At 48.7% G+C, this 70,776-nt stretch overlaps 10 protein-coding genes across 10 annotated transcripts; 5 read left to right on the top strand and 5 right to left on the bottom strand.

Moving 5' to 3' along the window:
* Positions 1-1,018: 1,018 nt before the first annotated feature.
* On the top strand, positions 1,019-7,529 carry EsH8_XIV_000002 (uncharacterized protein; the record flags this gene model as incomplete). The annotated part of the gene is made up of 3 exons (XM_083273863.1): positions 1,019-1,271; positions 1,634-3,880; positions 4,216-7,529. The coding sequence occupies 3 exons, from the start codon at positions 1,019-1,021 to the stop codon at positions 7,527-7,529; spliced, it is 5,814 nt and encodes a 1,937-aa protein (XP_083120528.1).
* An 11,672-nt stretch (positions 7,530-19,201) lies between these two features.
* On the top strand, positions 19,202-20,688 carry EsH8_XIV_000003 (uncharacterized protein; the record flags this gene model as incomplete). The annotated part of the gene is made up of 6 exons (XM_083273864.1): positions 19,202-19,393; positions 19,450-19,684; positions 19,764-19,904; positions 19,963-20,080; positions 20,138-20,233; positions 20,289-20,688. The coding sequence occupies 6 exons, from the start codon at positions 19,202-19,204 to the stop codon at positions 20,686-20,688; spliced, it is 1,182 nt and encodes a 393-aa protein (XP_083120529.1).
* Positions 20,689-21,485: 797 nt separating this feature from the next.
* EsH8_XIV_000004 (flavin monoamine oxidase family protein) lies at positions 21,486-22,990 on the bottom strand (the record flags this gene model as incomplete). The annotated part of the gene is made up of 2 exons (XM_083273865.1): positions 21,486-22,736; positions 22,793-22,990. 2 exons carry the CDS (start codon positions 22,988-22,990, stop codon positions 21,486-21,488), a joined length of 1,449 nt encoding a protein of 482 aa, XP_083120530.1.
* Positions 22,991-33,132: 10,142 nt separating this feature from the next.
* EsH8_XIV_000005 (uncharacterized protein) lies at positions 33,133-34,869 on the top strand (the record flags this gene model as incomplete). Its single annotated transcript, XM_083273866.1, has 3 exons — positions 33,133-33,540; positions 33,646-33,706; positions 33,770-34,869. The coding sequence occupies 3 exons, from the start codon at positions 33,133-33,135 to the stop codon at positions 34,867-34,869; spliced, it is 1,569 nt and encodes a 522-aa protein (XP_083120531.1).
* Positions 34,870-42,885: 8,016 nt separating this feature from the next.
* Positions 42,886-43,815, bottom strand: EsH8_XIV_000006 (uncharacterized protein; the record flags this gene model as incomplete). Its single annotated transcript, XM_083273867.1, has 2 exons — positions 42,886-43,542; positions 43,597-43,815. The coding sequence occupies 2 exons, from the start codon at positions 43,813-43,815 to the stop codon at positions 42,886-42,888; spliced, it is 876 nt and encodes a 291-aa protein (XP_083120532.1).
* Positions 43,816-47,162: 3,347 nt separating this feature from the next.
* Positions 47,163-49,058, top strand: EsH8_XIV_000007 (LysM peptidoglycan-binding domain-containing protein; the record flags this gene model as incomplete). Its single annotated transcript, XM_083273868.1, has 4 exons — positions 47,163-47,420; positions 47,507-47,902; positions 48,072-48,283; positions 48,572-49,058. The coding sequence occupies 4 exons, from the start codon at positions 47,163-47,165 to the stop codon at positions 49,056-49,058; spliced, it is 1,353 nt and encodes a 450-aa protein (XP_083120533.1).
* A 300-nt stretch (positions 49,059-49,358) lies between these two features.
* EsH8_XIV_000008 (uncharacterized protein) lies at positions 49,359-50,136 on the bottom strand (the record flags this gene model as incomplete). The annotated part of the gene is made up of 4 exons (XM_083273869.1): positions 49,359-49,370; positions 49,496-49,584; positions 49,809-49,893; positions 49,954-50,136. 4 exons carry the CDS (start codon positions 50,134-50,136, stop codon positions 49,359-49,361), a joined length of 369 nt encoding a protein of 122 aa, XP_083120534.1.
* Positions 50,137-50,272: 136 nt separating this feature from the next.
* Positions 50,273-51,239, bottom strand: EsH8_XIV_000009 (uncharacterized protein; the record flags this gene model as incomplete). Its single annotated transcript, XM_083273870.1, has 2 exons — positions 50,273-50,900; positions 51,109-51,239. The coding sequence occupies 2 exons, from the start codon at positions 51,237-51,239 to the stop codon at positions 50,273-50,275; spliced, it is 759 nt and encodes a 252-aa protein (XP_083120535.1).
* A 627-nt stretch (positions 51,240-51,866) lies between these two features.
* Positions 51,867-52,291, top strand: EsH8_XIV_000010 (uncharacterized protein; the record flags this gene model as incomplete). Its single annotated transcript, XM_083273871.1, has 2 exons — positions 51,867-51,894; positions 51,993-52,291. 2 exons carry the CDS (start codon positions 51,867-51,869, stop codon positions 52,289-52,291), a joined length of 327 nt encoding a protein of 108 aa, XP_083120536.1.
* A 2,984-nt stretch (positions 52,292-55,275) lies between these two features.
* Positions 55,276-57,784, bottom strand: EsH8_XIV_000011 (uncharacterized protein; the record flags this gene model as incomplete). The annotated part of the gene is made up of 4 exons (XM_083273872.1): positions 55,276-55,578; positions 55,681-56,036; positions 56,100-56,226; positions 56,402-57,784. The coding sequence occupies 4 exons, from the start codon at positions 57,782-57,784 to the stop codon at positions 55,276-55,278; spliced, it is 2,169 nt and encodes a 722-aa protein (XP_083120537.1).
* Between the last annotated feature and the right edge of the window lie 12,992 nt (positions 57,785-70,776).

Here is a 70,776-nt window from a genome sequence, read left to right on the forward strand (position 1 = left end):
TGCGTTAGTTATTGAAGCCCGATTGAAGTAGTTGGAAATCTGCTAACAGTTAACATGGTTTTGAGAAGAACTGCCGCTTCATCCTAACTTTTAACTAACTGAACCTAGTGCCTGCGTCTTCAACTAAGCCTATCCAGGTACTTAGCCTACTTTCACTTAGTCACCTTCAACCAGTTCAGCTGGGCTAAATGGTCCAGCTGGTAAATGCTACAGCTAAATAAACCCTCCTTAGTAGATGCTCTGGTGACTCTTGTGGGGGCGTTTGTTTGAAACGCGAGAGGGCTATGAAAAAGGTGATTCCCTTTTGGTTTTTCTTACTTTGACTTTCGTCCGTCTTATGACCCCTCTGGTGTTCTTAACATGACTTTGCGAACCTCTCTGTCTGAGTGAAAAGCTTTCCCCGATTCTTTATTTTGGGGGGTATACCGTTCCCCTAACCTCTGGGAAAAGTGACATCATCAATTAGGAGTTTAAGCCTGGATATTTTTGGAGGGATATTTCTAAATTCAGGAGAAGTGTGTACAAGGCCGATCTTATAAACTCGTGTAATATCCTTATGTTGTCGTCTCTGCTCTTATTTGCTGTTTATTTTTCAATTGGTAAATACGCTATTTTAGATGCTGGTCAAGGTGCAAGTAGAGATCTAGTTGACAATGAGGATAGTGTTGCAGAGCAGAAGTGGTTAGGAGAAGTGGGAAGCAGAGATGGCGATGAGTAGAGGTGGTTGTGTCTAGAGATAGCGATCAGGGATAGACAGAAATGTGGACGGGAATAGGGACCAGTAATGAGAGTCAGAAATACAGACAGGAGCCAGAGACAGGAGCTATAGCTATTAACAGTGCTAGCAGGCAGAGGCAAGGAGCAGAGCCGCATAGCGAATAGGAGGGACGCAGACAGGGGACGCAGATAGGGACGGAGACAGGGAGCAGAGACAGGAGGCAGAGACGAAGACTAGCGACGGGGGCTCAGCTTGATGCAAGCGGCTGGCTTCGCAAAAGATGGCACCGAGCGATTAACAATGGAAGGACTTGCACGCCTCTACCGTCACAGCACCATGTGTACCATTTTGCATGCAACTCCAGCCGAGTATCTAAGCATTTTGGGGCTGCTACCGCCAGGGGCTGATCTCTTCCAGGACACCGGCACAACCTTAGACTTTGTCCAGCGCTGGCGGTATCTCCAGGGCAGTGGCTGGTCTACAGCTGACGTGGTAGCCTCTTTGGCATTCAGAAATGATAACGTTGATATCGCTGCTGCAAAATGTCCGGCAGGTGAGATTCTAGCCCTCACAGTTGGGTTGGGCGCTAAAATTGTTGCGCTGGATAAACTCTGGGTCCCCCGTGTACAACAGAAGATTGTTCGAGCCCAGGATGTGGTGGACATGTGCGGGCAGTTGTATGATGGGACTACAGCTCATAAAGTAGCTGCATTCATTGAAGGTAAGTTGGAGTGAAGCGCGGTTTATTCCTCTGACTTGCACGTGAGGACGATTACTGACTTTCTGGCACAGGCTCCCAAGAAACAACGATTACGGCTTCGACATAATCAACCTATGGCAAACTCATCCTCGGCCTCAAAGATCTTCCGCCAAACATTCAGGTGTCTATAACGCCGCTGAGAGACGAGAGTATAGCAAATCTCACCCTCACCGGCATCTTGTCCAGCGAAATCAAGGAGACGCTGCTGACAAGCCAGGCAGCTCCTCAGGGGCTGACTGAGATCGTCACTGATCTAGATAACAGGTCCCAGGAAGCTTACGGCGCACTAGCCAGTCGCCTCTTTGATCGCATCTCGTCTAATGACAAGCTTACTACCAAAGCACTTTTTGTGGCAGATGTCCGTGATCACACCCCGGACAGTGATGAAGATGATACCGAGGATAATACAGACGAGAAAATCGATCATCTCGACAATGAGGCCAAACTCGCAATCCTCATTGACTTGTCCCAGCGGAAGCGCCGGGCCGTTTTTGTGGAAGCCGCACTCCCGACGCTCCGAGCCCAGTTCTTACTCGATGCCATCGTGCGTACTGTCGGAACTGCCGTCGGCGGCGGGCTCGAGGCACCAGTGCTGTCGATGCTTGCCATGGCAAATTTCCTGCCACAAGCTGAGGACAAAGAGCCAATAGATGACAGAAAGAAGGAAAACAACGACAAGGCAAAGAAAGAAACGAAACAGAGCGCACTGGACGTTCTCGAGGATTTGCTAGTTTCCCAGCACACTAAGAACGATATCACCGACGCTTTCTTCTGCCCCACCGCAACAGATTCGTACACTTTTGTGATTTTGATAGAAAGCAATCCTGCCGACATACCTCAGCATGTCTCTAACAAAGACGCAGAGGCCCAAAAGAGTCCCGAAGATACAGCCCCGCCGTTTTCCATTAACGGCATCGATCTTCCCCTGAGCAAGGCATCAGACGGCACCGCTTGGCAGTCGACCCCCGTCATGATGACCACAGGCCAGCCCTACGTTCTCTCATCATTGGTGCCCCTGAATGGATCCAGAGCTTACTGGGCTACAAAACAGTCCAGCCTCATGGAGTTTACATCGCAGACACTCACCCCGCACGACACGGTGACAGCCATCACCGACATACTCGGCACCGCGACAAGAGCTGCGCGACTGGTCAAGAAGCTCGGACTCAGTCTCGAGGAGCTCAAATACGTCGCCACGTCACCCTCAGCACTCATCCAGCTCAACCCACATGCCCCGTCACTTACAAGCCTTTGCATTCTCGAGAGCTACCGGTCGCTACGAGACTCGCTGCCCGGTACGTCCGGGGAAGGGGGCAGCCATAGATCTCTTGTCGATCTCCTTGCGTGGCTAGGCAACCCAACGGGGACGCAAACGGTGGTGACGCTCGCTTCCCGTATTGCCACAGCCACCGGATGGAACGAGTCGCAGGTCGCAACAGCTATAGACCTCAAGTATCCCGGCATGCCGGCCGAGGATATCATAAGCCGGTTTCGCAACATCAATGAGCTGGTGTCCCTTCAAGCCGTGCTAGAACTCTCCCAGCGGATCGCTGGGACTCCAAGCCAGCGTAGGCAGGGCACTGCAGTGCCACATCCACTACTCATTCTCTTCCAGATCGCAACAGCCTCTGTACCCGCCCCGGCTGGGCGCGGCGGACTCAGCAGTGGGAAGGACAACAACTCCACGGCCGCCGCTGGCTTGCAGGCCTGTCTTGGCGATGGTCCTGCTTTGGAGCAGTGCATTCGTGACATGCGAGAGGCACAGCGCACAGCACTGGTTGCCTTTCTTCTCCAACAGCAGTACATACGTAATATGGGCATTGCCGACGCCGATGGCTTGTTTGGACTTTTTCTGCTGGACGTGCAGATGGGTGCCACTCTCGAGATCACGCGCATCAAGGCCGCCATCTCGAGCATCCAGCTGTTTGTCCAGCGCTGCCTGTTAGGCCTCGAGCCGGGGGCCGCCACAGTCCACATCGACCAGACCAAGTGGGCGTGGATGTCCCGCCACAACATCTGGCAGGCGACGCGCAAGGCATTCCTGTACCCCGAGAACTGGATCGAGCCTAGCTTGCGCGACGACAAAACGCCGCAGTTCGACGCCCTCGAGGCAACGCTGTTGTCCAAGGATCTGAGCTGGAATACGTTTTCTCGGGCCATGCGGGAATACGTCCAGGCGCTGCAGCCAATCGCCGAGCTTGACATTGTCTCGTATCTGCGCGAGGACACGCCAGAGGGGACCAAGACGGAGACGTACCATTTCTTCGGGCGTACACGTAGTGCACCCTACGCCTTCTACCACCGCACCATGTGCATTGGCCGGCCGGGCCGCGGGCGTGTTGTGTGGTCGCCGTGGACCAAGATCGAAGCCGATGCCATGACATACGAAGCCGACTGGGACGGTAGATCTTTGGCTTGTGGTAGCGGAAGTTATCTTCTTCCCATCATGCGAAACGGTCGGCTCTTCCTTTATCTACCACAGATCATCACAAAGCCTCTCTTGGCTGCAGAGAAAAAAGAGGATGCGCCAACATTCCGACAGATAGTAGACAAGAAGATGCCGTCCGGCCCGTGACCCTGCACCTGGGAGATCCGCATGGCCTGGATGGAGCTCTTCGATGGCGCGTGGACGCCCAAGCGCGTTTCCCAAGCTCAACTTATCGTTGAATGGACCCCGCCACCCATCGCGAATGAGCTGGAGACAAGTATAGAAGACAAAAGAAAGACAAAGCGACAGAGAAGAGGGAAGAGAAGAAGCCGGATTCGTCCGTCTGGTGGGGTCTGCCCTCGATTTCCCACTTCATATTTGCGCCCGAAACAAAGGGGGCGGACGTAAGCATCCAGGTTGCATACCAGCGACCAGCAACCCTGGAAGATACCAGTGAAACTCAGAACCTGCAGCCGGTGGGTAATTTTGCCGTCAGCGGGGAGCGCATCATCGCCGTACAGACGTCGAACCAACAAGAATGTCTCGGCAACGCCGTGTCTGCGAATTTTCACAAGCTGTCATGGACCGCGTCTCCAGATCCAGAGACTGCTACCGATGACAGACTGGCTACTCCAAATGCAAGCTTCTATTCATATACTACTGACAAAAACATCAGCCCCCTTCTCGCCATCCCGAAGCGCAGTTACACCCGCAGCCTCACCTGGACGCTCTCCTTCTCGTCTTCGGAAGGGGGTCTCGGCTACGCCACCGGACTTGTAGTGGACGAGCAGACAGGGGAGGGTCCGGCAGCTCATGGTCGATCCATCTTTATGTTCCCTCGTGACGTGACCACTCTGGATTTAACCGTCGGCTCGAGTAATCTCTGGAAGAGTGCATCAAACCAAGTGATGGAGCACTCGTCTGCCCGCAGCCTCAGGGAAGCTGTCTGCCAGCGCGAAGATGGTACCAGTGTCGACACGCTGTTCAGAACGCTCTCCGTGAGTCTCGTCGACAACGCAGACTGGGGTAAGGCGGTGGTTGCCAGGGGCGTCTCCAATTATCATGAACTTGCCACGTCGTATGCGCTGTATAACTGGGAGCTCGGTCATCATGCTGTCCTCTTAGCCGTCGACCGCTTCCATGCTACGCAACAGTTTGACCTAGCCCTCCGCGCAGCAAGGCTCGTCTTTGACCCCACAACCATGCCGCCCGCTACGGCCCAGACGACCGCCGAGAAAACCGTAGCGTGTTGGCAGTTTCCGCCATTCCGCGATCTCGCCGCCGACAAATCGCAGATGTTTGACAAGTTCACCGGCTGGCCCGACGACTCGACCCTCGAAATTGCCGTGACGGAGCGACGCAGCAATCCGTGGACGGCCCACTCCACTGCCCGTGGCCGTCCTCAAGCCTACATGAAGTGGATCGTGATGAAGTACATCGAGATCCTCATTGCTGCTGGAGACGTCAGCTTCCGCCAGGGAAGCATGGAGATGCTCCCACTGGCCATCCAACGCTACGTCGAGGCAGCACATGTGCTGGGCCCCGACCCGCCAGCCGTCCCGCGTCTCGCCAAGGCCATCACACGTAACTTCAAGACAGTCGGCGATCCAGGTGTCGCCATGAATCTCGAACTAGCCTTCCCTTTCATCTGCGAGGTTGAGAGACGTGGGAGTGAGCGTGCCCCCGATGATTCGCGTCAGCGGTCCGCGCTGCTTTGCATTCTGAGCACCACGTACTTCAGCCTCCCGCTCAGCCCAAAGTACGCCAGCTTGAGAACGCTTGTCGTCGACCGTCTGTTCAGGGCGCGCAACAACCTCGACATCAGCGGCCGACCCATCATCTACAGCATGTCCGAGCCGACTATCGACCCGGCTGCGGTCATGAATGCGCTTTCCGGCGGTGCCGGGGCTGTCAACGGCCTTGCCTCTCTCGTCAACGACGTCGATTGTCCGATGCCCTACCAGCGGTTCTCGGTGCTTCTCGGCAAGGCCTTAGAGCTGTGTAATGAGGTCCGGTCCATGGGCGAGCAGTTTCTCACGGCCCGCGAGAAGCAGGATGGAGAAACGCTCGCGCCGCTCAAAGCCCACCAAGACACAACCCGGCAGAAGATGATGATCAACGTCAAGGCCCTCCAGCGGTATGAGATCACCAAGGCCATTGAGGCCCTCCAGCAGAGTTGTGACGCTGCTGTTGCATATTTGCAGTATCTCCTGCGTCTGACAGGCGATCCACTTGACCGTTTGCCCGACCAGGAGTCCAAGGGCTGGGAGGATATCGCGCAGGTCATCTCCACGCCGACCTCTGACGACCTCCGCATGAGTCCGTATGAGGAGGGTGATATCATCTCGGCGGCCGTAGCTACGGGCCTGAAAGCGGCTGCGGCTGGCATGGAAATGACTGTCGGCGTGCTGCGTGCTATTCCCGAAGTCACAAGCAATGCGCAGCCGCTGGGCTGTGGCGTCACGATCAAGGCCGACGCCACCAATGCAGCCCGCTTGACAAAGGGCATCATGGGCGGCCTGAAGATTGGCAGCTTGATCGCCTTGGACGCATCCACTGCCTTTGCGCGTGTGGGTACTCTGACCCGGCAGCTCCAAGAGCGCCGCATGCAGGCCAACGCCAAAGGCCGCGAAATCAAGCACATTGACAAGCAGATCGAGGTCCAGCGAGTGCGGTTGGCTCTCAACGCCCGCGAGCTCAACATTCAGCGCGCCGAGATGACCAACGCTGCAGAGACCGAGGCTTGGTACCGCTCCAAGTACACCAACAGCCGCCTCTACGCCTGGCTCGAGGGACAGTTGCGCGCGCTACACTTTGAGCTCTATGGCCTCGCCGCCGACATGTGTCGCCGCGCTGAGCGGGCTTTCCGCTTCGAGCGCGGCGCCCGAACTCCCGTGCAGTTTTTGCGTGCTGGCGGCTACTGGGACTCAAACCGCGACGGCCTTCTCGCGGCGCAGCAACTGTCGCTTGACTTGCGTCGCATGGAGGCCGCGTTCCTTCACACTCCCGCCCATGATTTCGAATTATCCAAGAACATCTCGTTGCGCCAGCTCGACCCGCAGGCGTTAATGGCGCTCCGTGATACCGGCACTGCCATTTTCTCTATCCCCGAGATGCTCTTCGACCTTGACTTCCCCGGCCACCATATGCGGCGCCTGCAATCAGTTGCTATTTCCGTGCCGTGCATCATGGGCCCCCATGCGACACTTGCGGCCACGCTATCTCTTACGCAGCACAGCTATCGCGTCTCGGCAGCGGCATCAACGGCTGACAACTACCTGACTGCAAGCATCTCGGACGGTTCATTCCGGACTGATGTCGTTCCAATCGCTGCTGTCGCCACATCCTCGGGCTTGCAGTATACGGGCACTTTCAATATGGCGTTTGGAACAAACTCCAACGATGGACGCTACGGGCCCTTTGAGGGCGCCGGCGCCGTCAGTTCCTGGCGGCTGGAACTGCCTCCCTCTGCGGTCCGAACGTTCGACTATAGCACCATATCCGATGTCATACTGCATCTGCGGTATACAGCAGTCGACGGTGGCCCTCTTCTTAAGCGGGCAGCGTCGGGCGCCGTCTCGACCCTCCAGACTCGTGCCGAGGGCCTTGGGACGCGTGACTGATTCTGGGGCTTCCTCGAGGCTCGAAATGATCTGGCTTCCGAGTGGGCGGCATTCCAGTCCGTCTTGTCACAGACGGCCGTTGCACGCACCGCGTCGCTTGACCTCGGCGCTCTGGCGACCCGGCTGCCCTATTGGGCGAGGCCCAGTGACATCCGCATCGAGTCCTTCACTATTGCTGTCACGACCAATGACATGAATATTGCAGTCGACCTCGACATCCAGGCACTAGGGACAGCCAAGGACAACAATAGGGAGGCACAGCAGAAATGGGACTCAATCCCAGGCCGTGCTACATTGCTGAAACGAGAGGGGCTAGCTCTAAGGAATATTTTATTAACTGACCCAGGGTGGACTCTAACAGTAACTAAATTTGCAAGGAAGGCATGTAAGATTGAGGACCTGCTGATATACTTTCGCTACGTTTTCACACAGAAAAAAAAGAAAACTTGAGTAATATATTACCTTAGAGTTATTCTTATATATCTTACTATTACTTACCTATTTAATAATGCTATATGTTACTAACATAGTGTAGACTTTTAGTTTGTTTATGGCGAGATTCAGAGGATTTTTGCGTCGCTTGTTGTATGTATTCGACAGCTTTGTTGATATCCTCCCTTTTATGCTCTCCGAACTCGAAGCGAGCAGCGTAGGCATCAGCCAACTGCTAACGCGGCTAATAATATTGGTCAATCTGCGCCGAGAACTGCGAGGGCATCCGCAGCAGAATGATACAGGGCTATGATCCTCAGATTCTCGAATCTCGAAATGTCTCCACTCTGTAGGCCTGCCGTTATGCTAGACTGTTTTGCTAGTCAGGCAGCTAAGTTGTGCTGCCTGACTGCCTTTACGCGATCATTTTCATGCGTCTTTCGGAAAACTGTCTCTCCCGTCTGCACGGCGATATACGAAATTTTCAAGTCCTGAGTACGGTCGAATCGTCACATGAGCCAGTATCCCAGAACATTCCACAAATAGGCGCCCCCTGCCAGCACAACTTCCAGCTGTAGCTCGACCATTTGAATGACGCAGGTTAAATCACGAGCATAGTAGTGCCATTCAAATCGACCGCCCAGATAATTGTTTAAAGTAACGATTCTGGGATCTTGACAGGGATGGTCCTCAGGGGTGACCATTATAACTTACTCCACAGCTTTCATCAACTTATCCGACTCTAGGCCATATACTTTGCCTTTGGTGACAAATCCAGTATCCGTAATAGCCTTGTAACCACTCAAAACGTGCCCAATGTGCGAGTGGCTGTCCGTTAACTCCTTTGAAGCTTTGCGTAGCAATTCGGCGGCTTTATCGGGATCTGTAGTGTCCGATCCATTGCGTAGAGCTTAGCGAATGCGGTGCGCGTCTGATAGATAGGCAGAGGTCTCAACCGACAGCTGCGCAGTGTGTTCTCCAACTGATCATGGGGGCGCTCCAAGGTAAAGTTCATCACAGTGGGGTTGCGCCACCCCTACCACTCTGCCGACCCAGGTGCCCCTGGGGTGTCTCAGTGCTGATATTCAACGTCATGAGTAATTATGACGATGCCATAGAGCACCAAAATGGTGTAAAGTGTGGCGCACAGCGTACTCTGCCACTACCACTAGGAGTGGTACAGACGGTCGCCCTCCTTCATCACGGGCGCAGGAACCACAGGTGTGACCGACGCCGACGTAAATGCGAGCACGAGTGCGAACGGAGAGTTGTGCCAGTAAACCGCGGCGGCACGGATCTCGTTAAAGCTGTGGGGCCTAAACCGCCGCCCTCGCCCTCGCCACCGCTGCGGGTGCGGGTGCGGGTGCAGGTGCGGTGGTTGCCGGCCCCGGAGGCTCTTGGGGTCGATTTATACAGCCGGATTTACGCCATTTGAGATTAGCCGCGCGTCGGGGTCTGCAGGCATAACGAAACGGGGCGGCAGCCGATCCTAGGCTGGAGGGCTGTCGATGCCGACGGCGCCAGGAGGCGGTTGGGGCTCAGTAGACTAGGCGGGTGACGGGGATAGAGAGCCACGATTAAGGCGCAAGCCCCCCTTTTGCTGGTCCGTCATGCTGGTCTTCATGCATGTTGGAGTTGTCGTGTGGAATGTTGTCAAACGAACATAGAGAAGGTGACGAGTAAGCCTAAAGGATATACCACAAGGCGGATTACGCCCGTTCTCTAGGGTGGCCTCCGTGGCTGCATGGCAGGCACTAGTAGCTTCTTTCTAGGCATTTTTCAAGGCGGTCGACGTAAATATGCTGGGTTGTAGCCTATAGCTAGGAGCATGAGGTGTATGTTTAATGTGAAAATATGACGTACGTTTGCAAATCACCTTGGCTGTAGTAGATTAGTAGATGACGAAGTATTAATTAGATGGAAAAGAATGGGGAATAAAGAATGAGAGTACCGTGCAAACAATGAAAAGTCAAGGAGGAATGTTCTTATCCCTCCAAGTGCAAGACCCTTTACTCGTTGGTTCGGGACGAGGTGCGCTTGCTTCTGACAATTCCTACACGATTTGTTAGAAATTTATTACTTTCAAAAGAGCTGGAAACTTTTATACAATTAAATACTTGTTTATTAGCGTTTTTAAGATAAAGATATATACTTTAGGCTTTAGTAACAATGAAATCATCCTGCACCTGATGGAATGCACAGAATGGTCTAATGTTTAGCAATAGGTGCCGTACCGCCCTAGCGCAGCCTGACATTAACTAACTAGGTTCCGGCATGGCTGTGTAGCTCTAAGCCACCCTCTTATCTTTCTGTTGCTTTAAAAAGAGTACCTAGTTTGATATGTCTAGTTTTAGCCAAGTCAGCGCTAACACCACTATGCATGAAGATGGGGGCCAGCTGGCAATGTTATGGATCACATACTTCCCATTTAATTGGTTGCAGGAATAGTCATAAGACGAGCCGCCAAGTTTCGTATGTGAAGTCCTTTTATTTTAGACCAATAAGACGTATAGTTATAGTAAGCACAACCTTGAATTTGACATATTCGTGTCTATTTGTACATGCAAAGTCCTTTTCTCTAAACCAATTAGACATACGGTCGTAAGAGCCTGAATGCGACCCGGCCAGCGGGCTTATCAGGCTGGGACAAATATAATCACGGCAGAGCAAGCTCAGCGATAGCTTTAAAGCTTTCCCTTCCCTTTTAATCTAAGTCTATCCTACATTTCTCAACATCGACTGCTTGCATAGAGCAAAGTAAATAAGTATGGCATCCGACATGGCACAAACATATAATCTTCTTCCACTTAATCTTCCTCCCCAGCAAACAAGCTCCTGCTCTACAGATGAGGAGATCCTGGAAACATTTCAAGGTTCTAGACAAGGCTCCACGTATCAAGACGTAACCGGCTACGACCTCAGCTCAGATAGCCTTCTCAGGATGCAATCTGAACAATCAGCTGCAATAAACAATATAGGAGCCTATAACGAGTTAACCGAAGGCGGAACACCCAGCCGGAAAGTGAAATCGCCTACAATTCCACCACAAGCAGGACATTCTCATTTTTTGCCGCTTGTTCGGTGGGATGGTCTACCGTGGTACCAATTTTTAGGCCATGTTCTAAGTATCATCGTCTCTATCTGTTTCATAGGTCCGTGTGCCTACTAAACCTCCACCATCCAGCGGTTGTTACATCATACTAATATTTAAAATGATCTCAAAATAGTCCTAGGTATACTTATCGTTCGTCTAGAAGGTCAAAAGGAATCACTATGGTCGAAAAGCGTTGTGAAGGCTATACAGCTAGCGCCTTCAGTCTGGCCTGTTGTCTTCTCGGGTGTAGTAGGTAATGCCATAAAATCTTGTGCTAATTGGCGAGCTGAAAGGGGAGTAACTCTAAGAGTATGTTTATAATCTATATTTATTAGTGGATATTCTAATATAGAGTTAGTCGCTAGAGCAGTTGCTAGGGTCGCTTACGATGGCCAATACGGTACTATCGGCATACGCCCTCTCCGTTTTCAACATCTGGACATTGTTCTTGTTACTCGTTTGGGCTTTTAACCCACTCGGCTCCCAGTCGTCTCTCAGGAGTGTATATCTCCAAGATCAATCAACAGTTGAAAGTAGACCAATCAGTCACAGAAACTACACTATCCGTCCTTCCAACGATAATGCCAACACTGGGGCATCAGTTTGGAAGTACCTAGGGGCTTCTGCTAGGACTGCATTCTCTAGTGTTCTTATCGCTCAACCATCCGCTACTCAGTATTGCAACGGCACATGCCCCGGGTTTAACGATCTGATTGCAAGACTCGGTGGGCCAGAAGCGGCGGCTATACAAGCAGCAACGGATCTGTGGGGAAGCCCAAGGATTCCCAGCCTTAGGCATACACCTGGTTATGACCCTTTAGATCCAGAGCAATGGCTCACTGTGCCATGGAATCAAAGCGTACAAGAATACAGCAGTTTAATCGGAAAGCGCTTATATGGACTGGACTCAGAATTCGTTGGAAACGCAACACTCGTTATGGGGGCCAGCTATACCGAGGTTTCCAATGTATGTCAAACCTTCTAACACCCCCTTTGTTTAAGTGTTGACAGATAGACCGAAGTGCTCTCAGTGGTTATGTCAAAATAGGTATCATGACAATACGGAGGTAAGTTAGAAATAACTACGGTTTAGACAAGTTCCTTATATGCCTCGTTTTAAAGCTTACATAGTACTAGCCTATGGTCGAATGGTTCTCAACAAATTACAAGTCGTTTACTACTAGATACAACAAAAGTCTTGACAACCCGCCATACAACAATGCTTCTTTTCATTTTTTTCGAAATGAGCGATCTGGGGGGCTTAAATGTGAAAACCCTTCTTTATACGATTTTTTCGCCATGGACTTCGGTACCACCTATGGACCAGAACCCGATAACGACGCGCATTCCAGGATCTTTGTCGGGACAATTGGCGGAACACCTTGCGGACAATGCGTGACCTCGTGCTCGGTCAAAACAGTCTACGTCGATGCTGGGGTTTTCTGCGAGTCCCGTGGCGCAGCTGCCAAGTCCCAATGTGGTGTTAATCGGATAAGGAAGATGCCACGGCCACCGCTTCCACCTAGCGACACAATATTCAATCAACAGTTCGGCGTGATAGGTAACATTACTTTAGATCGCTTTACCAAGGTGGGCACCGAAATTAACGACAAAACCGCAACTTTCACTGAGAGGTTTATTGAGAATCCAATGTTTACCTTGGGCAACACGTCTGAACTTAGGATTGCAGTGTGTACGGTCCCTATTAATCTGTTTGCTGATCGACTGGGCTTGCTTTTAAACACCTTTATGGACTCCGTTAATGATCCTATGGCGATATTCGGTGCCGAAGTGAGATACAAGTCGGAGCTCATGAACGTTACCTCAGTCATGACTAAGCCACTTGTCGCTGTTTACGCTCTCGACAAACCCTGGATCGCTATTTACTTTATATCCACCAGCATCATGCTCCTAGCCGCACTTGTTGGTCTTTTCTTACGCTACAATAGTATCGCACCACAGGTACTAGGTTACGTAGGTAGTCTGGCTAGGGACTCTCCCTACTTTACCTACGTAGGACCTACTGGTAACAGCACAGAGACCGGAGAGGAGACCTCACGGCGTCTTGGTCATATGAAAGTTAGATTGCTTGATATCAAGGCTAAAGGCCGTATTGGGCGGATAGCGTTCGCACCAGCTGAGATGGGAGAAGGAGTACGTAGGGGTAGGCTATATGAGTAATAACTAGATACTCTAATCTAAAACTGGATTTCTACTAAGATACTGTAATTAATAGAACTCTTAGTATTTGTGAATGTTGGGAGTTATTATAGCAACTAATATAATAGGCCTAGCTGTCTATGTTATAGGATACTAGCGAGGCTATGGCGAATCGCTGTCATCCGTTAGTGTCATGCAGCTGTCTACACCTGTAGATAGTACAGGCTTTAGAAGTATAGGGTAATCCATTATAAAACCAAGGGAAGCCTATATCGCTTAGTTATAAAAGAACTAAGAATTAGTCTTTATCCTATAATATACCTATTATCTACTATTACACTACTCGAAACATTCATCCTTTCCCCTCTTCCATCTTCTTTTCTTCAGCTCGAACAATCACCGAGTTCCCTCCTCCCCCATCATCTTCGTCAACGCATATCCTACCTAATCCCACTCGCACCCACTACTGCTCATCGCGACACAGCATTTCGACATTGCGGCCCCATGGAGGCCTAGAGATCTTCACTCGCCGCTTTCGCGACGAATTGGGAACACAGAATTGGCTCGGCCGCCCAACAGAAGCAGCAACTTGCAACGACATACTGCGACTGGGAAGTGACCTGGGCGCGCGTTGTCGATCCTGTCCAACTCCGCGCAGCCATTCCTCCCGCTCTGACCGCTCTCATCATTGAGGGCTGCGGCGGCGCCTTTCTTAGGAGGGTAGTATAGACAGAACAGAAATAACGGAAAGGTCTACAGGTTTCTAAAACTCAATCATGATAGCGGAGTACTGGCGCGATTGGGGTTGCAGAGATATTGCGCTGCTTGATGCTGATGTCAAAGAGGATTAAGAGGGCAAGATGCCGCCGGTGTGTTGGTACATACGAGATGCTTCATTGCCACCATCGAGCTTTCATCGGCGGCTACTGACGACCAGGCGCAGGGAGAGCTGCAGTCAAGAAGAGAATGGACTCGATCAGATTGCACGGTGTCGTAGCCATGGAACAAATGAGAAAGACAAGGCCTTCCCAATCTGCCATCTCAATCATTTGATGTCTTCTAGTGATTCTGATGCTTCTGTTACCTCTATACGCAGCTGTGTAGTAGTAGTGGCTCTTCTAAAGGACCTTTCTGCTGTGTATACTGTTGACTGTACGCCAGAACGTTGTATCCACAAGAGGCAGCATCTGACGCCGCACTGTTAAGGGTTGCTGAGGTGTGATAATACGTCCGCTATTGTCGGGACAGGATGGAGAGGAGATGTGTTTAAGAAGCAAAACCTGTGCGTGGATGACTTGAGGTCCTGTATTTGGGGATGTGGATGTTGGGGTGCACCGAAAGGAACCGGAGGCGTGGTGGTGTTGGGCGGAAGAACACGGACTAAACGGAAGTCTGGACTTGGGCGATCTACGGTAGTCGAGTGTTCTGTTCCGCCCGGTGAGTGTGACCTTGTTCCGGTGAGCATGGTCGCGAGATCCGCGATGTACACCGACGGAAATGGGACCCGGTGCTCCTGGGTTAAAGTTGCGGGAGTGCACCCCGGAATCAACCCCAGAAGCAACCCGAAATGCCACCCAACGGAGGCTTCATTAATCCATGTTGTATTTAGATCTAACTCCTAGAGAAGGTAGACATTCTGCAATATGCCGCTGTATGGGCGGTGCGCGACATAGTCAGAACAAATTTAGCTGGAGAGGGACGAGATGAACACATTAGGCAAATCCCTGTTGAAACCGACACCAGACTACCGCCATTTCCACAAGACTGCACTGCGTGTCATTCATGTTTCAGAAACCCTGGATCGAATCGTCAAGACTGAGAGGAAGATTTTGTGCAGCATGATAGTCTCAAGGCAGGGTCGAGTGGAGCCTAACCAGAGGTTGCCTGGGCGAAGGCCAAGAGAACATAACGGGTGATTCAATCACGGGCGTGTAGAGGTCATTGAAAGTTGAAAATGGGTTTAAGCCTAAGTAATTTATTTCATCCTTTTTAATCTACTGTGTTACGATAGCCTCATTCTGCCAAGCCTTTCTTTGGCTGCAGCACTTGGCAGCGCACATGTCCCGAGCGCCTGCACATGACTAGGTCACAGGATCCCTACTTATACAAGCACTTTGTCGTTTCTTTCACTTACAGAGAATACAAGACACTTTTCCCTACAAATCTCTTATGCCCGCTGTGAGCTCTCTCGTCACATACTGTATGATGCTAAACTAAGGAGAATGGGGGGAGGGGTTTGTAATCTACAGGGCGTGGAGAAAGAGAAAGGTTGTCAGTCTTGTCAGCTTCGATGCCAAAGGTGCGTACAACGGGGTGTACATGGAGTGGCTACTTCAAAGATTCAAGGCACTGGGTATCCCTGAGAAACTGGTGAGAGGGGTTGATGCCTTCTGCTCCCATCGAACGGCGAGCATTTTGGTCAACGGTCACGAGTCTAAGGCTCATCCACTACCACAAGCGGGGCTACCTCGGGGATCGCCACTATCACCTGTACTCTTCCTCTTCTCTAACGCCGACCTCGTATAGAACCAGATCGACGAGAATAGGGGCGCGCTCGCCTTCGTTGACGACTACACGGTGTGGGTCGCTGGTCGATCGCGAGAAGCAAACCGTCAAGGAATCAGAACATTATCGACCAAGCCCTCGACTGGGAACGACGAAGCGGCGCAACATTCGGAATCGACAAGACGGCCATCATCCATTTCACACGCAATTGAAGACGCAGCGACAAAGGGGTTGGAGGCTGTACTGGGGCTCAGACGGCTCAAAGGCCTGTCTCCAGCGACGGCTAGACAGCTTTTGTGGCAGCCGTGGCGCCGACAATGGATTACGCGTCGAATGTCTGGAGATATAGATTCCGAGCAGCGTAGATGAGGGCGATCAACCGAGTGCAGAGGATTGGCGCGACCAAGCGATCGTGGGAACCTTTAAACACAGTGGCCACGATGGTCGCTGAAGCGGAGGCAAGCATACAATCGGCCCAAGAGAGATACGATAGAAAATCAACCACATTCTGGGTACGGACGCGAAGCCTTCCTAAGACTCATCCGCTTCGACGTCCGCGGGCGGTGACCTTTGGACAGTTTCCATCGCCCTTCCAGTTAATGGCGAATGCCTACCGCGACCTACCCCTTGACAAGCTGGAGACTATTGAAGAGTACCCGATCGCTCCATGGGAAGGTCGTATGGACATAGTAGTCGACGACGACGTGGTCAAGGCCTCTGAGGCAATTAGGTCTGGATGGGCAGTGAGGATTGCGACAGGAAGCTCGGCAAGAAACGGGGTTGTGGGCTTTGGAACAGCGACGACGCTGCCCGCGTCCTTCAGAGGGGGCGGCGGCGTCATGACGGCCTCGTGCACATTCGGTCAGAGAACGGACCAGAACCCGTATGTAGCAGAGCTAGCGGCACTGGCGGAAGCGGTCAAGTCTCTCCCAGAGAGACTCGATTACAGGGCTATCCACGTGTTCACCCGCAACAAAGCGGTAGTATTAGCGATATGCAACCCGCGGCAGCAGTCAGGCCAACGAGAGATCCGACAACTATATGCCAGCGTGCAAGCCCTGCAGAGACGAGGCAACAGAGTCATCACCGGTTCAATTAGAGCGACAGGCATCGAATGCTGCAGGTTTACATTATGCGCCACGCAAAAGTGGCCTAATTCATTGCGGGACTGCATTTCCAGCAAACATTGGCAAGTAGCTAATTAATTACTTTGTATCTCTCGGCTGGGTCCACTTTTGGCCTGCCACCAATGCTAGAGCTGATTGCGACCTTTGTTTCAAGGTCCATAACATACGTTTAGTCCTCGAAGTGGATATGATCTGGTGGACCACGGATGTAACAGTGAAGGTGAGGTGGAGTGCAGTCAGTGGGGTCACAAGAGCGCGGAGGCTTCAATGATGTTCCGATTCGTTAATATTTTATCGCGCACAGATGATGCCGGGTGATCTCGCCTGGATGTGGCTTACTTAGTATAGTAAAAAACAACGACGGGTAGGTAGTGACTTCTTGTGGGGGTTTGGTGCAGCATTATTCTGCGCCGCGTTAGGAAGCCAAGGTGCGGTACGGACAAGGATGGCACAGAATGGCACAGAATGGCCAAAGCGAATCTTTCGCCGCTTTTCTCTCTTCAAGCATACACTACTTACCGCAATCAAACATTCTTCTTGGGTGCAATCACCGACCACTTTGAACCAACTGTCTGGCGTGACACTGTTGAACTGATCCACCAAAGAGTGGGAACACTAGCGCGCCGAGTCACACTAGTTACCAGACTCTCGGGACCGGCCGCCCCTAGTGTAGAACGCGGCGGTATCTCTCCTGGGGTATTACCCCACCCTGAAATTGCTACCTGGAACTTTTGTCCAACAGTCACCAACACACATCAAGGTGCGTAACTCATCTAGGTAACGCCTTCTCCGCTTCGAAGGGACGCATCCGCCGCAGACAAGCACGCAAGTGTCCAGGTTTGCCTTTGCAACTGGCTTTTTCAGACGTGATCTTGGCATTTCCTTCCACGTTTTGGCCACTAATTAGCTCGGATGCGGAGTAAATAGTCCGTCGGTGTTGTTGGACCGTACTTTATCTGCAATCCCTGGGGTCGATATGTCCTCACTGGTCATGGTCTGGAAATAAGACTAACCTGTGATTGCCACTGCTAGCGTGTATTGAGCTTAATTCTTAGTAATTACCGGCTTAATTCCGTTCATGGAGCGTCCCACGGTTGATTCTACAGTCATTGCGCCTCCATTGGCTAGCATGAAGAAACAAACGCCAGAGGATCTGTGACCCTCTTCTGGACTAACCTCTGAATAACTTCAGCAAACTTTAGGTCCATTCATAAGTTGCTGCGTCGTCATGAGATAAACGGACTCTGGAAATTGAGGGATGTGATCAAGCGCATCTTGGCTTGGTATTATAGATCTGCACAAATTCGACCAAAAGTAGAAGGAGGGCCCCGACAGGCAAACATCTGTGGACGCCAGGGAAGGCGGCTCACAACCAGGGATTCTCACCCTTGTTCGTTGATATGGTGTGCACACCTATAGTAGTAGCCAATCTCGTATGCATCAACGCACATGGTGCATTGGCACGTTGTTGGTTGCTCTCTAGGACCTTGAAGAGATGCGCTGACTGTCTGTCCCCTGGTGCGTGGAGTACATCTCCAGTCTTTGGCCCTCTCTAATTAATCCTGGAGAAAGTTCCAACACTCGTTTGTTAGTTCATCTCCGTTGGTTTCCCCACCATTCTGCCGCAGCTAGCTTGCGATAGTCGCATCTTACACGATCGGACATCCAGGCAGAGAACCAGCACCTGAATCTAGCCCTGAGATTCCGGGGTGGCAATTGTTGACACGAAATAGCCTCCCTTGGTCCAACAGTCCCATCCTTGGCTGTCTGGGATCGCTTAAGCCAAATCGACAGCAGGACGTCTATGCAGACATTAAACGCAACTGACGAAATGGTTTCAAGGATGCGACCGGGATGGCACCCCGATGCACGCTTCTCAATACAAGTTGGCGTCTTGTCGATCTAGGATGAATTTCACCGGTCAAAACGCTGTACCTTCGGAGAAGATACCCATCGTCACCTTCGTGTGCCTGTCGGTAGAGGACGGATGCCATTTCCGGTCTCGTTGGCCCCATTCCGTAGACTGTCTAAACCAGTTCCCAGGTATGTCGCTGCGTGACAGCGATATGGCTCGGAGGGCAACACGAAAAAGCCGTCCCTTTCGTTTTGTGAAGCAGCCCAGTGGCAAGTATTAAACCGCAGTTTGCTGGCATCGTCACCTCAAAATTCGTTCAACACGTGTATTCCGTCTCGCTGCTGGGTTTCCATGTTTCTAAAACTTGGTGAGTTGGTTGCCTTCCCAGAGCTGAAGCCATTCCGGCTTACCACAGATCATCGAATATAGTCCAAGCCGATCGTATTCGCGGGCGCTGTTTTCAAAAGACTCCCTGTTACCTCCGACAGTAACGACAATCATGGCAAATCTCAACACGACAGCTGCACCCACAAACGAAGAATGGGCGGCGGAAAGTAACACTACTCAGATCTTGGCCGTTGTAACAATCTTCAATTTCTTGGCTCTAGGCTGTGTTGGAGCAAGATTATACACCAGAGTATGGGTCATCAAGGCGCCTCGGATGGATGATTGGATGATGATCCCGACGGCGGTAAGCTGATTTTCTTGTTCTAGCCGAAGTGTATTAAGCTAACTTTTGCTCTTCAGATTTGCTCTGTAGGTGGCGGCTGGGTCGTCTTCGTTATTCAAGCGCAGTACGGCCTCGGCAAACACTACCAAACGATCGATCCGGCCGACTACGTCAAGTTCCAACATGCTGCGTTTTTTTCGGTGATCGTGTCGTCGGCCGCTGGTATGATGTTCCTCAAAGTTTCAATTGCTTTGAACTTGCTTCGACTCAGCCCGAGCAGATGGTACCAATGGTCGTTGTGGTCAATCATCGGTATGTGGCTCTGAATAGCAAGAGAATGCCGTGTTCGACGAAAAAGAACCTAGCACAGGATACTGAATAAAAAGAACAGGTCTGACAGTTTTATACTGTGTCGGAGGAATGTTTCCATTTTTTCTCAATTGCCAACCGATGTCGGGGTACTGGGACAAGAGCACTAAGCCAGTCTGCATGCCCTTGGGTATGTTTATTAGGTTGGGCGTACTTAACACATGTCGGTTGAGTTCTGAAATGGGTGCAGGTAATGAATAGTTTACTGACCTACACACCAGCCCTCAATATCTTTACGGACGTCGTCCTGGCTACTCTTCCGGTTCCAGTCGTATGGAACTTGCAAATGAAGCTCAAGCTTCGACTCTATGTCATTGGGATCTTGAGCCTCGGCTACCTGTTTGTAGAACCTCGCTCAAAACTTGTGCAGATGCAAAAGCTGATATCGTGATTTAGTGCCGTCGTTATGGGAATTATCAAGGCTGTTTACCAAATTGCCTTTGGGTCGGACATTGACAAGACGTTTCATTATCACATTTTCGTTTGGGGATTGTAAGTCGCCCACTTCAACAGCATTCCGTGGTCGCCCCCAACTAACCACCAATAGTCTGCAGATCCAGATGGGTATTATTGCGGCTTGCGCGCCCGCCCTACGACCACTCCTTGCTAAAATCCTGCGACTTACCTCGCATGATAATTACAGAAACGAGGGTGACAGCCCGTCGCAAAAGAACGGGACGGCGGTGCGTGATAAATATCGCCGTACTGTGTGCAGTGGCACGGGTCCATTTGACGGGGATCATCCGTACGAGCTCGATGAACGGGCACTTGGTGACCAGGACAGCGATCGCGCTTCAACCAACCCTGGGGTGGCAAAAGTGGCCACCAGCGCGTTCTATGTGTACAATTCCGACGAGAGATCGGGTAGCGAGGAGGGGATCTTGCAAGGCGACCGACCGGTTGCGGCGAACGGCATCCTTAAAACCATAGATGTGACTGTGCAGTAAGAAAACCAGTAACTTACAATATGACCAATTAGTGCAAATGACGTATTGATGAAGTTGCTTGATTGGTTTTCACGCCGCTCGATTTTTCATTCGCAATAAGACAAGTTTTTGGAAAAAAGCCCTGCTGAAACTCATACGCGAAATAATCGGGCGATCGAACCTCTTGCGAACTCAAGTACCTGTGGTCCAGTGGGGCAAGATCCAACTCCAATGCAACCTGGCGCTCACGTTTGTGTAGGCACGAAGATGCAATGGAAATGGGGCCGCACTTTCGGGCTAGATTTCGATTCCACTCTGACGCCATTTCGATGAAAGGCTTTGGTGTCAAGGGGAATGGCATGGTTATGCAACAGTCTGCTGGCCGCAGTGAGGATGGAGCCTCGAATGGCAGGTGCTTGAATGGGATAGATATGGACACCGCTTCCAATGTCATGTGTGCCTAAACCCTCACAGCGCCATAGTGCCGAAAGGCAGAGAGTACTAAGTAGCAACGCAGGATGATCAATTGGATATGTTAATATCAGTAATTTTGAATCGGGCGGTATCTGCTGCGGGGAGAGGGGTCATGTGGAAGATCCTCTGCTGAGTGAGCTTATCGTCTACTGGAAAAGGTCTATCTCTACGATCGCTAAATTTGCGTCTTACTGAGATTTAATTGATTGTGAAAGTCAAATATTACGTGTAGACAAAACATAAGGGCGTGAAAAACGTATGCTGAATATATGCTACAGGAGGAAGTGACTCTCATGGCTGTTTTGATTGCGTTCTCGCTTACGCTTTTCTTGCCATCCGTCTTCTCAGTTGACGTCTAGCGCGGAATCACTGGCCGAGAACTCTGCTAGCAGTTTCGGCAACACAAACTGGTTGTTGTATTCCCACAAGATAGTCGAGAATTGCGCAGTCCAGGCACCACCAGTGAAGTAGGTACTCCGGCGTCCTTGCAAGGCATAGAGGTTGGGTATAAAGCCGGCCTTGAGCTCTGATGGATCTACGTGAAGATGCATTTCGCCGTGGTTAGCCCAGTACTTAATGTTCGGACGCTGATTGTCCAGACTGGCATTGGTGCCGGCGGCGGAGAGTAGCTTGAAGGACTTCGTGACTAGCTTCTGGGCGGCGCAGCTGTCAAGGTTTCCCTCTGCGGAAACGAGAACTCTGAAGTTACCGGCCCCGAGACTGGAAAATCCATCGACAAATGGGGTGCGAGGGAGAGAAAGCCAATTGGTAGGGTTGGTGTTGGTGTATGCAGAGCCGTCGTGGAGAGATGGGTGAGACACAACACCGGCATAGACTGTAGACCACTTCCACTTTTCGAAGACCGAAGTCTCTTGCTCGTCAAGGTCGATGCCGTTCAGGTTGTCGATAGTAGGCTCAAAGGAAATAATTAGCTTCTTGGCGCGGATGAGAGTGCGTGTGTTGTTGGCGCCCTTAACGAGGACTTCAACACCTTCATCCGTGCGAGCAGTCTTGACAGCCGTCGAGGAGTAAAGGACATCGTCACCGAGCTGCTCAGCAATAGCGTCATAGATATCCTGGTTCCTGAGGGAGACGGGCACGAAGGATCCAATGAGTCCCAATAGCGAGCGGGTGATGGGGGCTCCAAAGGCCTGCATGACATACAGAGTCGTTTGGTCACCGAGGTTGCCCATTCCCAAGCCTGTGACTTGGAAGATACGAGGAACAGCAGCCTCGAGCTGGTGCTTCTGGACAAAGTCGGCGAACCTAAGGGTCAAGTCCTCTGGAATGTCGACGCCGGACGTGGGGAACTTTGTATATGAGGGGAGGAGAAACTCCTCATACTCCTCGCAAAGCGTAAGATACCTGGCAAGGCCGGCTTGGGTAGCATTGTAGGTAGGAGCCGAATAGTTTACAAGTTTGCCATCATCGAAGTTGACGTAAGTGGTTGTCAAAGGAAGACGAACGGGGTCCTGGACCGGAATTTGAAAGCGTCTGAAGAACTCTCGGGCTCCTGGATAGTCGGTATACGAGTAAACGCCAACGTCGTAGGGCTTGCCGGTCTCGGGGTCGTCATACGTTGAGACATGACCTCCCTATCTCCGCTGTTATTCTCAGGTTAAACTTGTGGGCGGGTTGAAAAGGAACATACAAGATGGGTTTTCTTCTCCACAACGGCAATTGTTTTATTCAAGTCCTCGCGGAGTCTGACTGCGATGTGGGAGCCAGAAGCGCCGCCTCCGAGAATGACGATGTCTCTCTCGATAACTTTAGTGGCAGAGTTGATAGGGTTGGCGATTGCTGCTACAAGGGACAGGATGCCCAAGAAACTAACAGTCCGCGCAGACATGATGGTCGCCAAAAAAACAGCGTCAAAGATTACAGGGTGAACAGCTGCCAATGTGGAGAACTGTTGCTGCTCGTTGCCGCCCGTTTGTTCTCGTTAGATGTCGATGCATGCGAAATTGTGACGAAGACGGATTCGGAGAGAATTTATAAATCTCGCTGCTACGGCTGCATGACGAGACTCTGGCGCTAGGCTTCCAGGGGGTTATGGTTCTGCACAGGATGTCCCATCGTATCGATATTGGTGGGCCAGGTTGGCATCTGCCCCTGCAGGTCTTGTGTTGCAAGCTCTTTGAACTTCCGGCTTGCCACGCGGCAAGGGCTCCTACCGTATTCCTTGAGGCAATTGGGGCAGAGTCCACAGCACAAGGACGGTAATGAAAAGTGGCCCATCTAGGTTGGCCGTGGGTTCGACCACTTAGCACCCCCGCCGCCGCCAATGATGCTAGCGACTAACGCAAGGATACCAGTTTCCCCTCACTAAATCGAGTATGTCGAAGGCAGCTTTCAAACGAGAGTGGCCACCATCTCGCCAGAGTCTCCGGCGCGAAGAAATTGCGGTACATGTTCGTGTGGTGAATGACTATTGGGGTATCTAAAGGACAAGCACCCTGGTCTGCCCATGTGGAGAATGTGGAGTTTCCAACGTCGATTACTCAAGGGGCTGTGGGGGCGTGGCCATTTCCAATGACAGTACCTAGTTCAGCAGCGGAGGGACCGTAACTGGTTTTGGCAGGTCATACAACTGCTTGTTTTGTTGGACTGCTGCGGATTTAGTCCGGTGCTACTGCAAGCCAAGGAGAGGGACAATTCTTTCGAAGCGGAAACCATTCATATTCATTCCGCATGGCTCGATTGCATCAGCGTCTGTTATTTAATGTGAGTCGACAAGTCTAGAGAAGATGTAGCCAGCCACAGGATCAACCAAAAAGCTCATTTCAGAGACATAGCCATCCTGGGAATGTCGAACTTGAGTGCTGTGTTGGATTCGATTCCAATGGCATGTCCGTAAAACAGAAAAACTACAACGACTAAATAGTTGAAAGAAGAAGCAGGCTTGACATTTCTCTACATTCAGTTCACGACTTGTTGGGTTGGCTACGCCACGTGAACGGGATTCAGTGCGTCTTTGAGGCCCTTCTGCAACGAGCACAGAAGGCATGGGGGGCTGGATTGGTGTCAGGTACCCTGGCGGCTGAAAAGCACTGCTCTGGTCGTAGCCTAAACAAAAGTAGCTCGGCTCGCACAGCCTTGTAAGTTGCTAGAGGCCTATGCCGAGCCATCTCGCTCAGCCGCTCTGACAAACACCCTCAGTCGTAGTCCAAATGCCATTCCGAATCCGAGTGTGCGTTGCGCACCACCAAACTCGGTCAGCTAGTGTCACACCAGCCCCGCGGGGAGCCCGTCGAGCAGCCCGCCGAGAGCCGTGCCGACGCGGCGGCAAACCGCCTGCCCATCCATACAAGTCAGCTAACCGACTGGTCCGCATATGAACACGACCGGTACGGCGCCCTCCCCATCTACCGCCTAGTCTACTACGCAGTCTGCCGTTCCGCATGGCAGCAGTCGTTGATGTAAGGAAAGGAGACTGGCAGGCACGCCGCGGGCGGGACGCGCTGCGCAAGTGGCTTGAGGCCCTTGTTGCCGTCGCCGCCGTCTGTATCATGGCCGCCTAGGCAGTAGCTAAGTGGTTGGTGTACGTGGAGGGAAGCGATCACGACGAGTTCTTGCCGGCGTGGCTCGTCAACAGCCACGCCTACGGCATAATCGAAATGGAAACGCCTAGGCCACCGCTGTACCATGATGAAGAAGACGTGTCGGGTGATAAAGAAAGCTGCTATAGGGATTTTAAAGAATACGTTTAAGTTAGAGTCTTGGGGGTGAGGAGGAGAGGGGGGAGTTGGCGTGTCGTGTTCGCATACGATGCACTAGAGGGGGTCGGGAGGGATGGGATTGAAATGAGATGTATATACGAATGCCACATCCCGGCCAACTAAGGGAGGGAATCTAGGCCTCGTGCCTGAAAGCTCCTACTGACATAGGTGTAGGTAAGGAAACGTACGTATTCACTATGGCAAAGGGTAATTGTTAAACAAAAGGCGGGACCGGTGTAAGCAACTTGCATCTTGCAGACGGTTTCTTCCCCTAGTAAGACTTAATCTGTAAGTCGGGTCGCTTCCGGGGTCGCTTCAAGTCCCGCCACGTGATCGTTCCGTCGTCGGCTAAATCAGCCCGGCATTGTCCTCGCTTGCTGTTCTTAGAACCCAACCACCAACTACCGCCATCTGCCGTCGATCTGATAAACACGTCCGCATCCAACACGGACGCCCCGGCCTCTAGGTCTCTAGACAGGTACCACCATCCATCATCTCCACGGCCAGCCTCTAGGAACACTCGTCCTCCATCGCTGCGGCCAAATCTAAGGATAAGATCACCCCGCGACTGGCCTCGCTCGCAGCAAACACCTTCTGTGAACCTGCCGTCTTTTGGGAGTGCTGTCCTATGAGTGCATCGGCTACAGCATCGCCTTCGGTCGCAACGATATAGCCAACCTCTAATGCCTCGTCATGGTTCGTTCGAACATCTAACGGCCGCAACTCGTAGTCACCTACCACAACGAGCGTGCTAACCTGAAGCTAGGGATCCCTGAGGCTCCCCTCCTAAACCCCGCCATAATCATCAGCGGCGTGATCAAGAGATGTAAGTCTAGTCTGCCCCCCTATCACCCATCCCGTCTGCTCCCGTGGCGTGTGTCTTGGGCTCGCTTGTCTGTCTCTCATGATCAACAAAAAACAATGCCAGAAGCAATTTCTTTTTCCCTTGAGCATCCCGATACCCTAGAGCGTGCTGTCGGGGACGGCCTCATTACGGCAGATCCTCCCAGCCCCTCCTTCGACGACGACGCTTCTTTGCTGACAACATCGAGCAGCCCAGACGCGAAAAACCCCGCGTCGAGCCACCTGGGGACCAACAACAAGCTGATGGGCAGGGATTCTTGCAAGGTGAAGAGAACTACTAGCTTCACGACGATAACGTTGTCTAAGACCACTCCTACAAGGAATCCTCCCGGATATTATCCCGAACCAAGACACCTTTCCCCTACCTGGCCATTCTACCTTAGACACCAGCTTCCTTCCTCCTCCACAGGTCTCGTATCTTCAAACAACCCCAAGACCTGCAAGCAGCATCCGGTATTCTTTGGACAGGCTAACCCCAGCGTGCACCGGAACAGAACAACCTGAGATCGGGATACCCGGCCAGCCCGCTGACCTCGCATAGATGCTGCCGGAGCTCCGCCGCGCGGCTTACGTCCAACGCGGCCGACCCCATCGTTGCCGCGGGCCTGCATGACGTGGCGGACGACCGTTCTATTGAAACGGTCGCAGAATAGGACCTTCTTTTAGTGGTTGATGCACATTGTAACTAGGCTTCCGCAGATGCTCTTCCGCCGCGTCGGCGGACGGCTTGCCGGAATCAAGACGTCTTTGTGGCCGTGAGCATGGAAGAGAGAAGGGTATGATGCACAACGTGGCTGTGACTTAACTGCAGTACCGCAGCCCCGGCTGCCTGTTAGGTTGGCCCCCGTTTCCTGCTGAGAACCCATCTCATGTCCCTCGGTTTCTGCCTCTGCTCGCCTCAGCATACCTCTTCTTACAAGGTATCTATAATTGTTGGTATCACAGGGATACTCATACGGGTTGACTGCTTAACGAATTCGTATTTGTTCGTAAGAAGAGGGGCGAATGGCGCTGGCCAAGATTACTGTGCTGCGACTGCGGCATGACGTCTAGACGCGGCAGTGCGCGGGGGCAAGAGGAGGCGGGCACGGCATGTTAATGTCGTCGTCATCATGACCCGCCCGAGCCTGAGCCCGAAACCAGACCGTCGGCTCCCCAGCCGCGTCTCTTCTATTACACGCAACCTTCTCGACCCTAGTGACAGCGGACACCGGCACCGGCCCCCACGCGTCCCATGCCGAATACATCACGCGCGTCAGCCAGTACATGCGGAGCGCCGGGGGGTGGGGCTCCCGGCGCCAACGAGCCACGGCCCGACACGAGATCAGCCGGTCGGTGGACCGTTGGGTCGCCAAGAGCGACGTCCGCAGCGAACTGAGTAAGGCCGAGGCAGCGGCCGACTAGGCGGCGGTCGAGGGCTCCGCGCAGCTGTTGGAGATGGAGAGGGAGGTGGAAAGGCGCCAGACTAAATACGAAGCGGGCCAAGCAACGGCGGAAAAGGCGTCGTAGCTCCGTGAAGTTGTAAGAATGAGGCTTAAATCTCGACAGCTACGGCTCTTGTAGTAGAAATGGAATGTCAGCCTTTTCTCTCCTTGATCATATGCCATCTTATATACATGCGAATCGTCGCTTCTCCCGACATACGGGATTACGCGACCTCGGCCGGCCTCAAAACCATACGCCTATTGTATATAAGTCGCAACTTGAGAACCACACCGTCAGCGACATCGCCAGCATTTTACCTCTCACAGATACTCACCAAAGAGCCCCACAAACGCAACCAGAAAGCTTCAGAAGAGCGACCAGATCTTTGTCGAGAAGACGCTCTACCATGCGATTCGTGAAGATGTTCCGCAGGCTGTTCAAAATTTGCCTGAAAAGGGGCGATTAGTCGCCAATGAACCTCCGTGCTGGTTTCAGCCGCAAACGAGGGACATGCAAGGAAAGCAGTCTGGAGCACGAACGCGTATGTAGAACTCTTCGTCTAGTTTTCTTTCTCCCGGCGTCCAACCAACGTTTGGCAAAGATTTCGCTGTCGAGGGCGGACCAGACCGTTCTAAAGATGTAGCCGGTCTCTTTCCAGTCGCTAGTCACGTCCGTCCTAGGTCTCGGCCCTCTTCTTCTGACGAAGCTGGGAGACTAAATCACCACTATCACCACCACTAGACGACAACGTACCCCCGTTGCCGGCTTCTCTCTCGGTATCCCCGATCTGCGCCAGTACGGGAAATATATACAGCACGTCGCTGTCGTACTGTGACCACGACGGTAGCTTCTATAAGATTTCGGTAGCCCTATTGGCGAGGCTGAGGTCCGTTTACAGACCCACAAAGGCCGGATCGGTGTACACGGCCGACAGGCGCTCGTGCGGATGCGCCACAGCGGTGTCAGCGGTGGCCCGGCCCGCCTGGTCCAGTGGCGTCCGGTACATCTATATGCCGGGCGTCAGCTCCTCTTGCACCTGCTAGAGCGCCTCCATGATTTATGACGCGCGAGGCCCGGCGGTTGACGTTAAGGAGGCTGTAGAGCGTCCGGTGGCGCCGGTGTCTGCTGTGGACGTCTCGCTGAAGTTTGCATATCGAACCTGGATTAGGCGTCAGCTTCTACAGAAACACAAAAGATGACGGGCCGACGGCAGGCAGCATGCGCAGGACTAACCTACTGAGAATCGTGTCGTGGGTAGTGGGGTTGAATCTGGTTGTATACCTTGAAGAAACTGCTGCATCAGCACGAGACCAGAGCATGTACACGCAAATGCCTAGAGCAACGAACAAGGAAACGAAGGTGACGATCACGGGGCCCTTCATTTTGACGGGAAGACCGGCGCTTACAGAGTCGGTGCAATGGATTTCACGGCAATGATGTCGACGGCGGTCTGGCTCGGGGACACAGCGACTGGCGGGTGGGAGACACGTTACCGACCTTGGGACAACTGCGGATAAAAAATTCAGACAATAGTCTAGAAAAAATATCTCCCGAGGGTGGGGGTAGCAGAGCAAGTTTAAGGAGAAGCGGTCGGAAGTCTGCGCTGGGAGAGGTCAAAGGAAACGATACAGCCGAGGATGACAACCTTTTGCGCCACGCCAGACCTCTTCATGCTGTCTGTCTTCCACCATGGGCCTCTTTTGGATTCATAAAAATGACGGAGAGAGAGAGAGAGAGAGTGAAGGGAGATAGAGTCTTGAAATACAGCTATGAATTGAGATGCAACGTAACTATCCCAGACAGGTTAAATCCGACAGCCATCAACAACGCATCATTCGCTCCACGTCAGATCGCAAAGCTGCCGGCCACATCAGACGTGGTAATCGTGCTCAAATTCCTCCGTCAATACCGCGGCGACCCTCTTGACGTCATCAACCAGCTCATCTTTGAGGATCCGCGTCGGTCTCCAACATTGACGTCCGAACCAGGGTGCCGACTTACTCGGACAGCACGTCAACCTGCCGAAGCAGCAGCAGCTGGTCCTTTTCAGGTTATCCCTTTATCTTGTTAAGCTGTGCTCTCGATTCCTTTACCACGGTGAACAACGCCCTCAGCGACACCGTGGCGTCGGTATGTTCTCGTCTGCCTCATCCAGGCATATACCTATCGGTGTCGTCCCGTCGTCTGTGGTGGCGGCGGCAATGATCCCAAAGGGCGGGCTGGGAGGCTTCTTGAGCCACGTAGTGGCGCACGCCACTTTAAGGATGCTGGAGAGCGGTCGCTGGAGGCTCGCGAAAGACTTGATATAACGCTTCGCGCTGCGGTCATGTCTCGTCACGGTGTCTCGGGCTGCTCGGGTGTGGAAGATGGACATGTCATTCTTATGCATCTCGGTCCGAAACGACGTATTTCGCTCTCTCTGAGCGCGAGCGCGAGCCATTCGCCCAAGGGTCGGTAAAGTCTCTCTGGCCACGACGAGGCCTTCCGTCGTGCGAACTCATCCGCCCACTGCTCGTCCAGCATAGCAAGCATGTCGGCATACTGCATTAACAACCAGAGAAACGTCCCGACGTTCTGCGTCCGCTCGGGACAGAGGGAGCCCCAGTTCCTCATGGTCTTGGCCAAGGACTTTGTCATCGGCGTCATCTGCGACGCAAATCCAACCACCACCTGCGGTGTCATGACATCCACCAGGAGCTTCGTGAAATGGCTTACCGTCACATGGAAGCTCGTGTCAATACGGGGTAGGAATAGAACCGGTTCTTTCAGCGGCGCATACGACGGCCGATGGTGAAGCGGGTGCCGGGCCTGATGCTGGTGCCAATTTCCAACTGCGTCCTGGGCACCTATTTCCGTCATTCCTGCCGGTTTTGCAAGAACCAGAGTTCCGGAAATATCTTCGACAGAACCCTTTGAACCAGAAGAGCGTCTCCAAAGTAAACTTCACCGTCTGTGCCTTCTTGCACATGATCTCAGCGACGGCCAAGAGCAAGACGCATGAAATGCCGAGCCTCGCAGCTGCGCACGCAGCAGCAGGCCGGGAGCGGAAATAATAAATCAGACTCGCACGCTTGGACAGGCCATCAGCCAGCATATCGGCCCAACTGTAGGGTTTTCTACAGGTTGAATACGGCCCGGCGGCGCGTCGTCCAAGACCACGGGGCGTTCGTCGCACATGACCCGCGAGTGTTTTAGCTCGGTCTAATCCGGTACGGCTCCCGGGGTTTACAGGATTTGCTCTATTTCGTCCCTGAGAGGATACAGTCCGATTCGTGTTGGGGGGTTAGTAGTCCCGGGCGACGGGTTATGGCGCACTTAACCCTAACCCTAAGCAGGCCAGCGCGGCATTTTTGTTTTGGTTGTTTGACTCGGCCACCGTATCGTCTCCGCCGTCCAATTCCCAAAGCTGGAGAAGAGCTTTGCTAGAAACAGACTTTTTTAACTGCAACTTGGTGTGGTTATTGCAGTTTCCTTTGGGTTCCCCAGAAGTAGGCATTGCAAGACTCTGCGTTGCGTTGCGGTCTTGGAGTGTTTCCTCAGCCGGATGAGTGCCTGTTAGCTACATGTAGGACAGAACTACAACCAAGGCTTGCTATTTAAACGGAAGCATGGAAATTCAAGCGTTTTCAAGCTATGACGGCATTTTAATACCTATAGGCTTATGTGATATAGTCTCTCGGCGTCGGCCGAGCGGCGTAAAAAGGCATTGTAAGTAGTTCAGTAGAACATTATGTCAACGTCTTTTCGTCTAAGTCAACCAGGCTTGGCATAGGACACGTGATAGAACACGTGACCGAGGTGTATCTAGACAGATATACGCTAGAACCCCTAAGGGGGGGTTTAACCTTAAAAATATCACTTTGCTTATATCTAGCTTTTACTTTACTACTTATATTGTTTAATCCTTTCTACTCTATTGGGATCACAGGTTCCCTATACGGGTGGTAATCAAACGTAATCAATAGATCAAACTGGTACTGTATTCTTCTATATGTCTTGTGTTGTGTAGAAGAGTAGGTAGGTTGGCAGCAGCAGCAGTAGTGAAGATATCACTATTGCCAGCCCGGAGGTTGGATCTCCAGGTTCCGCTGCCGCGGCAACGGCCGCGGCCAGCTGCTGCTGCTGGCTAACTCCCTGTATTCAGGCTGAGTAATCCAACAACTCTATTTGCCTGATTTACGTTAACCCTCTATTTACGACATCTCACGACCCCTCTAGGATTAATCCCGTTCCTATAATAGTCTTACCCCTTCTAGTAGATCTAGAACGGCTAACAGAAAGACTATAACATATTACATCTAAGTTTTACGTTTCTTCTACCTATACCCTATAGGATTTATTGTTTAATCGCTTAAAACTCTCTTTAACACTAGTAGACAACATCTACCTATACTAATATATTAGATTATATTACCTATTATTCTAATTATTTATATTTATAGGACTAATTAGTTAGTAGACTTTATATAGTAACTACATAGTAAGTAAATACATGTTTTAGTTCTATTAATTATACTCTAGATATCTTATTAAGTAATACATTAAATTTAGATTACATTTTTTAAATATATATATTATATAAGAGGGACTTAAAATAGGTTCCTAAAATAAACTATATAAGTATGTTAAGATTATTATATTTCTAAGATAGTATATAAGTTAGTTATAGAAAGACTTGTCGTGCTAGCTAGATAGAATAAATACTGAAGACCTAGACTTTAAATAAAGGCTTGACTTCATCGTCGCCGCTTCAGCGTGAGACGTCTCTTTCAAGGTCTCTTTTTAGGCCTCTTGCGAGATCTTCCTAGAGGTCTTCACTTCTAGGTCTCTAATTTAATCGCCAAACCCTTCATACAAAAGTCCCCATCTTTCGCCAGATTAACGCCAAAATCTATTTACAGCACAGCAGGCCGCCTAACTAGGACTCAGCGTACAGCGAAATCATATTCTCGACGCAGCAACAGCGCATTGCTTGACGATAGACGCATGCGCTTCTCTCGTGTCTTCGATGGCTTTTGTTTAGTCGTCGCCAAAAGTTAACAGCAGCGTGTTGGAATTTCTGCATCGTTTGGATTAGAAATCTAGGACGATGGTGATGACCGAAATCGCTGTTGTAGAGACCGTTGGCACCTGTCGGCTCTTAGACGACAGTTTCTAATTAACAAAAATCAGCCTTTGATCTGACCTTTATCTTAATAATTACGAGCAACTACACCTGTTCGCCGTTGACGGCCAAGTTTTGTAGGTTTGTTACATATCGAGGTGTGGTGGCGTGAGATTTTAAACAGCAAGAACTCTATTGTTACTGGGGCGGCGCGTCAATAAATACCATAAATAGGGAGGGACAAATAAGCACGGATATTCAAACAGCGCGACCTAAACTATGCATGTCTGTACATAACCACTTGGTTGCCTGGTTTTTCTACTCGGTTTCATCCGCAATAATGTCGTCGTTCGGGCTGCACCAAACAATCCAGAGCGTCACGCACACACTCACTTGTTCACGCCGGACGCAAACTATGAGCGGATCGCCGGCTTGAGAACCCCATCTCAAAGACCAACCGGCTCTCGCTCAGAAGAAGGCTGGTCCAGGCTGCCCCCAGCCTAGCATGAAGACGGCGGGTAAAGGCAAGGAAAGTCGAGTTCACGCTGACCAACTTTTGCCGTCTTCCCTGACCGGGTTGTCAGTGACATTCCCGAGTCCCGAGTCCCGAGTCCCAAGTGGCCTCGGCACGGCGCCAGAGGTGGCTGGCTGCTCCTTCCCGTATGCCGTCCGACCTTGGCTCCTCCCCGTACCTACCTTATCTTAAATTAGCCAAGGCACCTTCCTCCTTCCCCCGCCAGCACCCGGGCAACGGATCAACGGATTGACGGATGCGCCGTTCAGTCTCTTCTTCTTTCCGCTCTTTTGCGCATCTTTTGCAGTTTTCGCTCCGTCACCGCCCGATTGCCCTGCGTTCGTCCACGAAACCATCAACCGGGAATGCCGACAACCACCAGAGAAGCCCGTGCGAGCGCCGTCATTCAAGATAGCGACGGCGACAGCGACAGCGACAACCAAGAACTCGACCGTCTCTTGAACAACATCGTGACCGCCCTTGGCAAAAGCGACTCGTACCTGCGCAGACAGTGGACCGAACTTCGACAAACCTTCAGCGCCCAGCTCACGCGGACCCCGCGGGCCAGGCGACACCGAAAGCCCTTCGCCGCCTACGCCGTAGACGCCCTGCCCAGCCGCCAGCTGCTTCGCGTCCTCGACATTGTGTATGCTGATCACTGGAACCATAACGTAGCGGCCGCCAAGAAGGAGGAGAGCTACCGAACGCGCGCAGCACGCGATCTCGGTCTCGAGCACCACTTCTACCTCTACCTCTGGTTTGGCGAGGACGCTGTCGCATCATCGCAGTGCTGGAAGAAAGACTAGCGGTCTCTCGCCGGCTTTGACGCGCCGGGTCTTTTCCAACAACTCTTGGAGTCCAGACGTACACACAACAAGTCGGACAACTACCTCGAGGATCCATTCATATCCAGAGACTTCACTCGCGTGAAGCAACAAGGTAATTTTGTCAAGACCCCCGTGGCGCCTGTGCGTGGTTTGTGCTGACTGAACTGTGTCTCAGGGGCGCAAGAGCAGGAGTCTTTGGCAGACGAGGCCGAATACCAGGATAGAAGCGAGGAAGGGGATCAGGAACGAGATGAGGAAGAAGACCAGGAAAAAGATCAGGAGAAAAACGAGGCAGAAGATCAGGAGCAAGACGAGGAAGAAAACCGCAGCCCACCTGGCAACGACGACCGCGTCGATAACGTGCCACCCAGCAGCGACGACGGAGACGCCACCGGTCGGGCCTCGCCAAAAGCTACCCAGTCACCAAGGCCGTCTCGCTCACTCTCTTTTGACGGCACTTCTGATCCCCGACAGAGCTATTCTCCCGCACCAGAAACCCGCAGAGGTCGCGACAGTGTGCTTCAATTGGATCGGGTATCCTTAGGCTCACTAGAACCTGACCCAGAGGACGACCCGCAGTTCGACGCAGGCTTCGACAGTCTTCAATACGACGGCCTCGTCCGAGAAGGAGACGATATTCCCAGCCGCGCGAGCTCGATCAGCGGCATCCAAGACTTCTTCGACAGCATGGAGGAATCAGCTTCCGAGAAATTGCCTGACACGTCTGGCCCCGTCCAGGCCGGGGGTGTCAGTGATCAGCCAGGGTTCGTTGAGGGTGCGACTGACGTCGAGATTAGGGAAGTTCTGGAATCGCTTCAGCAGAAGGCCACGGGAATTCTGGACAAGGACACAAAACAGAAGGCAGAGGAGAAGGAGACGTACGCCGACCGAGCCCTCAGAGAACGGGCCGAGGCCGAAACGAGCATGGAAAATCTCTTAGAGGGCTACACGGCAGGTCTCAGGCGGATCCGGGAATTGCATGATACTAGCTTGGTCAGAGACAAGGCGGCATGGAATCAGAGGACGCACACCCTGGCCCGACCGGAGGGAACATTGGAGCAGGACATCGTGCCGCGTTTCAGCGACGCAGCCCGCAAGAAACGCGTCGCCGAGATGTGTCTCGAGGCTGAGCGCCAGAAGAAGGCCAAGGTGTTGGGCCTGGCCAGGGCAGCCGACGAAGCCATGTTACTGTTGGACGGTGCAATGGAGGAGGAGCTGCCTGCTTTTGTTGACGACGAAGACGTCGGCGGTGGAGAGAATAACGATGCCTCATAGACTGTAGAGACAAGTAAATCGATTGACTCGGAGGCTATTTCCAATCATGAATGGGCGATGGATGGTAGTCGCAAAGTGGCGCCGTGATGCATGTGGGCCGAGGAGGACAAGACCAGCGCGACGCGACCGTGTTGGGATGTAGGCGGAAAACGCCCGCGAAAAGGTACATGGCGCCAATCGGCACGACGACGACGAGGAGAAATCCACCAACATTACCGTCTCCATTTGAGCGTACGGCGCACCTCTCGATATATTTTTTGAAGCGAGTAGCCGATACGGGGATGGCGCTGCCACCAGAGGCCGTGAAAAAAGTCGGAGAAGATCTTCGCAAGGTTTTGGCGCTGGCGGGACATGTACGTACCCCTCGACAACCCACATTCTCCTGCTCAATCTCTTAATTGCAAGCCTTGCTGGCTGCCACACTGTCGCTGACAGTAGGCCAAGCTGTTATTATGTAAGCACCGGTGAGCTCTCACATGGTGATGTTACCGGCAACCGCTGCCACCACCACTCCAGACTTGGGAAGCACGAGTGCACTCACACTATTTCCACCTCGTAACTTTATGTCGCACACCACCAATCGGAACAAAACCACACCACACCACCTATCCCATCCCAGCCCGTCCCATCTTCACCGTCTGCTCGCTAGCAGCTTTCACCATTTCGCCATGCCAGAAAGATCCTGCAACCAACGTCGTCTGTATCTTCGCAGGCGAGCCATGCCTGGCTGTTGACAGTCCCGATTCAGCTCGACCCGCCGCGATAGACGCCTCAACCCCCCCATCCCCACCAGACTGTCAAAAGGCTGGACTGCTACTTGCAGATTTTTGAACAACGTGATCGCTCCAATGGCTGGCCTCCCAGACAGTTTCGGAAAGAGGAGCGAGAGCAGCCTTTCCTCTTCAGCCAGCAGCCGCAGCCGGTTGCAACCCGCTATCACAGAGCTCGAGGCAGCAGCGCAGTTCCGCCACATTGCCGTGAAAGGCGACACCTGCATCCTGCAAGGGGCAGAGAGTAGCCAAAGAGAGCGACGATACCGAGCCCTACTGGGTGATAGATAGCGAAGGTGGCGGGTGGCATTACCATTGTGGTCGAGGCATGATCTACTGTTCGCAACGCCCTGCTGCCATCAGGCCCGAGTGTTCCTCAGCAGCGCTTTCAAAGCATTTGAACAACGACATTCTCACCTACACCATCTTAAAGCCTCCACTTGCATTCCCGACGCCTGATCTGAGCTTCGAGGTTGTTCTCCAGTCGGCAATATCCGCAATTTAAATATGGCATACGGGCGGGGCCGGCCAGGACTCGAAATGTCAGACAGCCGATTGCTATCTACAGTGAATCGGACTTCTGTATCATTGAGGACGAGGAAAGGTTGCAAAGTCCGACCGCTAACTTTCCACACTTTCCCTCAACCGCCACCCATCAGTCTAATCTGGCCACCCCGACAACACACATCGGCAACACGGCAACACCCGATGCCTCTCTAACTCTCAAACCCGAGCCCGAACACCCTTGAGGCATTCCCCAAACCTCCAGCTCAAACAAAGACTAGCTCTCAAGCATGCTGTCTGCGCTATCTCCGTACTATACCACAAGAATGCCTACATGGGCTGCAGAGCTTCATACGTAATCCGCTCAGGTTCTGGGACATGTGCCTTCGATGCAGGAGCTGATACCTACAGCGGTGGACCCCATCTATTTTTTCGAATCATGCCACACCCCCAACGGCAGCCGTCGGGCGCCCTCGGGCTCGAAGATCCAACCCTGTCGCACCAAATCAGTCCATGCACGACAGCACCCATGGTTCGCCCTTGCATGGAGTATTGAATATGGGGCACCGTCAAGCTGTGCAGAGCCACACAGGGAGGGCATGGGGAATGGACCATGCAAGCCGCCTGTCGAGCAGCGGGCTTCAAGTGATCTCATGTCAATGTATTGTAAGAACAGTGGAAAGTAATGTAGTTAGCCTAGAAACAGTCAGGCGCTTGTTTAAGTTTCCATCAGCAGGATAGACACCCTGCATTGCAGCCCGCTCAACTATAACACATAAGCATAGCGAGCTAGAGCGTAAGAAGAAGTGTGGAAAGGATAGAAGTTAGAGACAGTGCAGTATAGAAGCAGATAGTCATGTGACTAGAGCACGGTAGAGCCTGTTCCCCTACGCCATCGGGCAAAAGCTTGGGTAGGTAATAGAGTCTATGCAGTCTATTCTTGCTGATTCGCAGGAAGAGCTTAATGCGTGTGCCGCCAAGCGCGCTTGCGGGCCTCGCTCACGGGTAGATATACACCTCGCCTCTTGCGGGCGGTTATGAGGCTGTTACTCCTGCCGCTACTGTGCAGGGCGATGGAGGTCTTGTGAGTATTGACGATGAGGAAGGCTTGGAGGACCTTGAGAACGGCAGTGAGGCCTCGGGATGAACTCCTAGGTTTGGAATTGAATCGGCGTTAGAGGTATATCCCCTCTTGTGGTAGCTTGCGAGTTTGCTTGTTAGTCCTGCGTAAGGGCCGCTGCGGCCCTATAAGGTCTCCTGCAAATGGAATCGGCGTTTGTTATATCTGCTTGCTCCTATTCATTCATGAGGTCCCGTGATAGTGTTGAATATTAGCAGCTTCCCTAAGGATAGGCCTGAACTACCCTACTATAGTAGCAGCTTTGTGTTTGTCGTTAAGTTGCGACTGAATTTAATGCTGCCTAGATTGTCGCTTAGTTGGTTTAGTTGTATGTGGGTATTATTACAATAGATTGTGAGGTTTCATCCCCCCACCCCCCGCCGGCCGTAAGGGCATTACGGGGTGTTGATCCCGGGTACCTGTGCTGTAAAGAGGAAAGTGTGGAGTCTTAGTTTCCTATGAATGAGGGCTGCGCTCTTCGACTTGAGGAGAGTATTATGAAGCTTGAGTAAGCCTTGTGAGGGATCCTGGTGCTATTTCACGTTGTCTGTTAGGCGGCGCTTGTGTGAGGCCTGGTGGCGGTGTACTTGTTTCGTCTATTTACAGGTTAGGACCTCCTTACTTGTGAGATTTGGTATTAACTAATAGGGGAAAACAGTATAACACTCCTAAAGCTAAACATGAGTTCCTAATTAGGGTCACTTAGAGTGGAGGGGGGCAACCCAGCAGAAAACTTATGTGCTTAATTGTTAGTGTAGCCTTGGAGGCTTTGGTGTAAAGGAGTTGAGCCATGCTGAGGGAAGGCTGGACAACTAAGTATCAGGAGTTTGGCCGCCATGCAGCAGCATATAGTGATTTAATATTTTTGACACGATGCTGTTGAAGGTGTCTTAGGCGACTTTCCCATTTACTTATGACTAAATGTGTTAAAGAGTGTATTAGGTATAGTTGAAGTTGTGAAAAGAAAGGTGGGAGTCAGGCCAATTGCTTACATCACCAGTCTACACTTGTGATCCTTGCCATGTCGATCCGCTAACTGTTGTGGGCTAACTACCCTGCGATCTTGGGGCGGGCTGTCTTGCTGTCTTAATGAAGAGTGCGGCTATCTAGGGACCTTGAGGCATGCTTGGAAGTTGCAAATGAATTAAGACTCTTTATGACAACTAACAGTAAGCTAGCTGCTAGTAGTTATGCTGAATCGGTTGTGTGATGATCAGGATGGGGTTACAGTTAGATTCCTGTGAGCTTGTGTTGCTTCCTGAAGCAAAAACATGAGTAAATAGACATCAGTTGTTGCAGGTTCCTATGTTATTGAACAAGCTATGTATATTAATGCATTCCTATCCGCCCTGGGTATCTTTAGATAATCCTTAAACGCCCTTGGTCATCATGCCATCGTGCATCTGGAACTAAATCCTTTAAGCCTTGTAATCCTGTGCTAAAACCCTAGCACCTACTCTAAATTATAAACCATTACAAGCAAGGCTAATGTATCTCCAGCTTGATGTGTGTTCTATCTCAAGCTTCTTGTTGTGGAATTACTGCCTTTTTCAGTGGCTGTTTCGCCATCTTAGATAGGGATAGGCTGGATGATGCGGTAGGCCTTAAGGAGCATGTCTTAAAGGTCTTTAAATAAGATGGCTGTGTAGCTGAGCCTAATGAAACTGCGTCTCTATTAGCAGCTGGAAAAGAAAGGCGCCTTACTTCAAGCGCGAATTGACTCACCCACGGGAATGCAGGCATGTTGGTTCACCCGTTATATTGCCGGCATAGTTGCGTCTCAGCTTGCAGGGCAGACTGTTGACCGTTATAAGGAAGTTGGAAGTAAAGATCTGTATCTCGCCTTTGGGCTGTGTGGCTGCGCTGTGACTATAAAACTTGCGTCTGTAATAGACCTAGACTAGTTCGCTATGGGTGTCTCTGTCATCCGAGACAGCCAGGACGCCAACAGTGGCTGATTCGCCTAGCGGATAGGAAATATCGATGATAATGACATGACGGATGCAGCTGCTGCCATCAGACTAAAAACCACTAACGTCGGGAACCCACTTCTGAGACACCCCCATATATGGGACAGCCAAAAATGCCTCATCAACAACATCTTCCCTTCTACCTATTTAACATCACAACCACTAATACCTAACAGAATACCCTGATTTCTTCTACATCTGTTGTTTACTATATAATGCGCTAATATAGCGAAGATGACGTCAACCAGGCCCTTAATGCTATTGCTAAAGGGTATAGTATACGCCAAGCTGCCTCAGTATAGGGTGTCTTACGGTCTACTCTACACTATAGGACCTAAGGAGTATAGTCTCGAGATATTGCCTTTGTAGATCTATAGAAGCTCTCTACAACCTAGAAAGACCACCTGGCTGAATGGATTTAGATTTAGGCTGCTTTAGGACTTCTACTAATATATTAACAACTTAAGGAATTCGCCTAGAGGATTCTCTAGTTGAAAGGCAGCAACAAGACGATTAAAAGAAACTAGGTGTAGTCTTTTATCAAGAGGAACCCTTTAATTAAGGTCTAAAGAAGCTGAGTAATTAATTCTAAACGTGTTAATAAAGCTTTAACTAATATAATTAGGCCTTAGTTCTAGTACCTTAAGATTCTAGAGATTAAAGCTATTACTACATCTAACTGTTGGAATATAGATAAGATAGGTATTCTTAAGGGTAGAAGATCTAATAGGCTGGTGTTTAAAGCTGCTGAAAGTCGTATTATATAAAAAACCCAGCCTGGTTTATAAGCCTAGACCTTGTTAGTTAAGTATATTTCAGCAACTAGTAATTTACTACTACTACTTATAATATATAAGGAGAAGTTAGTATAATAGTAGTAGTTCCTACTAGATTTATCTTTATTTACCAGCTAGTAGTTTACTATAATAGAAAATAGCTGGACTATAGATCTAACAGCTGTTAAGTAGTTATAAAAGGTCTTTCTACTATTAACCTACCTAGTAGACTATCTAGTAGATAGAAGAGCAGCAGCTAGGCTGTTAATTCTAGATAGATATAATAGTTATAAGATAATAGAGTTTATATACTTATACTATAAGTATAACGTCTACTTGTTCTTCCTGCTACTATATACCTCTTACATCCTCTAACTACTAGACTAATCTATATTTAGGCTGCTAAAAGCAGCCTATAGGAAGCAGCTTAGTTATCTATAGTATTAGAATAACTCTATAGTGGTTAGTAAGAGGAACTTTCTATCTTGCTACTAGAAGGCTAGGTAGGCAGCTTTTACCAGCTAAAACGTTAAGAGTAGTTGGAAAGCAATAGGGTTGTAGCCTATCTCGATTGCCTGCCTACTATTAAGCCTGTTACTGCTTGAGAATATCTCTACGCCAGCTAAGGCAGTTAATACTACTCTGCTAACAGCTGTTAATAGCAGGCCTATTCCCAACTAGGCTGTAGATACGTCTGCTGTATCCTGGTTAACACCTAGGAAGACAGTTAACCTACAGAGCCAACTGGATTAATTCAACCAGCTGCAAGAAGGTGGTAATACACAACGTCTACTTTTCCGTAAGGTTAAACGTGCCTTTAAGGAAAAGGACTATAAGTTGGCTGCTGCATTACAGTAGATCCAAGTGCTAAAGCAACAGGTTGAGGTTAGGCAGGCAAGGAAGAGGAGGAAGGTCCAACAAAGCCTAAATTCGAAGTTCGCCAACATCAAAGCTGTATATAAAGCCCAGGTGGAAGCTGGGGATATTAAACGTATGACTAATGGATCAGACGGATCAGATTTATCTAGTGATAATGGCAGCTGTATTGTGGTAGCAGCAGAAGAAATAGACGAATAGGTTGAAATTGGTGGTGATGTTGGGTTGGTGGATTTCTTGGCTGTCCCATATGTGGGGGTGTCCCAGAAGTGGGTTCCCGACGTTAGACAAAAGGTTGAGAGCCTTCTTCTTTACGTTGTTGGCAGTTTGGTTGTATTTAATTTTGCCAACAATAGAGGGAAGGCGGTTCTAAATAGGCTGGCTGGTTGGCTTGTAAAACGCTACGTCCGCTTGCTTTATCTAATAGTCTGGGATAGTGATGGTTGTGGTGGCGAACGGGTAGACCATCTCCAAGCGTCTGATGACATTGATAGTGGTATTATAAAAGCTTTCCTTGCTTCTGATAGGGGCATTTGGTTGTGAACTGCTACTGCTGGGTTTATGGCATCCTATAAGTCTAGCAAGCGCTGTAGAACCTGCAGCATGTGATCTTTGGCTTACTCTAGGAGTGTGTTGAGACCTTGCGAGCACGAAACATGCATCTAGGTCTTGGTAATCTCCAGCTTTAGGATTCCCATAATGTAGTTATAGGTAAAGCGGGAGGGCTGGTTCTTGGCTAGGATGATGTTGAGATAGGGTAGGTTGGTGACGGCGATAGGGAGGTCAAGGAGCGACTCGGCGTTGGGGTGTTAGGCGGCTTTAATGATGGTGCGGTAGTAATTGGTTATATCGTCGTTGTAGATAGCGTTGTGGCTCTTGTAATTTAGGTCTTGGTAGGTGTTAGGATTAGGATTAGTGGTGCGGTTGTGTCTATCGTTGTAGGCGCTGTTGCTATTGACGTCTCTGAAATCGCTGGTTCTAAGTCGCTAGGGAATCGGCTCGTCTTATTGGGACTTAGGCTGAGGAAGCTGCGGGTAGAGAATGAATTATTCTTGCTCTCTAGCAGCAACTTGTCAACAGCCCTACATCGCCGGCCTGGTCTACTGCGCGTTTATGGCTGTAGTAGGCGGGCTAAGAAGGACGGTGCTGTTATTAGTTGATGCGTGTAATCGTCGGCGATGTGTTAATCAGCACAACGCTAGGTTGAGCGCGAAAAGGAGTGTTGTGAAGCCAGCAACGTGTTGATTTGTGTTTGTTTGTGTTGGTGGACGCGGCAGCCTCAAAGAGCGGGTTGAGGTGGGATGAGGTGCTTGGAGGGATAAGCAGTGAATTTGAATCACAATTGACTTGTGTTAGGCACCTTATCCTATCTAAGCAGCTCACATCCCCATAATTCTGGATTCTTGTCCTTATGGTCCTCAATTCACGAGCAAAAAACAGAAGTTACCGTGCATCACAGCACATGATGTCATGTGACCACTGGTATCTTGTATACAAGAATGTTTGTAGCTCACCAAAAGTGCCTGAGGAAACTACGGGTGCACTCTTAGATCTAGCAGCCAGCGAGACTGTGTAGCTCCATCTATCAGTGTAGAAATGATGTCCCTTAAACACTCCTCGACTATTTGCTATTTGCTGTATTTCTAGTGACATGAGAAAAACCACCAGGGTTTTGCCATGGTCAAATCCCCACGAAAAGACAGCAAGAAGATACAAAGCTATCGTCAATCCTTATCCTCGTATTCGAACATGTACCCGCCCGCTCTACACTATGCTCCACGTCCCGGGCGTCCTCTTGATCCATCATTCATACATTTGTGCAATTCCGGTCGACTTGTCGGCAGGTTCTTAGTGGTAGGCGAGAATGTCGACGGCAGACGTCGGACAGGTGCGCTGGAGTCAGTCCTGGGGACTACATCGTGAATGCCGACGTTGTGGGCGATGATAGTGGTTACAGCCGTTCGTCGACCCAGAGACAGAAGGAGGCCAGGTTGACGGGATCAGCCCTGATTTGTGAGATTCAAGGCCTCCATCCGGCCCCCCAGGCGATCCCAATACTCTTCGAGAATCAGCGGGCTATTGTTCTTGACATAGGCTTCCGTGACATCAGAATCCTCCGTGGACCCGACCCAGGAAACGTTAAGGGTAACAACGGTCTTCCTTTGGTTGCTGGTGCACTGGTGTGAATTGATGCCGAGGATATGCCATTGGTCCTGCAGATTAGGGCTGAGGACGACTCGGTGGTTTCTGCGTGCAGTATAGCGCTCCCAAACAAGAGGAGCGTCGGCCTGAACAACGCACTCGGGCTCCCAGGTCATACTGGATTCAGAGGTACCCAAATTCCAGAGACATTGGAAGATGATTCGGGTCGGTTCTTCGGGGTCAACATCGTGGTCGACGATATCAAGAATCTCCCATGATTGTTTCGTGAGGCCCTCCAGGTTGTCTTCATCTTCGACTTCTTCGTCTTTGGCTTCTTGTGCATCGCGCTTTCGAAATCCGCTAGGACGGGAATTTTTAGCACCGAGGCTTTTCGGCGACACCTCACCACAAGGACTATTTCCATTGGACATGTCCTCCGGCTGCGTCTGGTCGGGTGGAGTGGTGTACTCGGCCGCGGTGTCATGGAATGCGTTGTCGTCAGATCCGGTGTCTTTCTAGGCCACGTCGTCTTGTACGGATTCCAAATGGACATCATCATCTTTAATGACATCGGGCCCGGCATCTTCGTCGGGGGTGAGGGCAGGCATGCCTGCGGCTAGAGAAGGATGCGCAGTCTCGCTAAGCACGACCATGGGTTCTCCATCCGCCGATGTGCCATGACCGGAATCCTCGACATTGTTGTCTGAAAGTCTGACTGCAATGGACGAACCCAGAATATTAGTAAGACGATCAAGAATCCTTGTAATGGAGGAGGGAATACTCGGCATGCCGGCCGGTCTCGCCGAAGGAGCTCTGCTTGTCATCATAGACTCTCAAATCTACAGGATCTGTCGCGCACAGAAGGGTTTGCCAGGAAATAATGTAATGGCTTCGTTGAATATTTGACGCCGGAAGAGTTGCGAAGAGTTGTCAAGATTCCCTTAGCGGCAGCAGCGTCTTGTCTGCGAGTGCAATCCGGAGGGTCGGAATTCTTGAGGTCGGAAGACTAGGTATATATTAGAAGTCTTGAGAGTTAGAAATCCTAGTGTTAGAAATCTCAAGGGTTAGAAATCTTGAGGTTAGAAGACTAGAAGTTGGAAATCTTAAGGGTCGGAAGACTAGGTGTTAGAAATCTAGAGAGTGTAAAATCTCGATAGTTAGAAATCTCAGGGTTGGAAATCTTAAGGGTCGGAAATCATTATAACGTGTACCATACTTCTCGATAAATCTGGACTTAATATACTACTAGGTACTAGGATTCGCCTTCTAGATAGCCTTCTCGTTAGTAGACATAATGATGAAGTTGCGGTATGGTCTAGAAGTGAATAGGCGGCTTCCAGCGTCGCCGGAGGTGTCGAGGTAGGTAGATAACTAGTAACAGTTGCCTACTGCGAGGCTAACGACTAGAAGGATTAGGTCGGTAGTTATCAATCTATTGTTAGTTGTATTGGAGGAACACCCGGGTGGAACATTTATATTCAGGGTGACGAGGTCATCCTGAAATATGACTATCGCTCATATCCTTCCAGCCGACTAAGTACGTATAACGTAGCTAGTGACGATATTTTCTTAGGAAAGACCGTTGCATTTAAGAACCGGTTGTAAGACTGTCAATTCGAATGTACTATTGACATTCTTGGCCGAAGACGAAGAGTCATGTAGAAATATCAGTGGAAGCACAGCGTAATCTTTGTAGTATGACGACGTATTGGCCACCCGGTGTCGGATGATGTTGAGAGCAATCGCCGCGCATTGATCGTCGAAACTATCATAGAGCCATCTAGTGTCCTAAATTATGTATCGTTGCCGTCGAGTTCCACACCTAACTAACGCTACCTTTACACTTGTCGACCACGTCAGCCGCTAAAAAGCTTCTACAAGCTAAAAGTACCGAACCATTCTTCTCTTCTCTAACTTGCACTATGTACCGTTGCCGACAAACTGTAGTTCGTTAGTTCTCTCTCCTCACACGAACCCTTCTATAGGTTGTTATCTAACCCATTGTCTTTTTTTCTTTTTCCTCCTTTTTTTTTTTTGCCGCAGGTAGCACCGTCGGCCTTGTCAGGAAATACAACGTGAAACAGGCCTGGCAGGTACTTAACATACTAATAGACCTACTCTTGTTGAATAAGACCCCCCGAGCCACTACCAACGAGACGCGCATGTTCCTGTTGCGATGGGGAGACAGGAGACGAGAGACGAGATATTCCCCCAAGCCACGCTCTTCAGCTAGCCCCCGAAACCCGCGTCGCTACCTGAAGATGAAGATGGCGGAGTTGGGGTTAAAGATGATAATACAGAATAAGAATAAGAAGAAGCATAAGGAGATGATGATGATGATGACGATAATAACTAGGCGTAGTCAAAACGATAGATGTCTTATTAAAAACTTTAGCTCTATTATGACTACTATCCTGTAATTTAAAAGGTGCTGTTTATACATAACGGACGGCGATCATACTACTCTCGCGAGGTAGAATTATATACCTTAATTTAAAGTAGGAAGTGAACTCTATATTAAGAGTCTTTTTAAATATCTCCTCCCTAGCATCTCGCTATGCTTTCAATGATAGATAGACACTTACTAAAAAGGTAACTCTCAGTAGACTAGACGTAAGCGTAGAACGCAACATAGCCTGTATTAGAGTCTACGTATGTAAACTCTCTGTTAGAGCCCTTTTTTAACACCTAGTCTTCTGACCTCAAGATTTCCGACCCTCAAGATTTCCGACCCTCAAGATTTCCGACCTTGCAATGTAACTAACGTTACTACGAAACAAAGTATTGCCGCCCCTGGCGTACTTCTTTTAGGGCTACTTCGTGTTAGCTAAGGTACCGCTACCCTAGCTACAGCTGGTTATCTTGCTCTCGCCGGCGTGGTAGTGTCTGTTGTAATCATCCTACTTAAGCTTAAGCGGGCTAATGAGATAGGCTTTGGGGGTTCTATGATCTAGGCCGTCGACATGAACGACGACAATTTCTCAGCCATAAGCGGCCTAGTGGGCTATCAGGTCGCCCACCTCGACACTTCTAAGGCCGAGACGCTGGCCATGACTGACAGCAACGTGGCCGAGACTATCAAGCTCGAGAACGGCTAGGGCTGCTACATCTATAAGGAATTAGGCTGCGCCGAGTTGGTCGAAATGAAGTGCCCATGGGAGAGGAGATGGCGGCCTATGACAGAAACGGATGCGTGCTACTGACTAGGGAAGCGAGGACGACAAGAAAGGTGCCGCACCCTCCTCCTTCGGTGAGATTGAGGAGTTACCGACGGCGGGTGAAGAGGTGAGAAATGATGATGGCATATGTACAGCGGTCTCGGAACAGGCGCTCTTCAGGTAAGAGACCTCGGAAGGGAAACCGCCGCTGTCTCTTCTATTGACGGTGTAGAAGGCGAGGGGAATAAAGGAAACAAGCGAGAGGAACAAGAAAGAGAGTGTCGAGCGCCGGTCTCTGGATGATGACGCCATGGTTTTGATGGGCCGACTGTTGCCTGCCTATGATCGTGGCAAATGCAACATTATGGCTCGCTCATGCAAATTTCAATATAGCCATTTTCTCGCCAATGCCGAGGTAGAGAGGCCAATCTCGGCTCATCTGGCGAAATACCTCGTGATGGATGACGAGAATGGAGAGACAGGCGGTGTAAGTGACGACGGGATACTGACGGTTCTGTCTGGTCTAGGTAGTCTGGTCTCATTCGGCCGGTCTCGTCCGACTCATGTCTCACGCTCCTCTCGTCCACTTGCCTTTTTCCCATATCTCGCCCTGATCCTGAGAGACCCCATGAACCAACACCTCTTCCACTCCCACTTATAGCCACAGGGCATGCTTCTCATGCTCTTTCGTTCGTTCTCTAACCCATTTGTATACTCGCTTTGAACCCCAACTAATGTCACTAACCAACTATGCGTTCCTACTCTTTTTCAGTCACCCATTCTTATGGTTTCAGATATGAAGCTTGCCGCTCTTCAACTCCCCCTTGTTTGATCATGGGCCCTTATTGCCCTTATCTTTAGGGCTCGTCGCTCTTTACAACGTCAGACCGGTGGACGCCCAGTAGTTCGCTGACACGACGCTGTCCTACAAAGTCTACCCGGACCTCAGCGAGAGCTGCTACGAGGCGCTCAACACGATGGTCCAGGGCAGTCTGGCCTTCGTGGCCGCTAACGCCGTCGACATGGCCCGTCTGGAGCCCCGCACGACGAGCTGCGGCGCCGCCGGCTATGACTTCACTACACCCGCGCCGTACGCCGTCTCCACCATGTCGCCTCTCCCGGCCGCTACCGAGATGGCGGCCTTGCGAGTCGCCTCTGTGTTGTCCAGTCCGTCGATATGTGCGATTCCATCGCCACCGCTCGGGGCGTCTCCACCCACGCCGTCATCCGGGCCGGTCAGTTCGGTCCCGGCTGCACAAACCTGGCCACCGACAAGAAGCTCTACCTGCCAGAACCATATATGCAGTACTGTGTCCAGCAGGACGACTCCTGTGTCAACATCCTCGCTGTCATTCCCGGCCTCGAGGCCCAGTACCTCCTAACCTGGAATCTCAACATCAACCCTCTCTGCACCAATATCGACAACATGGTACCCCATCTGCTCTGCATCAACCCTCCCTACCGAAGCCTCGAGGAAGTCGCCATCGTCACCACGGCGGCCGCCGCCGCGATCCAGCCCCCGTCGACGGCCATCCACCGCGCGGCCAATGCAAAGACCGAGTCGCACGAGCAGTGCGCCGGCTGGTACGAGGTCAAGACCGGCGATTACTGTCAGCTCTTCCCCGTCAACGCCATCGAGGTCGATTACCTCTTCTTCCTCAGCCCGTCCGTCAACGACCCGGCCTGTAATAACCTATGGCTCGAGATCACATACTGCGTCAAGCAGGTTGACGACATCAACACCTACCCCGGCTACCCCTACTCCACCCAGCCCTCTACACCCTGACCCTCGGCCTATAACACCACCACGCGGCCGCCTCTCGAGGCTGTCGCGCCCAGCAAGACGCCTATCGTCGTCCACCCACCCTTTGGTCGCCGGCTCGTAGGATGAGGCCGACGCCTGTCTCGACTTTGCTCAATACATCGAGGTTCGCCTCCAGAAGGATCAATTCCAGCAGCCCGACGTGCCTTCTCTTATTTACTTGGTCAACTCGTGTGACTTCATCGTCGCTTCGAATAACTTCGACCTCGAGGACTTTCTTTTATGGAAACCCAGCCTCGAGGGCTTGGACCCTTGCAACCTGCAGCCGGGCCTCCGGTACTGCACAGACCACAGCACCATCGGGGAGACTCTTTTTGATAGTCCAACCATCCCCCAGACGACTCACTGACTGCTGACACAACTCCAGAAGAAGAAGAAGAAGAAGAAGAAGAAGCTCCCTCTTTGGCTGACTGCATCCAAGTGAAGAGCGCGGAGCCCGGCACCGTAGAGACGCGCTTATGCTTCACAACCATCAAAGGCTACAACATTGGCAACTACCTCTGCGATGGTCCCGTCTAGAGCAGGAACATCACGTTGATCTCGTCAACTGAAACCCGTGGATAGGCGCGGACGCCGACGAGCGCGCCGTTTGCACACCAACGCATTCGGTGGTCCAGGCCCGGTCACTCTTCCTGGTTCGACGCAGCCGGGAATCGTCACGGTTTGCCGTACCTACTACGTCGTCGTCGTCGTCGTCGTCGTCGGTGGGAGTGGCTGCTGGGCCATCCCCAACGACCACGGCATCTCGCTCGATGACCTGTATTCCTGGAACCCGGCGCTCAACGGTGACTGCTCGGGTCTCTGGCCCGACTACGCCTGCTGTTTCAAGAGACTCACGTCTTCCGGGCCGGTGGCGCCACCCGGGCCGACGCAGCCAGGCACGATCGCGACTTGCAAGGCCTGGCACCTAGTCCAGCACGGTCAGGGTTGCTGGGACATCCAGCAGCTGTACGGTGTCCCGGACTTCGCCACATTGCTGCTCTGGAGCCCGGCTCTGGGTTCCAACTGCGAGAGCCTGTGGCCAGAGTATACCATCTGTGTCAGTATCTAGGATATTGTCTTGTATTACGTATTAGATTCAAGGACATAAGCTTCAAGCCGAGATATGTTGGGCGAGACGGGCAGCTCACTCTACTCTGGAACGCAATTCCCAGGGGCTAGCAATAGTCAGTAAAGGTCACGCATAGTAAATGCAAGCTATAAAAAAACAAACTCCAGGCCCGCCCTTCAGTCTGTTAGTACAAGGAGTTTTTAATCTAAAGCACAACGGAAAGAAAAAGTATGTGACAATGGTACTTACTAACAGCACCAGGCCAGTATAAGCTCTCCACCAGATAGACTCATCGTTTACTTAATCATAGGACTAGGCGCAATTTTCAGCTTGCTGATAGGATCAACAGTCTGAGAGTTATATCCTAAACCTCTTGCTGCACATTGTGGATCAGTGCCCACCATGTCGCGAAGAACATGGGCTTTGGTTATACTCACTATCTCTTCTCCGACGGGCTTCCCATTCACTGCGTCATTGAACTTCTCTGTCCAGTCGAGGAGTGGAGCCCCCTCCTCCTCCACATACCCTGAGACCAATCTCATGTACGGGCGAAGGTTCTCTGCCACTGTGTACGAGGGTGGCACCGAACCAGGGGATGGGCATACAGGAGCGGCAGAGTCACTCTTGTCCGCGAAGCCTCCCATGATAATGGACGACGGAGTGAGATCGCTGCCCGAGGCACGGCTGCTTAGGGCGTAGCCAAGGTCTTTCCAGTGTGGGCAGATTGAGTAGGGGTAGACGGAGACTGACCTGCGGTCTTCTCGCTACCCTCGACGAAGAGCTTGAATGTGCCTGCGAGGTCGGCGGTCCTCTCCTCGATGGACTTGATGACGGTCTGGTCGATCGAGTTGGGCAGATCTCTGAACTTTCACCTGGGGCAGTACATGATCGCAACGTTGATCTTGTATGCATCCACATTCTTGGCGCCGTCCTCCTCCACCGAATCAAATGCGTAGGGAGTCATACCCATGTTCGAGTTCTCGGGCTTGTTGATGTGCGCATCGTAGAACTTGCACTGGGCTATCTTCCTCATCCCCCTCACGCACCCCTTGCAGATGTTGACCGTCGGATTGCACATGTTCGCGTTGCTGTACTTGGTGGGAGCGGGATCTAGTTCATGTAGTTGGTGTAGACGTTGTTTATGTGTCCGTGCAATCCGTGCTGACACACCTCGTGGTTTTCATCGTGATCTGGTACACGTCCATTTACTAGCCCTAGTACGAATAGTCGGCCACGGAGTCGTACATGCCGGAGACCACGGTTGCGTTCGAGACATTGGTCGGGACCTCGTTCAGCGTCATGCCCATGTTCCCGATTGCTATCGACCCCAGTGTCAAGTTGATGCACATTGACATGGCTATATCTGGGTACTTATGCGGGTCTCTCGTCACGTTCTCATTCTTGATCCAACGAATGTCCGAGCACGTGGCCGACGTATACCAGTCGACCTTGAGTGCGTACATGAGCTCGACCGGATACATCGATATGACCGAGTACACATTCGTCGCCAAGAATGCGATCAGGAAACCCGCAGCTGCTGGCTCAGAGTCGCTGAGCTGAACCGAGTCGACGACCTCCATGATGGCCACGACCAGGATGGAGCGCGCGAGTACTTCCATGTGCCCGTCCAGACTCACGATATTGGCCAAGCTCGTGCCCATCTCGCCTCTTGCTATGGCATCCGAGATCCTACACATCACGGGACCCACGCGCTCGTCGGTCATCGACATCGCGTAGCAGTGTCCATTGGCCATCATCAACGTCTCTATGGCTGCGACCTTGGACATGTCCTTGCCGTGCTTCAACAGGTCGATACCCTTCTGGCACATGATCTTGGTCAGCCTTTGTCATGGCGGAAGAGCAAACGACCTTGTTCGTATACGGGGGCACAGGCACGATCGGGAGCATGGGTGCATTCGTGGACTTGATTAAGAACATGTTGTTGGTCGTGGTCACGATCCTACCCAACATGGTGGACAACCTCATGACGCCGTAAGAGCTTACAATTCCAAGCCCACTCATCACTGTGTTGGCAATCCCGGCCTTGTACCTCTCGACGAACGTGCGCCAGTACGTGCTGCTGGTCATGGTCAGGTACATGGTCCTCCACGACTTCGGCTTCAGCATCGGAGTCTCATACAACTTGGCACCCTTTTGCTCGGAGATCTCCTCAAATTTCATAGGACTACAACCGCCTCACCTTTACCGTCAGCTTCAACCCGGCCACCGTCTCCTGCAACACCAACAACGAAACTCGTGATAACAACGCCAACTCGCCTTCCGACCCAACTCCTTTCCCTCTACTCTGACGTCGCCTTCAGGCCGCATTCGTCGCCGTTGTGTCTTGTCTTCCCCCGCAATGGCCTCGTCTCCTTCTCCTCGACAGCCCCCATTAACTACACCTCCATTCCTCACGAACCCTTTGCTGCCGTCGACAGCAACACCGTTGTGCACTTGTCTGTCCGCCGCCGCCGCTTCCAATGCAAGAACGGTCTTGTTGCCGCCAGCTTCTTGCTTCTCCTAATCCTCTACGCCCTTGTTCTTCGCCAGCTCTTTCTTCCATCCCTTTCTTGTCCCCCCCTCCTTACCGCATTCAATACACACCGGACCTCTACCTATAGCAGAACATCACCGACATCATCAATCTCCACCGCCGTCTCCAACACCAGCCTGCCTCGTCGGCCAACGGCACCCCTTCTCTTGTTTCCCCGCAACGTACCGTCGCCGATTTTTGCGAACTCCTCGTCCAGCTTGCACCTACTTCTGGGTACCTTCTCAACGTTGGGCATACTTACTACTGTGCTTACAATGCCCTTGTGGAACTACACCGTGCCTGGTAGGCCGCTGCCATCAGCTTTGGCGATTGATGGCGCGTCGGTACCGTCGTTTGGCTCCGTCTCCCCGTCTCTGTTCTGAGCATCGAGCATGACCAAGCTGCTGCCAAGAAGGCGCCTTCTTTTGGACACCCAATCACTGCCGTTATTGCTGCCACAGAAACCACATCACCGTTTGCCAACTCGACGAGCATTTTCATACTCAGCGCCATTGCAGACTTCCTCTACACTGGCGCAAACGAGGGCCACCTACCACGCACCGTCCGCGCTGAGGGTGGCTATATCGACGCCTTGATACCTTGTATCTGCACCACCAAGGAAGATGCCGAGCGGCTCGTCACTCTCGCCGCCGACTACAACATCACGCCCAATGTCGACGCAGCCCCCCGGCTGGCGTGAATAGATGGCGTCTCTTCCGGCCGGATCTGGACCGCGACTGGGCCGACGACGCCATCAAACTCAACACGCCCTTGCTCTCTGTCTGTGCTGCCCGCGCCCTCGGTAGGATCACGAACATGTGCGGCCTTCTCTATGACATGGAAAACTCGGCAACGAAAACGCGGCTTGGCATTAGGGCCGTCCAGCACAGGCTGGCTGCTTCGGCGTCTTTTACAGTGAGCGGCTGTCCGCAGCGACACCCCCACCCTCAGACCACGGATGAACACCATTGGGCTCGGCACTGGTGGTCGCGCTGGTTACTTTGTTGGCAGAGAGTCGGTCCCGGTCCCAGCCCCAGTTGACGTGGCAGGAAACGCCATGGGTGACTTGCACTGACGAAGACACCACCGGCTGTTGCCGTGACGGACAAGAGTAATGGATCTTTTGGTACGTGCCGGCCACCTTCGCCTTCGCCTCGATAGGCAATGCGTTTACTCTTCTCCACGGCGGTGAGGGGACCACACTCGGCCCTGGATCTAATTCGGGCCACGACGGCTATCTGTACCATGATGGAGGTGGAAATTCAGGCGGTTAGATGCGTGAAGGATTCTTTCTGCCTGCACTTCTATTGTCCTACTTCTTTCTGAACATCTTTACGCTCCTATGTCGATCCATTTGCACCTTGCCATATCCCAATGATGCCGCGTGGTTCATTCATTATAGACGTCCTTGGCCTCGATAACTTCCAGTTTCGCCCGCGACCACCGCTCCACCAACACAACGACATGACCAGCGCCCTTTCTCAGGTCCTCCTTCCGGCGACCCGAGTCCTTCACCGCCGTCACTGTTGCCATAACCATCGGTGCGTGCTGCTGCTGCTGTGCCTGCCCCAATTCCAGCTCCAGTTCCACTCGGCGCAGGGTCAAATACGCCGTCTGTTCTACTACCCTTGCCGCGTCCATCTCACGTAGTGCCCGCGTGAGCCTCGACCCCGTGTAGGCTTAGTTGTAGAACTCGTCGGGGAACCCTTGGATGGCAACAGCAACAGCGTCGTCGCTGGCGCCGTTGCCGCTTCCGCCACCGTCCTTAGACTGCTTTGAATGCCCCGACTGCTTTTTCGATGGTGGTTGGGACATGCTCGTTGTTTCGGGCGCCGTCTTGGGAGTTTCTGCTGATTTTGGTGTGACTTTCGAGCCCCTTGGACTCGGAGAGATGCCCAGGTTTGTCACAGAAGCAACAAGACAATCGCTGACGTGGTTGTCTCCTCGGCCTTGGTCGTTAGACACCACTCGCACGGTTGCTTGGTCTTGCATCCGTGCTGTTTCTGCGCCCATTCTGCCTCGGCAGCTTCCACTTGTCGAACTTGCCAGAGAGCCATGACCTGATATAGCGGTGACTCTTCGCGTCCCACGAGGCGGGGAAGGGATATCTCGCGGGGGGGGCTCGGGGGTGTCGGATGCAAGGGCCCGGGCCTTGGCGAGACGCCCGCACGGTTCGATGAGGTTCGCGAGGTCGCGCGTGATGTCGTCGCCGTCGTCTTGGTCCTCGCCATCTCGTCCTTTTTGTCTTTGTTATCTTTGTGATAGGATGTTGGTGAGGTAGTCGTGGAGTCGGAGGAGCTGACGGCTGCGGAAAGCCTAGAGCCCGCGGTTCTTGAGACCGTCCCCGGTGACTTGGGGCATGGACTGCGGTAGGCTTCAGGGTCAGCGATCTCGTGCGAGTGAGTGTACAGAAGAGAGGATACAGCGATACCGTGTACGTGAGGCTGGGGAAGAGCTTGTCGTCGCGCCCATGGGTGGTGAGCCGAGGTGGCTTGTAACTTTCGGTTCGCTTCGCTTTGTTTTGCCGGCAGCCGCCCACCATCCACCGCCCCAACGGTCATTCTGCGTCATTGCCGTATTCTCGCCCATCCCTGCGACGAGTTGTGTGGATGTGGTTTCAAACCGGAGTTGGACGCCCATGAGACGAGCAAATTTGTTGCCTAATTCGGACTCGCACTAGCATTTGATTGGCAGATGAAATGCGATACACTTGGTTTGGTGCGCTGTGGATTTGACTTTTCCCCAGCCTGGCGCTGAGCAGTGGAATGGAACTGCAACGGAGCATCGTTCTGGGAGAAGGTGTTGGGTGCGGTCACAGAGAGGGATCAATGCCGAGGTGCGGTCGGTTTGGGAGTCCACGGCATCAGGATGGCGGGGGCTGTAGGCATGGCCTCGAGAGGAGACCTAATCCCACTCACTCACTCACCCACTCATTCGCCCGGCTTACCAAGCTCACTCCATGAACCATATCCGCTCCCACCGCCAGGGACCATGCATAAGTTCATGGCTACAATGCCTCCCGGGTACATAAAAGTCCACCAGCACCAGACACCAAACCCCCCTTCCCTCCCCGTGAACCTGCAAGATAATCAAGTGTCTGTCAAGGTCTCAATCTCACTTCTCACCTTACTCTTCGGCATCGGAGGGTATTGTTGATCTAGCGAATAGCACGTCACCTATCTTGAAGGCTTGCCACCTCCATACCAGCTCGGAGCGTCACATGGCACGCCGTTGCCCTTCACTCTGAACCTGCACGGGTATGGGTTCCGACCCCGCCCCCGGCGACTCGTGCCTTTCCGTCTCAAGGTCCGGACGTAACGCCACAACCAACACAAATAGCCAGCCGCCTTCGTACCGAGACCGTTCTCCATGGAAACCACACGAGCTGTTCTCCTCAAGCAGACAATGGGTCGGCGCAGCCTCGAGCCTAAAGATTTATTAGGTGGGCCTCGACTTGGGCCTCGACTTGAGGTTCGGGGTGGCATCCCGTAGCCTATCCCTCTGGATAAGCCGGACGTGGCGGTCGTGGTGAAGGGCCACGGTCCGCGAGACGGGACACGAACACGACAAGTCTAGACGAGAGGTACACTCCAAACAATGTCAGCCAGTCATCTTTATTCATGAAGTATAGGTACTAGCTGGTGTTTCCCAAGGAAAACCAACTCTCCTTGCAGCAGCGAAAATCTAAAGTTGCTCAAATTCGCCCAACTCCTCAATGCTAAGGATGTGATTTTCCTTGTCAAGAAAGTCCAATCCCTCTCGGAGCTTTTGGAGCTTGTCCTGCTGTCTCCTAAACTCCTTCATCCTGTCTACCATAGCGGATACAGTGGCGATCTCCTGTTCCCTATCTGCAATTTCCTGTTCCACCTGCTGGTGGGATCTCTGTGACGCGTTGAGCCTATTCTTCGTGTCGGCCGCCGACTTGCCATCCCATCCACACTCCACTAGTTTAAGACGGGCTTCTCCCAGGGTTTTCCACAGAGTCAACTGTAGTTCCGTGTTTTCAGCTCCCTGTAGTCTCTTGTCTGTAGCTCGCTGCATCTCCTCAAAATACTCGGCTGTCCGGTGTTGATCCTCCTAGTGTCTGACCTTAATGACTGCCTTCTCGAGCTGTTCACGCTTCACCACGACATCTGCCTGGACTTCCTGCAATCGTTGCTTGGCGCGTTTAAGCTTTAACGCAACCAGCTCCACCTGACCAGGCTCTAATGTCTGGTGTTGTATATCTGCCAGTCTTTCTAGCAGTTCCTGTAATCGCTGGCGCTTGGCTGGCGGTAGCATGATTTCCTCCTTAGGGGTGTTGACTTCAGTCTCTTCTTTGTCTCGCTCCCTTTTTAGTTCAGGTTCAGGGGGGCTACCCAAAACACCATGATCTTCCAGGACGCTCTCGGGTTCCTCTGAAATCCTCTCTAAGATCTCGAAGTGTACATGCCGGGACTCACTTTCTGACGGTACTTTTGAGAGAGTGGCTGTTGGTAGATAGAGCGGTATACTAGATGTCAGCATACTAAGGAGACGCTTTCGTTCGGCCAAGGGGTTGATATCCTGGAGTATGCAATTACGTAAGATGAGGTTTTCGTAATTCATAATAACGAAAATACCACAATTGTAGTCGTCCTTCTGTTGCGGTGAATCCTGTAATAGTGTATATGTTAGCATTAGTATGTAATAGATTGCCTCGATCAGTAAGACATGCCTTTTCGGAGAATATGTAGCGATGCCCCGGCAAAGAGTTTTCAATCAGCCGCTTGAAAACAGTGCAGACCCGAATAGATCGACTACTGTTGGAGAGAGAGTCATAGTGGCATACCTCTGCGACAGGCCCGTCAACTGGTGCTAAGAGGCGGACATGAACCAGGGTCCAATGTCCTGGATTCCCTATATGGTGGAGAGGAATGTAAACATGAGAAAGATCGGCGATCTTGGGAATACACTTGTGCGGTACAATTTGTCCCACTTGGATGGCAAGGGGATCTAGGACCCTGGTCTTGCGGCGGGTAAGTGTTCCTTTGTCTGGGCCGACAGCGCGCATAGCTGTATAGATAGTATCTCCCCTCAAGCACTCGTCCGTCGAAAGAAGTTGTTTTTCCGCCGTATTATAGGCTTCTGGGTTGCCCACAAGTCTGATGGCCGGGGGCGAGACTGGGCCATCGACGCTGCGACTCGCCTCGGATTGGGGGTTTGTAGAGGAGACTTCTTTCGAGATGACGGGTGATGACTCCAGCTGGGCACCAGGTGTGTCTGCAAACATGAGACCGTCGGAGACAGGACATGATGGGCTCAAGTTCTCGTCGCCCAGATCGTCATATCTATCCTGGGAATCGCCATCGGTGTTAAAGGCAAGCAGGGAGTCGTCTGTTAGTAGGAGGTTGCTGAAAGGCGCATGCCGGCTCGTCTCGGGGGTGTGCCTGCCGCTATCCTCATGCTCTACTTCGTCTCGCACCGCCGTACTGTTTTCCGCCATGCTGTCATTCATGGATAAGGACCCCAAATCCCCTCCTGCCGGATCCCGATCGCCTCCCTGGTCTCTCGCCTGTTGTATGTTCTCGTTTTGCTCTTCTTGTTCCAGGTGCTCCGGTTGTTCCTGATGTCCTTGGTGTTGGCCAGCCTGATGGTTCTCGGGCTTCTTGGCTGCAGCTGCAGCGGACGCGGGCATGCTGTTGACAAACTCCTTGATGGCCGGTGCTAGCGTCCTGTAGGGCAAGGAAGGCGGATCCTGGGTGTGGGCCAAGGTGTGGAGAAAGCCGCCAGGCTCATACAATGACTGGAGGGGGATATCGTGTTGGCGGGCGGTATTCGTGAGGGTATAGTAGGCCGAGATAATGTTGACTCCGGGAGAGTCGTTCTGGAAGTACTCGGCGGGATACCAAGCGCGTCGGCCGCCCCAGGCCTCGTCCAGGAGCTCCTTCTTCTCTTCTTTGCGCTTGCTGTCGCTCTTGGACTTGATGTAGCGCGTAGACTCAGCTCGGAGGACGGCTCGCTGATCGGCGGACAACTCTGCAACGGCGGTATCACGGGCGAGCTTCACCTTGGGTAGCTGGCGCGCAATTCCCAGGCGTATATCGTCTTGGTGCGCTTCGGGATATCCGTGAATGGCTTCGTCGGTGAAGTTCCGGATTGCGGGTTTGGCAGCAGGCTGTTCGACGAGATTGTGCATGTAGTCCTGAACCTGGCACACCATCGTTAGCTTCATGCAGGTCCAGTCAGCGTTCCGATGCAGATGGTCGACCCCCGCGGGAGATGGGGCTGATACTGCGCTCTGGGCGGCATTATCGATCGGGATGATTGAGAGTTGCAACGACTTACAAACGAGACAGATTGTTGTTCTGTGGGCTTTGGTACGGTGGGTACGCGGCTTCTTTTACCACTTGCTTGGACAAGCGGGCTTGGGTCAGTCAGACTGTGAGAGGCCGGGTTGGAGTTGACAGAGGAAGACAGGCCATTTTGCCGTGGTTTTCGAGGCACGGGGGGAGGATCTAGGACCGACAGGCCCGAGGATCGCGACGAGGCGGGGGTAACGGCGGGCGGGCTCGTGGGCATGGATGCAGGTCTGAACGGATGTGTGTCTGTGATTCAGGTGGAAGACGACGTGGGAGCGATGATGCGATGTGTTAGTTCTTCGTTCTCTTCCCATTCAAGGCTGTGGCGTGTGACATCGTGGAGGGGAGGAGGGAATTTAGCAGAGGAAATAAAATGGACGGTCGCTTTGAGAAGGTGGAAGGAACAGCGCAGCGGCTGTTTTGATACCTGTCCACCTGCCCTGCGACTGCGACTTCCCAGACAGAGACAAAGAAGCTGCTACGGCGGGCAGAAGAGGATGCCATACTCGACCCGGCTTGGGCGCATCTCGAGCATAGTTGCTTCTTACAGCTTGCTTGCATGCAAAGATGCTCATAATATTCCTCTGACTTCGTAGTCATTTACACCTTCCTTCTCCTTTATATTTCTGTACTAGAGGACCGGCCTGTCCTTGGCGCAATCGATTAACAGGTAGTCACAGAGCCAGTTTGCCTTCGGCATTACAGCGATTCCAGTGGAATGGCATGGCATGAAGTCAGGGTGTGAGAGCTTGACATGGAGGGGGTGGGGGGGTTGAGGCGTCTGCTTCCAAGCCGGCGGCATTAGAGTTGGGTGGAGGAGAGAGGCAGAAGGAGGAAGGTGGGGGTGGGGGTGGGGGTGGGGGTGGGTGGGGGGTTGTTAAAATGCCATATTGAAACCAGAGAGCGCTGTAAAGGATGCTGTAAAGGATGTGTAAAGGATGTGTAAAGGATGTGTAAAGGATGCTTTCATCCGTTACCGGCCACTTCTACCCGTTCTTACGTCAGTCAGCCCCGCCTCCACAACTTGAGCTTTCCACTTTCCGTCTCATCTTTGATCAAAGCCCCCACTCCATGCTCAACCTCTCTACCGTGCTTGGTCACCAGCGTCATTGGAGGGCATTCGCAACAGCCCATCGTCAGCCATTGGCAGCCATTCTCGGCATCATGCTGCCCAAGGTACATCCAGTCACATATGTACGATCGCAACAGCCAGCTGCGATGTAGTGCTCCTCCTCCTCCTCCTCCTCCTCCTCCTCCTAACATGCTGGGAGTGGCATCATTGACCTCGGTCGGCTGCGGTTGACGGTGAAGTGGGAAGTGGAGGCTGACTGATGTGGAAAGTGCATCAAAATCGCGATGTGCATAATGCAATGCCTATCTATCGCCATGGCCATCGCCATCAGGGTTGATGGTGTGCCGTCTTGCCATGCATGAAACCCATGTTCTGGTGGTGTCCGCCAGGTTCACATTTCCGAGTGGGCATTGCGCCCTTGATTTGGCACGCGAGCCAACCGTCTGTGGTAAGTGACATTCAACACGCTGATTTTGGGCGTTCACCATCCCTCAGCCGACTGGTGGTGGTGCGGATCACCAAAACTGGCCTGGTAGACGCTTGGACACGCGCGATGTCGCGGCGGTGGCGCGACGCGCACCAGGACGCGATTGATTGATTACCCACTTAATTAAGCATTATATCCTTCTCGTCGTCCAGCACGCATGACTTTGGGAATCCCCGTTTCTTGACAGCCAGTCAGCCTCCTTCCTGGGCTGTCTAGTCTTGCAAAAAGAAAGAAAAAGAAAAAAGAAAAGAAAAAGGCTGTTCATATATTCCAATCCCCAACTCAAGGAAGGGCAAGGAAGGCTGAAGTTAGTCACTCACTCTCCTCCGCCAGTTACCAATTATGTAACCAACTACTACCCTTGCTTTGCACGCTCACCGTGGGCGTGCCAGGAACAAACGACGTCTCTCACAGACAAAAAAGCCATCATTTGGCGGCGCGAAGAAGGGTTGGCGGCACACGCGCACCAATCCCACTCCAATCCCACTCCACGCCAGTCGCACCCAAAGTGGCCGACGGTGGTTCAGCTTCTCTTCTGCAGGCCCCGTCGGTCTCGCGGCCGACCATCCCCAGACACAAACAGACGTCTCGCCGCTTCGGCTCAGCATGGGCGACGGCCGGCTTCAGGCACATTCGCTTTCTCGAATGCATTCTACGATTTCCGATGTCGCGGGATGCAACGGCATTTCAACTTCGCACGATCGAGGCGAGGAGCCACTGGGGGACCCCTAGTTTGTGTGCTTCCACTAACAAATTCTCCGCAGTTGCTCTCCTCATCCCCCTGTGAGGAGCTAGTGTACAAGCGCCTGTTTTTCCCCAGTCAATGATACCCCCGGCCACAAGTGGCACTTCTTCCAATCTTCACACACGCCCCTCCAGACCCTCACTTTTGTCCTTTTCTCGTTGCGTGAGTGCAATCAATCTCTCAATGCACGCGGGCACCATGTATCTTTTTTTGTCGGGGTTCCAAGCCGCGTGGAGCCACACCACGACACGTCGTTCTACCTCGTCTCTTCTTGTTCCCTTCCAAGCCACTCATGCCCGGCTCTCCCCCACCTTACCTGGACGAGTATCACACAGCTCGACCAAGACGGGGGGTCCTTGACCACTACACTACACTACAGGGGCCAATCGTCAGACAGGCATTTACCCTGGAGTACCCCACGACGACTCCATCCCCCGTCGACGACACTCTCGCGATAGCTTCAGTGGTGTCCTTCGCTTGAACGTTGCCCCCCTTCGCCACCAAAAGGCCACCCACGTCCAGACCAACAAAGCCTCGCATTCATTCAACCTTGAGGCATTCTTCCATCTTTGTCTACGCGGCACGAGCAATCCCGCTCTCGATGATTTCCACTGCGACGGCCGACTTTGCATAAACCCTCCACCCTCCAACACTGCGGACCCTGACAATCCTGTACCATACATTGCCGAAGCTGTCTTTGTTCGCTTCCATCCATCATCACCCCGCGCAGGGCTCCCTTATCGAGTCCGTGTCTAGTCAAGAATCCCCCTTTGAGCCCTGTCACACTCCATCAGCAATATCTGATAATAACAGCAACAACAGTGTTCCTGTTCCTCGACGCTCTGCTCTACCTCTCCTGGGTGTCTTCATTACTGTTGCTGCCCTTGCGTCCAATACCTCGGTCAAGGATGACGGCACCGCCCACCACCTCGGCCACAACGGCTGCCTTCATGGACCTTACACCGGCATTGTCGACTCAGCCTTTGATACAGTCAACGGCTGACGCAAATCGAACGCCCCGCAGCTTTCGGCTGGATCCAGACTGTCGTCGCCAATGTCCGCTCGGTGCGCGACGACCTGAGCGGCTTGGACCTCTCGACTGTCGCGATTCGAGACTTCGTGATAGATTCCATGCGGTGGCATCATGTCTTCGTCGTCCTGTTCGACCCCTGTGCGAAGGAACGGGGGCCTTCTTCCCCTACTCCTCCTCGTCCCAGCACTCGGATCTGTCACTCGGTGTATGGCGGCTGCTCTCGGCCCACAACGACACGCTCCTCAGGGACGCACCCAGCTCACGTGAATGCCTGTACTCCCGGGCCTGCCCGTTCGTTTGCATACCGCCAATCAAACCGTGCTATTTGCTGGCTAACAGCCGTCACACCCTAGCCCTCGTCGGCTTCGTCAAGCTCCCAGCCCTGCAAGCCTCTGTGAGTTCAGTCGAACAAGCGCTGTGGTCTCAGTTTTCTTCCTTCAAGCCTTCGCAACATCGCAAGGGATGACAATGTCGTAGCCGCCGCACCTGCTCATCTCACGTGGCTTCGTAACTCGCCCAGCCAAGTACGCCCAGCACAGTAACTACTGCAAACCCATTGTCCATGTGTTCATCTTGATGCTGCCCAGGATGCTGTCGGCGGTCTAGCGCAGGGCACAGATTGGGTAAGCCATTTCCCCGGTTATGTCTCGCTAGATGCTGTCTGGACCAGAACTCCAGCTTTACTTCGCAAAGGGGCCCCTCCCCTAATACTCGTCTCGGCCATCGTCCATATGTCTAATGCTGGGACCCTTAATCGGCTCGGGTCGCCGCCACACTTCTTACGCCTGCCCCAGAAACATTCAGTGCATTGAGCAACGATTCTACGGCCGACAAGTCTGACATCGTCTTTGTAATCAGGACGACCTCGGAATCGGGAGCCCGGATATTGTCCACTGTTATTCGCGTATATCGGTCCAGTGTCGAAGGGGGCATTCTTCAAGACGCGATATGTGTGACACATCCCTTTTTGTGCGTATCAACATCTTCGCATCTGTTTGCGTTGTCTCTGGTGCCTCGTGCCCACTGTCCCATGTGTCTCGCTCAGTGAGGTGAGCGTGGCTGCCATTCTTATCTCAGCTCGCGGGAATCTGTTCCTCATCATGGGTCCACGCCTCTTGAAGTCCACGGTGGCGAGGGCTCAGGTGCGACCTCTCTTCCTGGGTTGAATATGCCGGGCTTTTTGTGGTTTTGCGCATAGCATCGCCGCCGGTCTGTCGGTACTCGAGGAAAAGCAGACCCTGTCTCAGGCCCTCGCTGTCCTCAGCCGTAGGTTTTTGATAGCCTTATCGTCTCTGTGGGAGTCTATCATGGGATTCAGTTCAGAGGCGCTTTGTTCGTTGTACTGTGATGTCCTTGGCCGCCACTGTTCTTTTCTGGCAAAAGTTAGCCGTGATATGCAAAACTAGAGCCTTGTAGGAAGCTACAATGGTTGGCTAGAGATGTAGTTACTTTCTTCGCTCTCGCCATGGTGGAGGTTCTATGAGTATCGGAGTCGAGAAGAATATGCGTGCTTCATTCATCAGCGTCCTGGGACTTCGACGACGATCTTGACGAGCATACCCTCGATATCGATGCCGTCGTGATGCTCCCTTTGACCACCTTCTCTTGCCTCTGTCACCCTACCGTTCTCGAAATTGGCTCTCCTTTTCCAACGCCCGGTGCGCAAGGCAAGGTCTAACTTGGGCGGCACTCTCTCGAGATTAACCACATACTGTAGCTTATTTTGCCGCATCAATTAAGCCAGATTGCCTGCTCAGCCGTCGCCTAGCTCATCTAGGGAAAGACAGCGTTAATGGTTACTGCAGTAGAGATGGCGCCAATGGATAGCGACGCCGGCACCCGTGCCCGTCGCAGGGCATGAGTCCCGCTGCGACGATGTTATATTTGCCGGTATCATTTGTAGCCGGAGCGTGCGATTGCGGATTAGTATGAGCTTGGCCGTGATTGTTAATGACGTTACAGTCAAGGAAGCATTAAATTTACGTCGCCTCTGTCTCCGACGCTGAAAGGTCGACAACTAAGCAGAGGGTTTAGACTCGCCACCATACTATCTATCCTAGAACTTGCTCTCGAAAAGACACTAGTCAAGCTGCGGGGGAGTAATGGGCATGCAACTGGATGGAGCACTTGAGTCGGTGATTCCCGAGGCAGAATCCTCGACCTTACTGACCTGCAAGTTGAGATGGCGCGTGGCGACTAACCTATGGTTTTTCTGAAGATACAGCGGCATCCTGTTGGAGAATCGATCCACTTACATTGCTGTAACCAGCATGACATTAAACTCATGCTGTGGCTGGCCTAGAAACCGGCTTATTTGTATCAGGTAGATGTGACCTCGCTTAGATAGATGCGTGTTTAACTCGCCACAACAGTGGCCACTTTGGCCACTTTTACTCCTCGGTAGTACGAATACATTCTTCTGCTCAATCTCTTGATTGCAAGCCTTGCTGGCTGCCACACTGTCGCTGACACACCCCAGAGAACCCCTCCCTTCCTGGGGTCTAGCTAATTATCTGTAGTACAATTCACAGCTACCACAGCCAGCCAACGCTAGGTAGGGTATGCTGGTTTTGTATGGTCTGGTAGGTATAACGAGATGTGAATGCTGGACCTTTGAAGCTCTATTAGATCTGCGCCTGAGACTTGAGATACCTGTCCGCCAGTGGTTAGCTGACGGGTAGGGGTTCTCTACTTAATATAGAGGATATATAAGATATAATGGTCTTTTTCAACATATAGATATATATAGGACCGATATAAGAGGTCGCAATAAGCGTGTTAGAAGATGTAGTACAAGTAGTAACGGAGTTTCTAATGTAGGCCTCCTCCTTTAGCTTGTCCTCCTTAAAACGGTTATTTAGTCCCCGCTATTTAATAACGAGTAGTACCGGCTAGCTAAGGGCTTTAGTAGTTTTGATTTAATTTCTCGTTTAGTCTATCTATAGGTAAAAAGGGTGCTAATTACAGCCTAAGCCTATTACTTAATGTTAGGACCCCGCGTTAAGGCTACTTAAATATACACTACCTTATTAGTAGTATTAGACCTTCTATATACTTGCTATTAATCTTACTAATAATATTAAATAACTTCTAACTAAAATACCTTTATGTTTTATATGCTTATTATAATGTTTAACTTTACTAAAGATGATATCTACTAAGTTTACAACGCTATTATAAAAGAATAAGGTTTTTATAAAATAGCTATCTAATAAAGTGTTTTATAAGCTACTTTATAATAGATACTATAACACGTAAAATCTTAAGAGTTTTATTTACTTAGTTATTAGAATAAAGCTAGAGTAGCTAAGTTTAATACCGCTATAGATATATAAGTTATAACTCTAGGAGTATATTTAGTTATAACTACTATTATATAGTTTCTTTAGATTTTTCTTTTATAAGTAGTATATAAGTCTAATTAGAGAAGGATAGTAGGAAATATATTGATATAACTAGATATAAAAGAAAGTATATATTACTTAAAGAATTTATAACTTTAGGTATATAAATATAAATATAGTAATTTAAAGTAGTATTTCTATATCTTAACTAATTACTTTTATATAGATAATCTAGTTTAGAGTGTTTATATATTATATTATATTTCTTTTAAAAATTATTTATTAAGTTAGGATAATATAAAGATGTAAACAAAGTCTAATTAAGAAGTTAAAATAAAAGTAAACGAAATTATAAAATTATAAAATAAGTATTAATATATATATCTAATTAGATAATGTAGTATCTAGTATTATATTTAAAATACTTAGAATAATAATTATAAGTTGTAATTATTTACTATTTTAAAAATATATCTTTAGAAAAGTTTAAATTAAATAATAATTAATAATAAAACAATAATAATAATAAAAGTAAAGTAAAAAAAATAAAAACTTTATATTAATAGAAGTATATTTATATACTAAGTTTTAATATAAATACTACAAGTTTAATTTAATAATTATATATAGATTATTTAAATTTTATATATAAAGCAAACTTAAGGATTTTATATATAAGTTTAATTAGTTTTATTATAATAATTTCAATTTATATAAAAATAGTAGATTAAATTATTAAATAAATGTTACTAATATATATATATATATATATATATATATAGTAAGTAATATATTATAGTAAGTAATATATATCTAATTAATTTATACTTTTACCTTTATAACATCTTTTCTTTATATATACCTATAGATTTTTATTTATATAAGAGTTATATTATCTTTATAATTAAAGCTATTAAAAAGAATAGAAACTAGATATATAAAAAGCTTTCTTTATCTATAATATCTCTAAAGTAATACTCTACTACTAATATACTAGAACTCTACTATAATAAGAAATAGAATTAAAATTAATAAAGATAACTGTAATAAAAGAAATTATAATTATTAAATAAATTAACAACCTAACAAATTAAGGATTTCTACTTCAACTTAATAATATATAAAATATAGCTAATTATCTTGTTAATAAATATAATACAAATATATTAGACTATAATAAGTAGATAACTTTATATAATATTAACTATAATTAAAATACGTCTTTAATATAGAATTAACTATTAAAAAGTATTAGCTAAAGATTATATAATTATATAGGCTTAGTATATATTTTTATATCTATATAAATATATAATATAGAATATTAAATTATAATATCTATAGTTTTACTAAAAATAAACTCTTAATAAAAATATTATTATATATAAATATTATTATAACCTTTAATTATTATAAAAGGCTTTATATAAAGCAACCTAATAATTATAAATATATTTCTATTATTTAAAGTATATATATAGATAACTAGATACTACCTTTATATTTTATTATAAAAAGTAAATACTACTTCTTCTTTTAGTATATAAATAGCTAATTTCTTACTAAATAGTATATCTACTTTATAAAAATTAAATAAACTATAAACTAAATTAGCTTAAATTAATTAAAATATATTAATAAGTATTAAACATCTTATATAAAAGATGATTTTTAGCTTTAAACTCTTAATAGCTATAATAGCTATAAATCTATTAACTTTAATAATAACTATAAAGGATAAATTTTATACCTTTTTATATACCTTTTTATTTATTATATAAGCTTTAACCTTTTAATATTAATTATTTTAATCTACTAAAGGCTTTATATAATAACGAAATTAAAAAGATAATATAGATGTAAATTATATATATTACTAAAGATAATTTCCTTTCTATATTAAATATAGCTTCTTTTACATTAATAGGTATAAAGAATATATAAGCTAGTTTCTAATAGGCTGGCTTTATACCTTTTAACCTTAAAGTTGTAGTTTTCTTTTAGATTTTAAGCTGAAGATATTAATATTATCTAACTTATAGCTTAATAGTTAAAGCTTTAAAAACCTAAAGATATTAATTAAAGTATATAAAGCTATTTAAAGCTTTACTTTATTTTAAAACCCGTTTTATTAATATTAAAGTAGTTTATTAATACCTTTATATAAAGTATTTAACTTATAAGCTAAAGATATTAGCAAGTTAGTATATAAGTTAGCTCTTTTTAAAGCTAAAAACTATAGGCTTTATATAGTAAATAAGGTATTAAGTAAATACTAGAGAGTAAAAAAGACTAGTAAAATATTAAAAGATTATTTATTATAGTTAAAGTAGAGGCGATTTAAATAGGAAAGAGAATTATTAATACTAAAGGTGAAAATATACCTTAAAGAGAAATTTATATTAAGGTAGAGGAATTAAATAGGTAGTAATATAGTAATTATAAAAAGACTAAATATAGGATATAAACTTATTAGGTAGTTTAAAAGACCTCTAAAGAAGAGGTTAATAAGTAGCTTTAATTAATTTTATATAATATAGCTTAATTAACTTATATAAGTAGTAGAAAGGTATTAAAGAGTATATTACTTACTATAATATATTGCTTACTATATATATATATATTTACTTAGGAATTAAAAATATACTACTATTTATATATTCTATAAAAAGAAAAGGAGGTAATTAGTAAAGAGAGAATCTTATTTAAAATACCTCTTATTATATAATACTTTTATTTCTATATAATAATATATTCTTTACTATATTTAATATTTCTAAAGTAGTTTCTTAATATTAAGATATTTTAATAATAGAGAAAGTAAAAATTAAAAACATATTATTAATATAAATCCTTAAAATATTACTTTAATATTAGTAATTACTAATAATTACTAGTAATATATTAATAAGTATTAATAGTTCTAACTGAATTTATTTAATAAAGAATAAAGTAAAATTAGATAAGATAGTATATACTACTATAGTATTAAAAGTTTATTTAAATTAATTTAATATATATAATAAGGAAGTAAGCTAGATAAGTAAATAGGTTATAAAGCTATTTTAATATAACCGTTTAAACTTATTTATCTATTTCTCTATAAAGAAATATATAATCAACTAGTAATAAAGCTTAATTATAGCTAGCTGTTTAAGCTTATAAAAAAAGACCTAAAACTTAGTATCTAGATAGTAGTAAAAATATACTAAGTTAGTTATATTATATTAATATATCGACTTTATAGTATACTATTATGATATAATTCTGTACTAAAGGTGTAAAATTTAACGCTACTAGAAGAGATTACTCTAGTTAATTAGATTATTAGCCTAGATGCTTAATTATTTCCCTTCTACCTAAGTAGTATAAAAGAAATAGCTAGTTAATTGCTTTCTAACTCTAATATATCTCTAGTTAGAAAGAATTAAGCTTTAAACTTTATTAAATAACAACTATAACTATAGATATATTTCTTTTCTAAGTATAAATATAAAAAAGCCTAAAATAAAGATCTAGATGTTATTTATAACTAGTTTATATCTATAAAGAATATAATTATAAAGTATAATATCTAGAAATTTAATATCTATAACTTTAATAAAACTAACTTTATAATAAGCTAGATTATATCTAGAGTAATTATAATAAATATTAAAAGGTAATTAAATTTAAAAATAATATAACCTAATAAATATAAATAGGTTATAGTTATTTAAGCTATTAGTTTATTAGGTTATAGCATCCTGTTATATATTATTATTATAAGCTAATATTATCTTTTAACTTAATATACTAAATTAGATCTTTTATATAACTAGATTATTATAATATCTAAAAATAAATAAATAATAAATAAAGTAGTTAAATAAAATAAATACTTACTATAGCTAATATATAGAATATTTAATAGTAGATAGAGGCTTTAGTATAGGTTTATAAGGAAAAATATTAAAGTAGTAGCTATAAACTAAAACCGAAAAGAAGTTAATAGCGATATAATATCTATAGAGATATAGAATATAATATCTAAATATATTAGTTTAATAAAGATATATCTAGAAAAGAGAATTTTAAGTAGTTTTAATTAATTTACTATTATTAATATCGATTTATAGTTATTTTTATTATATAGCCTTAGATATATAGCCTACTTCGTTATATAGTCTACTTACCTATTACATATATTATAACTTTATATTTTAAAATACTTTTACTAATAACTAAGATATTATTAAATTTAAAGGAAATAATATTTTATTATTTCTAGTGAAATTTAAATTCTATTTAATAATAGTTAGATATTTAGAAGTTACTATAGTAGAATTACTACTATAATACTAATTAAATATCTATAACATAGTATTTAAAGTAAAAAATAAAACTTAAGTAGAATAAAAGAAATACTTAATAAAGATATAGTTACTAAAGTAAGTAAGTTATTATATAATTTAAGTATTAAAGATTTAACTAAAAATAAAGATATAGATATAATTACTTTACTTCTTTAAAAATATTTAAATTATTTAAGTAAAACTTATAATAAGAAAAAAGGCTATTTTAAGTAATTTAAAGCTAATTTAAGTTATTATTAAGTATTTTACTAAGAAGGTAGTAGAAGTAATAGTAAAGAGAATACTTATTAATATAGAAACCTTATTAATAGAGGTAGATTATATATTAACTTTAAAAAGTATATATTGATATATAGTAAGAAAGAAGATCTATATAAAGAGTTATATAGTAGTTTACTTATATAAGTTAAAGATAAAGTTACTATTTTAAAGATTACTTTTATATTTAATTTAATTAAAGAATATAATTAAATAAATAAAAACTTAGTAAAAGTAATTTATAGAATAATTATTCTATAGAATTATTAATAACGTTAATAAGTATAATAATAATAATTTATTAAAGTATACTAATGTAGAAAGAAGAAATAATTATAGGAGTTTTAATCTTTTTAAAATTAAGTAAATAATGCTAATAATACCTTTTAAATAATTAATAACGTTAATATAACCTAACTATTTAATTAATATAATTAATAGTAGAACTAATAATAATCTTTAAGAAGACTAAGTTAGATAAAAGAAAAAGTTAATAAAGTCTTAAAATAAAAGAGTATTTACTAGTATTATAATAAATCTAGTTATAACTATAAAATTACTTATAATTTAAATAATACAATTATATAAGTTTAATTAAATATTTTATAGAAAGTTACTATTATAATATTATAATATAAATAATATTACTATAATACTAAATTTAATTTAACTTATTTTTAAAGAAAAGTTAAAGTTAAATTAACTAGTATTACTTACTTATATTAATTATAATAATATATTTAAAAGAATTATTAAATAAGTAAGAGTTAATAGTAAGTAAATAATAGAAATACTATATTTTAATAGGTTTATATTATATACCTTTTAATTAAATATAGTAAATACTAAAATTGTAAGAGATGTTTTTATAATACTTCTAATTTTAAAGAAAGTTTTTTTTACTTTAGAGGTTAGAGTAGATATAGCTTGTTAAATAGTAAGTTAAAACTTTAGAAGATAAGTTTCTAAGTCTAGCTAGAGGGGTATACTAAAAAGAAGAACTAAAAAAAGAATTTAAGAAAAGGTTTAGTAACTCTAGTATAAAGAGTTTAAACTTTTTATTAATACTCTTATATAAAGATCAAAGTTTTAAAGAAGTTAACTTACTAATTTAGAAAGGTATTTACTAATTTCTATAGTAGAAGTTAAAAAAGAAATTAATTAACTTCTTATAACTATATCTAATTAAAGTTAAAAAGGTAAATAGAAATCATATACTTTAGTAATAGTAATAAAAAGATTCTTAATATCTTTATACCTTTTAAAATAACTATAATAATACAACTAGTTTTAAGAAAATAATAATAAATAGAATTAAGAGTTTATTTAACTAGTAGAAAGTACTTAAGTAAGGGAGTAAATAAAACTAATTCTATATAATTATAGCAAGAAGTTAAAGAAAGATTAATTAGTTCTTAATAGTAAAAGTATTAGTTATAAAAGTAATATTAAGAAAGGTTATTAAAAAGATAGTATCAAGTTTAAATACATTTTACTTTAAAATAAGAGTATCTGTTAATAATAATATACTTAATTAAAATAACTAGATAGTAGGTATATAAATATAAATA

Source organism: Colletotrichum jinshuiense, chromosome 14, assembly GCF_051148585.1.
Source record: "Colletotrichum jinshuiense chromosome 14, complete sequence".
Taxonomy (NCBI): domain Eukaryota; kingdom Fungi; phylum Ascomycota; class Sordariomycetes; order Glomerellales; family Glomerellaceae; genus Colletotrichum; species Colletotrichum jinshuiense.